Genomic DNA, 72,089 nt, shown 5'->3' on the forward strand with positions numbered 1-72,089 from the left:
CCCTGCTGCTCTTTAGAGAAGGAATGATACCAATGTTCCTCAAAATGAATCTATAAAGTAGGTAAAGAAGCATCACACCAAAGGTCATCCTATGAAGTCAATGTCTGTGTTACTAAAACTTGGAAAAAATACAACCCAAAAGTAACTTGTTCCAGTACCTCATAGAAACATAAATACATCATTTCTCAACAAAACACTTTTAAATAGAATTTCAAAGTACATTAAAAATATTATTCACCTCAATCAAATAGGTTTCAGTTCAAGAATGTGTGAATGGTTCAATATAAGTATAGCAGGAAATGTAATGCAGCTCACAAATAGAATCAAATGTAAAAAATACATGATCATATCAATAGGCATATAAAAATCCTTTTGTTTAATTAAATATCCCTTCACAATAAAATCCACAAATAAAGTATATATAGCAAAATTGTATTTCTACATAACAAGTCATTATAGAACAAATCCATATGCCAACATACATACTGAACGGGGTAAAACTGAGATGTTAAAATTCACACAGAAGCAAAAAGACTCCACAGAGACAAAGCAATGTAATGAAACTAAAGAGACGGCCCAGAAAAAAATACACTTTTGGCAAACTGATTCTCAGTAACTGTAGCAAAAACATGTCCTTGGAGAAGGGACATTCTTTAACACAGTGTGCTGGGAACACAAGTTATCTGCATGTACAGGAGAGAATCAAGGCTCCTGTGCCTCCTCTTGTACAAATTCCGTTCCAAATTAATGTGATTTTAAAATTAAGATCCAAAACCTTAAAGGTGCATAAAAACGTGAGGGAAATAATCCAAGAGAGATGCATATGTAATGATTTCCTGAACAGATTGTCAATAGCTCATAATACAAGCAAGAGTTGATAAATAGGATTATAACATAGTAAAAATCTCTGCATAGAAAGGGAATCAACAGAGTTAAGAGGTGATTAAAGCTAATTATCAACTTCACAGAATCCAGAATCAACTGCAAGATGCATCTCTCTGGGCATGCCTGTGAAGCTTCTATTTTCTTAAAATATAATCTTTTTAAAATGATTTATTCTTTGAGAATTTCATGCATGCATACAATGTATTTCAATCATATTTACTCCTCTCCTCACCTCAAACTCTTCCTAGATCTTCCTCTACATCACTCTCCCTATTTTATGTCCTCAACTTACAATCTCTTATAACTGAGGCTCCAGAGGACCCCACACCTCCTCTAGGCATGCATGCCCATGGCCTTCACACATTCACATACACACACACACACACACACACACATACACACAAATGCAATGTAAAAACAAATCTTTAAAACAAATCAGATTTTTCTCTTACAAGTAGCCAATTGGAAGTGATACTATTTTAAGCGTACACAAAGTTGGGTGAGTAGGGAAGAAAGGATGGACCTGAGAGGAGTTAGAGGAGGGGTGAATATGACCAAACTACACTGCATAAAATTCTTAAAAAACTAACAAAAATACTTTCATACTGATAGTAAGAAAATAAGGTTATTTCTGTTTAAATGGAGGCTAGATGAATAAAGAAGGAAGAATGGAAATAATAGAAGAAAGAAAGATGACATGAAAGACTGATAGAAAGAAAGAAAGATAGACAGACAGACAGACAGACAGACAGAAAATGCAGAGGGAAATCCATCATAATGCCACTTTTACTTCTAAAGTCCAGGACCTATACCACAAGTTTATGACATGGCCATTGTGTGTAGTGGAAAGGAGCAAGTGATTATATTCATTTCGTAAGACTTTTTGTTAAATTAACACCACAAAACTTTTTCTATGTTTATTACACATTTAGCTTTGATTCTAAGTAATATGAGAACTGATTTAGCATACAACTTGGGAGAAAGTTTGATAATCTCCACTGAATGGGTTAAAACAGAATGTAAAACTACAAAGTACTAGTTTAAGTGTGAGTTCTAAGTATGGTAAATACAATGATAAATAACTTGCTGTTTTTCTCTAATTTCCCAAGGTGAATTTCAGTACAAAAGCTTTTTTTTTCATAACAGTTTATTTCAAGAAAGGAAGGGCCACTTATAAAAACTATTTTAAGTATAGGGAACAAATAAGTCTTAATATAAAACTCCTAATTTCCACTGAAAGTTATGAGTTGAGATGGATTAACTTATGTCAATTGCATATCTAGTGTCTTAAATCTGTATCACATGAATTCTTAAAGAATCTCTTATCTATCATCTTTCTTTTTCTTTCTCTCTTTTATTATTTCCATTCTTCTTTCATCATCTAGTCTCCATTTAAACATTATAAATAGCCTTATCTTTCTTACTATCAGTACAAAAGTATTTTTGTATTCTTTCAGAATTTCATAGTGTCTTTGAGACATCGTGTCTTCTAGTGTCTTAAATCTTAAATCACATAAAATGTGTTCCATTTGTTTTTGTCAGAAAGAGTTAGGCCAATCTAAGGGTGACACACAGCACAACTCTACTTGACATTCATGATAACCGTTTGGTATTCAGGATGGGAATGGCCAAATACTGCTTAGTAGCAGAAATTCAAAATTAATCAGTTCTAAGGGGAACAGAGCTAATAGAATTGCTTATTCTACTTTTGGACCCATGTTGTGCAAAAAAAATGTAGACTTCTAGCATTCACTAAAAGTTTCAAGACAAAACCGGTATGCTGAATTTCTGGAATTCACAGAACATAAAAACACTGCATGTATTATAATAATGCTTAAACATGGGCAAAGTATAATGGTTATCAAAACGGTTTTGTGTAGCCTTGTAGTGTATTCTGTAAAGCCTTGTCTAGCCTTTTTGGAAGGATTTATATAGCTCAGGCTGGTTTTGAATTCACCACCCTCCTAGTCTACCTCTCAAGTACCGGGATTACAAGTGTGTACCACTGCACCCAGAGAGACCATATCTTTTTAGTACAACTAATCTTACACACCTTCTATCTCTTCTCGAGCCAGGGTGTCATGTATCTCAGGCTGGCCTGGAATTTGTTAGGTAGCTGAGGATTACACCGATTTCTGATTTTCTGTCTGCACTTCAAGTCTTAGGTTACTTTTTTAAAAGTCTGTTTAAGATAATTTTTTTGTCATGGACTATAGGATGAAGATTACTAAAAGTGAATGATGCTTACTATTCTTAAGTTTTAGAATCACCTGCAAAAAACCTTTTTTCTGCTTATGGTCATTTGTAAGATACTGAATAACTCACTCATTAGATTAGTCTAGTGGTCAAATGTGTCCTCATTTAACTGTTTTAGGTAATTTGTAGCCTTTACAATTTCACCTTTAATGGCAAGTTGTTAAAACTTGTCTAAATCAATTTTGTAGTATCAGACTCTTCAATAGGAAGGAACAAGAGATAAATTCTATAAAATTTAGCTTCCTCTCTTCCCAGAAAACCCAAAACCTCTCTTAAAATGCAAAGACACTCTCCTTTTCTTAGAACACAGGTTAGCCAGCTTTTTGTGTTTGTGTTTAGAATACGGAAGTGAACATTCCAGACTTTGTGGACTATTCAGTCTCTATTGTAAATACTCCCTTTTTGCCACTGCAGTGGGAAGCTGCCTTAAACAGTATGTAATTAAAAATGAAGGAGGAGCTCAAAGTTGCCCCATAGGGCAGCTGGCCGAGCCAGCCTTAGAACTAATGTAGTGTTATGAGTCATCTTAAAGAAACTGGTGTCTAGTTGGATATTATTCTTTCCATGGAATGTGTTCATTGAAATTTTGTACTTAAAATCAGGAAAGGAAGCGAAATAAAGGTGTCCCGAGTCCAGCATTCCCCTCACATCACTGAGCTATCCACCTTAGGCCCTATGGTAGGAAAATCTTCACTAACACACATGTATTTACACATACCCTACCGGTGCTATACTGTCCTAATTTCAGGTGAGAGCGGGCCATGATCTGCTGCTATACTGGGAAACAAACAAACAACAAAACCTGCATTCATCAGTTCAAATGTTGCATGCCTAGTGAGCAGAAACCTCAGGCATGGACCCTGAAGTCAATTTTCTTTATCATTATTTAGTTTGTTCTGGTGACATCCAATTTCCTTAGCAATTATAAAAATGTTCCCAAAGTCAGCAATTAAACAGGTACTCATTCATGTTAAATAAGTGCCAGTTTCATTTACAAGCCCCTTTGAAAGGGAATACCCACGGTGGTTGTAATAGTGAATAACACTATTAATATATTAATTATTGTTGTTATTATTGTGGTAAAAATAGCATGAAATCCATCTTTTAAGCAAATTCCAGAGTAAAATGTAGAATTGATAACTATTGGCACAAAATTGTACCAAAGACCTACAGAACTTACTCACCTGTATAACAGAAGCTCTACTGTCTTCAGAAACAATTTCCATTTATCCCTCCCCCCAGACAATAGGAATCGTTTTTCTGCTCTTGGCTCTTATAAGTCAGAATAGTTAAAACTATTTCTGTAAAGGAAATCATGCAGCAATTTTACCAGGGTGACCTGCTTATAGTGTTTAACAAAATGTCCTCAAAATTTAACTGTTTTCTCACATGAGAAAAAGACCAAGTATAAGAAAAGGAAAATATTTAGGAAGCTGTTTAGAGATCACCACGAGTGAGGACAAAATGAGCCCTCTAGGGCACATAATTGAGCCAAATTTATGAGCCCTCTAGGGCACATAATTGAGCCAAATTTGACCAACTGCTTAGAGTAGTTTCAAGGTATAAGTGAAAACTTACAGAAGAGACTTTTTCCCTTTTAAAACAGAAGAAGGCTGTCAAGACTGAGACATGGGGGGAGGTAAGATAGCTTAGTGGAGAGCGGCCTGACAACCCAGATTCCATCCCTAGACCCCACAAGTTAGCAGGAGAGTTCTATTCTGATTCTATGTGCACACACACATGCACATGCAGAAACATACACACATCAAATAAATGTATTTTATTTATAATAAATAAAATTTAATAAATAAAATAATTTAATTAAGAATTTAAAAGACATAGCAGTAGGCAACAGCTTCATGAATAGTATTCTAATGATTTAAGCAATAACAGCAGGAATTAACAAGTGATACTACATCCAGCAAAAAAAATTCTGTACAACAAATCTATAAAATTGAGGAAATTTTTTTTCAACTCTTCATGTACCAAAGAATATGCTTCTGCCATGATACTCTGTTCCACCACAGCCAACAAAATGACGGAGTTCAAAAAATATAAACTCAAACCTATGAAGGCTTTTCCTCCTTTGTAGTTGCTTTCTGAGGTATTAGTCCCAACAATAGTATCAGAAGCCATAGTACACAGCAAAATTGCACAAATTGTTACAGAAAAAAAATCATTTGACAAAATAAAATATCTATTCATCACAGGTAAGATATCTTATGAATATAGATGTAAGTAAAGTTAATATTATACTGGTACATAAAATATAACAATTTATTAAAAATAATAACATAACATTGTCATATACAGTTTATCCAGGTACAAAAGGCTGCTATCATAAGTTTTGTGGTTTTTTTGGGGGGGGGGGTTGTTTTGTTATTTTCAGACAGGGTTTCTCTGTGTAACTCTGGCTGTCCTGGAACTGGCTCTGTAGTCCAGGCTGGCCTCACACTCACAGAGATCTACCTGCCTCTGCCTGCCAAGTGCTGGGATTAAAGGCATGTGCTACCACAGCCCAGCAAAGGTTTTAATTAATGAAAGTCATTATATTCCATCATCAAGAAATCATATAATCGTGTCAGTAAAGAAAAAACATATTTGACAAAACCCAGCAGACTTTAGTGATAGAATCTCACATTAAGCTAGGGATAAAAGGCTTCCTCCCCAACCTGGCAAGCATACCTGAAAGTTCATGTATTTAACACCAAACGTAATGGTGAAAAGTTCACATGAAGATGGGGAGAAAAGCTAGGAGGATGTCTGCTCTTACAGTCTTCAATATTATGCTAGCTAATGGGAGAAGATAAGTAAATGAAAAGACTGGAAAGAATAAAACTGTCTTTGTAGATGACATAATTGTGTATATAGGGAATCTGAAACACTACCAAAATAATGAGTGATTACAACAAAGTTAAAAGAGAATACTATAATAAACAAATGTCAAACATATTCTTATATACAACAATGAAAGATATGATTTTATGTGCATTGGTGTTTTGCCATGGGTGTCGGGTACCCTGGGACTGCAGTTACAGACAGTTGTGAGCTGCCATGTGTGTGCTGGGAATTGAACCCAGGTCCTCTGGAAGAGCAGTCAGTTCTCTTAATCTCTCCAGCCCCGAAAGATATGATTTTTAAATAGGTTATCATTTCCAAAAATAATTAATGAAAGAAATTAATTTGTAAAATATGTAAAAGATCTGAAATGGGAAATTATATTTTGTTTAAAGTAACAAGAAGGACTAAATAAATGGAGATGTATTACGTGTTTATAGACATCATTCCTCCAGCTTGATCTACACTTTCATGCAATCCTCAATCAAAAGCACAATGAGTTCTTTCATAGATGTCAGCAAAGTGATTTTGAGAATTACATGAAATTTCTCTAAGACTAACTTTATCTCACCCAGGAAGCCTCCTCCCTGAGGACTAGATGGTGCTATGCAAGCTGCCAAAGGAGGAAAGCAATCAGTAGTGCTACCCAGCCTTCACGCCCACACACCACAACAAGGACCAGCATGGCAAGATAGCCCGAAAGGCGCAGCAGTGACACTGGCATCGTGGGGGGACCATGCCTGGTGCCGTCACCCTAGCCACCACCCTTGACTGATAGGACCATGGATCCTAGAGGAGAAGCTGCTACTGCCATTTTCCTAGGCCAGTGTAATTTGCAAGGGCACTTGAAATACTTATCACTATACACAAAGATAATGGGAGCTTTCACTCTTCATCAAAGAAGCTTCTTTTTTTCAGCAGATGGAGACCTTATAGAAAGCCAGAATGGACCAAAATGCGGAGAACAAGTGACTGTGGGGTGAGATGCCTGTCCTGGCTGGTTTTGTGTGTCAACGTGACACAAGCTAGAGTCATCAGAAGAAGGAGCCTCAGCTGAGGAAATGCCTCCTTGAGACCCAGCTGTAAGGCCTGCCTCTGCCTCCTGAGTGCTGGGATTAAAGGAGTGTGTCACCACACCTGGCACATTTCATTTTTTAACTTTTGGGGATTTTTTGTTATTTTTTAAGGCATAGTCTAACTCCATAGCACATACTGGCCTTGAGCACAGCATATCCAGCCAGCCTCTCAAGTACATGGCCACAATCCTGGCTCATTTCTGTCCTTTTCATCTTTTGTTGTGATTTTATAGGTTGTATATTTGTTCTCTTATGATACAGAGGAAGTTTTCAGTTTGATTTAGTTCCATTGTTTGTATTTCTTATTCTTCTGGATACTCTGTCTAAAAAGTATCTGCTTATTCAAATGTCCTAAAGCATCTCCATTTTATCCTAGGATTTTCGTTCTTTAGCTATATTAAGTCATTCCCTGTTTTGAATTGATTTTTGTAATTGGTGAGAGACAGTAATCTAGTTGCATTCTTCTGACTGTGAGTATCCAGTTTTCCAGCACCACTTATTAAAAATATCCTTTCTCAAGAAGCCAGAAGCCATGGAGTTGAGAGCAGGAGCAGGTGTGGGCTTATGGAAGGGGTTGGAGAGAGGAAAGGGAAAAGAGAAAATGATATAATTATATTTTATTTTCAAAAAATAAAAAGAAATATTCTCTGTTGTACATCAGTGGTGGGTTCACGTGGGTCCCTGGAAAGAAGTACAGGGAGACCTTATGGATGAAATCTTTCGCCTTTTCCAGGTTCAGAGGGTCCTGTCTCTCCAGACTGGCTCCTCCTAGCTTAGCAAAGGGCTTTTGTGTTCTCCAATTTATACCTTTAGCAAGTTAATTCCATATCCCAAAACCTCTTACCTCATCTCCCCCAAGGGACAATGCCAAATGCAAATACTCACTTCAGGAATATTAGCGTTTTCTGGATTGTTCCCCAACCAAGTTTTGCATAGGCTTTGCACCTTTAGAAAACTCTCGGACAAGATTCACATAGAAGGCTCCAGAGACAAAAGGCAGCAATCACAAAAGGCAGATTAAAGCTGGGTGCTAACAGTCTGGAATGAAACCAGCTGCAGCTCTGCGGGAATTCCCCCAACACTTCTCTCTCCCATGCATGTTCTTGGGTGCCATTATCAAAAGTCAGTTATTCAGACAAGTGAAGAGTCATCTGTGACATTCAATTCTGCTCCATTCGTCCGGAATTCTGCTTTTACTCTGACACCTTTTCAATTACTTCAGTTTCATGACGTATTTTAAGGACAAAAAGTATGAAAACTACAGCTTTATTTTCTTTCCTGATTTCTTTGGCAATTCCAGGACTTTTGCAACTCCTTGAGAAATATAACTTTGCTTTTTCTGGTTCTCTAGAAAAAAGTCTGTCTATGTAGCTAAAGGTGGACATGATCTCACAACCCTGCTGCTTCAGCTTCTTAAGGGCAAGGGCTGCCGATATATACTACCACAAATGAAAAATACTGTTGGTATTTTTGGAAAGATTGTATTTCATTTGTGAATTACTTTGGTAACATAGATCCTTTTATTTTATTTATTCATTTTAAATTTAATTTGGGAGAATTTCATACATGTACATAATGTCTTTTGATCATATTCACCTCCTATTCCTCTCCTCCAACTGCCCACAGACAGCCCTCACTTCAAACTTTATGCCTTTTCTTTTTTATTTTAATATCTAAGTCACTGAGACCAATTAGTACCATATATGGTTTGTATGGGACCATCCACTGTAGCAAGGACAAGTTACCGATGACTATCCTACCAAAGGAAAAATTGCTCTCCCTCCCTCAGCAGCTATCAACTATAAATGGTTCCTTGGCTAGAGGTTGGGGCTTCATGAGCCCCTCGCCATTGCTGCTAGAAATTTGACTTTCTTGATCTTGTGCAAATCTTGTTCAGCTAACTACAGCTGCTGTGAATTCATAAGTGGAGTGTTCATGCTGTGTCCCAAAGATAGCATTTTTACAGCATCTCTTACCATCCTCTGGCTTTTGCAGTCTTTGTGATCCCCTTTTCATGATATTCCCCATGTCTTGGTTGCAGGGGAGTTGATACACATGTTCCATATGGAGCTAAACACTCACATTCCCTTTTTCTCAACATTTTAACCAGTTGAGAGTCTCTGCATTAACCACTACCCATTGCAAAACAAAGTTTTTTGAATGTTGACAATACTTCAAGTCTATGGGTATAAACATAAATATTTCAAAAGCAGTTTGGAAACAGGACCACTTAGGAAAACAGTAACACTGGGTGTCCCCCTAGTGCCTATGGCCTCCCTGTGAGCTTTTGACCATGTTTATAATACTAGGCATGTCTTTCTTCCTGTGGAGCAAATCTCAAATCCAGCCAAAGTTGTTGGTTACCCCATGATATTCATACACTACTGCACCAGTGGAAACATCTTGCCTAACAGGTCAGTATTGTAGCATACAGGGATCAGTGCCTGGTGTGAACATTGATATTTCCTTTCCCCAGTGGGCTACACAGCACCTTCTGGCATTTTGAATGTTAGTCAGCAGGTAGGAAGTTTCCAACTCAGTTCAAGATTGATTTCTCTGTGTCCTACAGCCCTAAGTGTGCTGTGTCTTCAGCAATAAGGCCTCACCATCTAGTTGTGGTGGGCAACAAAGAGCACTAATAATAACCTGCATCGTTTTGTGGGGGTTGGGGCCCTCCCCTACCAATAACTCATAGGGAGGTATCTTATACTAAACACTGATACCTGGTTTTTAAAGAAAAGTTCCCATGAATCCCAGGCTGGTTTTGAACTCACTAAGTCATTAAGAATGACCTTGAACTTCTCATTCTCCTGCTTCTACCTCCCAAGAGGTGATTACAGTTGTACGCCACCACACCAAGTATGTGCAGCAAGGAAGGTTGAATTTAGGGCTTGGCAAGCACTCTCTACCAAGTGAGCTACATCCCTACTAGATCCATCTACATCTCTCAGTTATTGTTGGGGTGATTTTTGTCCACGATGTCTTCATCACCAATATCGTTTTCCTTTTGTACTTCAATAGCTATTTATCCACTGTATTATTTCTCATGTGCTAAGGAAACAAGATTAGAGAGTACTGTACCCAATTTTAGTATAACAAAAAGGAAAGAAGGTACAGAAGACAGCATGAAGGAAAGAGTTGCCCACATCACCCTTCTTTGAAGTCTAAGCACCATACGTTTTTGGAGATTCACTTCTCACTTGTGCAACAGGAAGAGAATTACATCATCTATTCCCTTGAATTCCAGCACTAGGTCCACCATGCTGAAGGTGGTTTGGGGTTGAGCTCCACTACTATAACCAAAGGCCAGTAGCCATGCATTGACACACTGGAAATGTATTATCCAGGTGACAAAGAAACTAGCCCTGTTACTCCTTAGCCAAACTTGGGAAGCAGGAAAAAAAAACTAGCACCAGACTTCACATTGGCGCTCAGTGTCAGAACCAATGTGATTACAACCACAATGAGGGAAAAACAGAGGACTCCTATTTGTTCCAGAACACTAAGATATAGCATCTAGATCTATGCTAACATCAGGCAGATTCCTGTACACTAATGGGGATGATTAGAATTTCTATATACTTCACTGTCAGCTTTGAAGTGAGCTTTGGGCAGTTTTCCTTCCTGATGCTGTAAGCTGCTTCCATTGTGAAACTTGAGTGTGACTCAGCTTGACATTAGCATTGCTCATGAGTTCCCACTGTGGTGAGTAGTATCACCAACTTGGCAGAATTTAGAATCACCTGCTAGATAAGCCTCTGGTCATACTTGTAAGGGATTATTTTGATTACAATAATGATGGGGGAAGACCCATCTTGCCTATGGCTTGGCTTTTTTCCAGCCAGAGGAGAATGGACTGTATAAAATAGAGAAAGCTAGTGAAGCACTTGCAAGCACTCATTGTTCTCCATTTCTTGATTATGGATGCAGTAGGATCCAAGCTTCAAGTTCTTCCTGCTTTGACTTCCCTGTCATGATGGACATGCTACCTTGAACTGTGAGCAAGAATAAACATTTTTCCTCGAAGTTGCTTTTGTCAGTGCATTTTATCATAAAAATAGGGGAAAAAACAAGACATAATTGGCAACAAGAGTGGGGTCATTGCTGTATTAAATTGTATCATTAAGAACAATTTTCGGGAGGAATGTGGAAGATTTGGGGTGTTTGGATTAGAAAAGCTTTTGAATTCTGTCGTTACAACTTAGTGGACTATTCTGATGAGAGACTGGAAGACAAGAACATCAAGAGAAATGTAGCTCTTGGAGGCCCAGTTTAGGTAGTTTCATGGGGAAATGAGGACTGTATCAAAACTTGTCTGGAGGCCATTCATGTGACATTCTAGCGTGTAATCCACCTGTGTTCTGACCGTGCCATGAGAATTTCAGCGACATCACATTTATAGATGATGGACTGATTTTTTTCCCCCCAGGGGAATTCTCAAGACAGGAGAGCATTCAAGCTGGTGCTGAGAAAGCAGCTCTAACTATTAAAGAAATCAGCATCACTGACAGACAAGAAACCTCTTGTGTTATGCTATAACTATAGGAAAGATGTCCTGCAGGCAAAACCCCACCCTTCAGAGGCTCCATTTGGTGAAGACAGAGATTAATTTAAAGGAAAAAGCCTAAGCTGGAGCGTTTCTCCTGCTCCTTAAAAGCAACTGCCCAGGAAAGTTTCTCCATGTCAGTACACAGCTGCTGATGTAGCTGTGGCCCAAGGGGGCAGGCTAGATTTCAAGCTGGCAGCAGAACTTGGCAGTATGACATGACAACCAGGTCCACATGACACTGGTTTTGGAGGCATGAAGGACACACAATTGAGGGGTGTCATAGAACGTTGTTCCACAGTTCGAAAGACTGACAAGCCAAGCCATGCGTGGCGTGGTTGAACTCTGTAGGAAGGTCTTGAGAAGACACTGTGTGAAACTGTGAGGGTGAAACCTGAGCTGCAGTGGAGACCCAGCATGTTGCAGATACCAGGATAGCCTCTCCTGAGCAGAGCAGCAGGAATGGAATGTAGAGAGCCTAGAAGAGTATGTATGTATGTATGTTGAAGACAGCCAAGGTGGAGGCATGCAGCCACTTAAGTCTTTTGGAGTCCCAGTTGATTTCATCATGAGTCCCAGCCTCAGGATATGTAGATACAGGATACATTGTTTTCCATGCTGGATTTTGGTCTGACTATTCTTTGATAACTATGATTCTTTTCTTTTGGAATTAGAATATTTACTGTGCATAATTTATGTTAGAAACATTTAACTTATTTTTCAGTTTGTAGTAGTTAGCAGATAAGAAGCTTTAGGCTTTTAAATTGTCTGATTGTTAAGCTACAGGGGTTTTTGTTGTTGGGTGGAATGCATTTTACATTATAACATGGTCATCAGGTTATGGAGACCAAAGATAGAAAGTTATGACTTAAAAGTGATGGATTTGGATACCAAGTTGTCAAGGGAAAATTCTGATGGTTCCTGTTAAGTATCTATTTAATGGAATGGTGGATCACCCGGGAGCCAAGGCCTCTGGTCAAGTCTTAGGGGATTATCTTGCTTCTATTACTTAGTGTGGAAAGACCCACTTGGATTATTTCCCAGATGGCATACAATAAAGAAGGCAAGCTGAGCATTATAAAATATTTATTACTCTTTGTTTAACTATGGAGACAAAGTCACTAGTAGCTTCAAGCTCTTGCTGTCTTTACTTTTCTGCCATGACGAATTCTCCCTTGAACTGTGAGACAGAATGAACCCTTCCTCTCTTATGTTGCATTTGTCAGAGTGTTTTATTATGGCAACAAAAAAGGAAAATAAGACATTTAGTCTCCAGAAACGTGGGAGGAACAGCTGTTTCTGCTCCTCTGAGCCAGATGGATCTGTACAATGGCTCAGGCCCCAGACAGAGACATGTGTACCGTCAGAACATACACAGTTTAAGCCTGAGACAGAATAAACTGCAACATGAGCCTTGATATGATCTTGAGACCATGTGCCTCCCAGTGGTTTTGAGATAAAGGTATGATGCAGTTCAGCACCAAATTGGGTAGACAAAAGTTAGCAATTGTAATAGTACTCCAGACTCAAGCGGAATAGCAAAAAGCAGTGCCACTTTAATGGGAAGGTAGGTTGAGGTAATGAGTTCTGACCAAAAAATTACAACAAACAGACCCAGTCTGTCACATTTTCATTCCACCCAGAACTACCTGTATTTGTTAGCAGAAGTCTGGGGTCACAGGTATATCTCAGCAGTAAGCATCCCAAGGCAGTGTGAGTGTTGACCTATATCACCAGTGATATGCTTGATATTAATGGGTTGTAGGCAAAGTCTGGTGGGATTGATGGTTATAGATGTGCCATGGGAATCTAGAGCTGAACTATGTATGCTCTGTGATACTGTGAAAGCTGCTCTGAATTCCACAGTTCCTGTCCAAAGGCTGGTGGATGTAGATGAGATATTTGGGACTAGCCAAACCCCAGGACAGGCTTGACTTGATCAAGCAATCTTTCTAGGTTACTCCTCTTCTCCATTTTAAAGGTAACTGTGGCTTTAGGACAAAAACAAGGATTAGAACACTCTATAGTGTTGGAAAAATGACAACATACCAATAACAGAATCACAGAAAATTTGGAGTTGAGAACTATCTGTTTGGTTGGAACCTCCAGCTCACTCCTGCTTGATCCAGAAAGCCCCATCCCCGCCCCCTTCCAAACCGGGCAGTCTCAAAGAATCTGCAACAAAGAAAAGGTGCCCAAAAGCCAAGTTCCAAATTCTTGACAACTAACTACTATAACTTACTCCCCTGTTGCAGCCAGCAGCCCATGTCCCTGCCTAAAGTGCTCAGCTTTTGACCATACTTGGGCACAAACCCAGCTTGTTGTGAACACATCATCACCCCTCATTTACAACCTGTAAAATCTCCCTGCTTTCATTAGTAGGCACGGCTTCTCTGCCCTCCATCTCTGGGACTGGAGAACCTATCAGGGAGTTGCTTTGCTCAAATAAACCTGTTGCTGTACTTTTTCAATTCTGCCTGATCTGGCTTACTGTGTCAGTGGAGAAACTTATTATTGGTGAGAGAAAATCTGTTACTGTCCAGCAGTGAAATTGACTTGGAAAGAAAACAACCTGCCCAGAATTTCCAGCAAGGCAAGCACATAACGGATGAGCTAGTGGAGAGTGGGATGAATACATAATCATTCAATGCTCAAATGGCATTAATGTCAACATGTATCAAGAGTTGAAATGACAGGTGTGGTCATTCCTTGGGAGGCTAAGGCATTAGAACAAGTTTGAGTTCAGCCATAGCTATACAGAAAGACCTATATCAAACTACAAACTAGCAAAGGCATTTCAAGAAATTTGAACACATCTTCAAAGCAAAATATTGTGCTAGACGAAGGAACAGAATAGACTCTTCAAAACAGAAGAAATTTAAATGCTTAGTAGTTAGGTGAAAAGTGTTCAATGTCCTTTGCCGGGGGTGGAGGGAGAAAATCAAAGCTGTAATGATATAGCATCTTGTTCTCATTAGAATACCTGTTATAAAAATATAACAATTTCTGGTGGCTCTGTGGAGAAAAGGTAACTCACATAAAATGTTTATCTGAGAGCCCGAAGCAGGCATTTAGGAGTTGATCTTGCTGAAAAGCAGCCTCTCATCCCTTAGACCCACAAGGTAACTGTTAGGTTTCAAACCTGGGACAAAGAGCTGAGGTGCCTATTTAACATATCAAAGTGGGCCTCTCTGTCAGGTTCTCCCAGCATCCCTCAGTCCCTACCTGTTGCAGGGGATGGCTGGCATGCCCCACCCTCTACCCTGAACTCTCCAGTCCAGGGACTGGGCTGCTCTTCCCCCAGAGGCTCTTCCCTATATAATGCAGACACATAGGTTGCTGCTGTCTTTGTGCCTTTGGGACTCGGGGCTGCTGCACCTGGTTCCCCTCTCTCCCCTCTCCTTCCCCTCCACTGCTCCTCACTTAGCCCTGCTCAGTCTGGTCATGGCCACTCTGGACTCTCCCAGATTTCCCTGCCTTTACCTATACTCTCCCTTTTATTTACGATAAACAATAAACATCTACAAAACCTTTCTCCTCCACCATACCTAGGAGCAATCTTGTTCTTTCCTTTCCATTTTATTTCTTTTTTTTTTCACTCAGTAACTAAATGTAAAATAAAGTCCAGTACCTCTAACTCTTTTTGTACCTGTCTCCTTTACTTTGGGTGACCTGTTTTCTTCTGCAGATTGCTATGTTAATGATTTAAAGGGTATTTGTATAACCTGTTTTCCTTCGAGGCTGAAGGCACAGAGGTAAATCATCCTAAACCAAGATGTAGTCATCTTGGATTCCAAAGAGAGAACTTCAGAGGACCCCCACCCCCATAAAGGCATTTATCCAGGAAGGCAAGGCCCTAACCCAGGAATAGAAACAATCACCCCTGAGAGTCACTTTGTCCTCTCAAGTGATTAGGACTCCTTTTGCAGCAGCAGGGCTGAAACAATGATCAAGAAGAGACCACACCCACACCCAGACTGCTTCATCATGCTGCCTTTAAATAAAGCCCATTTCCAGTTCTTCTCTATTGTGGCCACACATCTCTCTGCTTTTAAGCAGCTCTTAGCGCTTTAACTAGAACATTGGAAATAATGGCCAAGTCTAGCTTGTTGGAACTGCTTTTCTAAAATCTTAGGTTAGAAGGGCACTTCAAGCCGGGCGGTGGTGGCGCACGCCTTTAATCCCAGCACTCGGGAGGCAGAGGCAGGCGGATCTCTGTGAGTTCGAGGCCAGCCTGGACTACCAAGTGAGTTCCAGGAAAGGCGCAAAGCTACACAGAGAAACCCTGTCTCGAAAAACCAAAAAAAAAAAAGAAGGGCACTTCAAGTCTTGCTATGGTTAGATCAAGTACACAGGAGAAACTAAAAGCCCATATTCAGGTCAGAGCCTCTAAATCTTCTTTGATATTGGTAACAAATGGTTACTGGATGTTCCCTCTAGGATGACCTTGGCCACAGGGAGAAATTCATGGGGACAAACTTCTTTCTCAATGCTCAGTTTTCTTTTGGTTTTTAAATTGTTTTTGTTGTTTCCATCAACAGAATATTTGAGATAAACCTGGACTTGGAGTGCCCTCTACTATCTTAATTGGAAAAACACATCAGACTTTGGCGCTCTCTGGTGTTGAAATCATGGAAGAAATTACAGACAAGCAGTTTTCTTAGAATTTCTTCAAGGAGAGGAATAAAAAAAGCTGCAGTGGAAAGACAGGCAGGAGTAACTTGTCCTCCTATATCACGTGGCTGCTGACAGCAACAAGCAAGAAGAGCTGTCAGGAGAGGTGGAACATGCTTGTGTGTGTGTGTGTGTGTGTGTGTGTGTGTGTGTGTGTGTGTGTGTGTGTGTGTGCCAGAAACTGAGAAGGCAGTTTTCAGTGTGGAAAGCTCTAATAAGCAATGTTACAGTGAATGCTTTAAGGGAATTCAGTGAGCTTGAAGAACACATGGATGAATATTTCAGTACATAGAAACTTAAAGAAGGCATGAAAGCAAATAAAAATGGCAAGTCTAGAACTTAAAATACATGAAGCAAAACCTAAAATGTAATACGGGATACCAATAGTAGGAACAGTTAAACAGAAGAAAGAATTAGTAACCCTCTAATAGGTTTTATGATAATACATAGTCAAAAAACCAGGTAGGCTGCCTGGGAAACTTCTCTACTCTCTATTCCCCCAGACCCAGTCCTCAGGGACATCCCTAGCTGCAACAGAATACTAGCTTCAACCACCCCATCCCAATCCACACCTCCTGTGGATTCCAAAGCCCATCCCCCATGGCATCCTTCCCCCCATTTCTGTGTCCCATCCTCCAACTCAGATGGACATCACATGCTCAAATACATGCCTTAGTAGGAGAGCAGTAGGCTGCCTGAGAGCCTTAACATTCTCTCTGTTCCCCAGACATAATCCTGAGGATTGTCCCTAGCTCTGCATCACAATATCAGCTGCAGCCTCCCCTCCTTGTTGTCTTTGCCTCCTGTGGATCCTACAGATCACTCTACATTCCTGGCTTCCCTTGCCCCATCCTCCAATACCAGCAAGTATTCCCTGTGAACACACCAACCTAGAAGGTCAGTAAAACAGGCAACACAGAGCCAACACACCCTCTGAAAATCCAGACAGGAAACAGAAACCAAGCAACAAAGCATCCCTTCCCCACCCCCCCTCACCCCCGCAACAAAGACAAACACAGAAATCAGCACTTAGACCTATAATCAGTCCAATCCCAGTGCCTAGACATTAGCATAAGGATACAATCAATAATAGCCAGGGCAATTTGTCTCCTTCAGAGCTCATCTGTCCTACCACAGCAGGCTCTGAATATTCCAACATAGCTGAAACACAAGAAAAAGACCTTAAAACCAACTATATGAAGATAGAGATCCTTAAAGAATAAATGAATACATCCCTTAAAGAAATCCAAGAGAAGCATGCAAACAGGTGAAGGAAATGAATAAAAGCGTTCAACATCTGAAAATGGAAACAAGCAATTGTAGCTAGAGTTTTCCGCCTTGCCCACAGTCAGGACAAATCTTTGTCACCCGCCAGTCCCACAGCCGCTCAGACCCAACCAAGTAAACACAGAGACTTATATTGCTTACAAACTGTATGGCCGTGGCAGGCTTCTTGCTAACTGTGCTTATAGCTTAAATTAGTCCATTTCCATAAATCTATACCTTGCCACGTGGCTGGTGGCTTCCCGGTGACTTCACATGCTGCTGGTCATGGCGGCGGCTGCAGCGTCTCTTGCCTTCCTGTTCTTTTATATCTCCTCTCTGTTAGTCCCGCCTATCCTTCCTGCCTAGCCACAGCTGATCAGGTTTTATTTATTGATCAATCAGAACAACTTGACATACAGACCATCCCCCAGCACAGCCAAGTGCAGACCATCTCAGACACCTGCACTCAGGCCCATGGTCCTAATCATCCTCTATGCGGACCTGCTGGGTAACGCCACAAAGAACCCAAGAAGGGCTCCCACAGGACATACAGAACATCCCACAGCAAGCAATAAAGAAAACACAAACTGAAGGAACTCTGGAAATGAAAACTATAGAACCTCAAACAAGAAAACAGATGCAGGCATCACCAACAGAATAAAACAGATGGAAGAGGGAATCTCAGGCATTGAAGATACAATAGAAGAAATAGATACATCTGTCAAAGAATATGTTAAATCTAAAAAATTCCTGACACAAAACATCCTGAAAATCTGGGACATTATGATAAGACCAAACTTAAGGATAATAGGAATATAGGAAGGAGAAGAAACCCAGTTCAAAGCCCCAGGAATATTTTCAACAAAATCATAGAAGAAAATTTTCTTAACATAAAGAAGAGATGCCTATAAATGTATAAGGAGCTTGGTGTTGGCAATTTAGCTCAGTGGTAGAGCACTTGCCTAGCAAGTACAAGACTCTAGATTTGGTCCTCAGCTTGGGGGGTTGGGAGTGGGAGAGAAGCTAACAGAACAACAAATAGATTGGACCAGGAAAAAAGTCCCTTTGGTATACGATAATCAAACCACTAAACATGCAGAACAAAGACAGAATATTAAAAGCTGCAGAGGAAAGAGACCAAGTAACATATAAAGGCAGACCTACTAGAATTACACCTGACTTCTCATTGGAGACTCTAAAAGTCAAAAGGGCCTGGACAGATGTGCCTCAGGCTCTAAGAGACCACAGATACCAGCCCAGACTACTATATCATGCAAAAACTTTCAATCACCATAGATGGACAAAACAAGATATTCCATGACAAAGTTAAATTTAAACAATATCTACAGAAGGTATTAGAAGGAAAACTTCATCCCTAGGAAGTAAACTGAACCCATGAAAACACAGAAAATAAATAAGCTCACACCAGCAAAACCAAAAGAAGGGCCAAACACACCACCACCACCACCACCACCACCAACAGCCGCAAAATAAAAATAATTAACAATCATTGGTCATCGATATCTCTAAATATCAATGTTCACGGTTCCCCAATTAAAAAAATCCACAGACCAGCAAAATCAATGCAAAAAAGAAGGATTCATCCTTCTGCTGCATGCCAGAAACACACTTCAACATTAAAGATACACATTACCTCAGGGTAAAGGGCTGGAAAAAGATATTCCAAGCAAATGGACCTAAGAAGTAAGCTGCTGTAGCCATTTCATTATCCAACATAACAGACTTCAAAAGAAAAGTAATCAAAAGAGATGGAGAAGGATACTACATTCTCCTCAAAGAAAAAATCACCAAGATAGCACTTCAGTTCTTAACATCCATGCTCCAAACACAAGGGCACCCACTTTTGTAAAAGAAACATTAATACAGCTTAAATCACATACTGACCCTCACACACTGATAGTGGGAGACTTCAATACCCTACTATCACCAGTAGACATGTCATCCAGATAAAAACTAAACAGAGAAATACTGGAACTAACAGATGTTATAAATCAAAATGACCTAACATATATTTACAGATCAGTCCACTCAAACACAAAATAATATACCTTTTTCTCAGCACCTAATGGAGCTTTCTCTAAAAGTGACCACATACTCAGTCACAAAGGAAGTCTCAAAAAATATAAGAAAATTGAAATAACTCCCTGCATCCTATCAGACCAGAACAGATAAAAGCTGGATAGCAACAACAACAGATATAACAGAAAGCTTACAAATTCATGCAAACTGAAGAATAACACTAATGAATGAATAAGTGGTCAAGACAGAAATAAATAAATTAAAGTCTTCTGAGAATTAAATGAACATGAATGCACAACATGCCCAAACTTATGGGACACAATGAAAGTTGTGCTAAGAGGAAAGTTCATAACACTAAGTGCCTATATAAAAAATTGGTGGAGAGATCTCATGCTAGTAACTTAATAGCACATCTGAAAGCTCTAGAAGAAAAAGCAGCAAGGACACCCAGGAGGAATAGAAGGCAAGAAACTATCAAACTCAGTGCTGAAATCAATAAAATACAAGCAAAGAGAATGATACAAAGAATCAATGAAACAAACAGTTGATTCTTTGAGAAAATCAACAAGTAAACAAATCCTTAACAAAATTAACTAAAAAGCCAAGAGGGGGAAGATCCAAATTAACAATGTCAGAAGTGAAAAGGGGGGCATAACAACAGACACTGTGGAAATCCAGAGACTCATAAGGACATATTTTAAAAACCTGTGCTCCAGCAAATTGGAAAATCTATAAGAAATGGATAAAATTCTTGATAGGTATCCCATATCAAAGTTAAATCAAGATCAGATAAACAAGTTAAACTGATCTATAACCCCTATTGAAATAGAAGAAGTCATTAGATATCCAAACTACATAAAGACTCAGCAAAGAATGAGAATTATAGATCAGTTTCCCTCATGAACATAGACGCAAAAATACTCTAGAAAATACTTGCAAACTGAATCCAAGAATACATTGAAAAGATCATCCACCATGATAAAACATACTTCATCCCAGAGATGCAGGCATGGTCCAACATATGAAAATCAGTAAATGTAATCCACCTTATGAATAAACTAAGAGAAAAACAACAACAAAAACATGATCATCGAAATATATGCCAAAAAAGTCTTTAGCAAACATCCAACACCCCTTCATGATAAAAGCCTGGACAAGATTAAGGATACAAGGGACATACCTAAACATAATAAAGACAATTTACTGCAAGCTAATAGCCAAAATCAAATTAATTGGAGAGTATTTCAAAGAAATACCATAAAAATCAGGAGCAAGAAAAGGTAGTCCATTCTCTCCATATCTATTCAAGTTTTAGAGCAAAGAGACAACTAAAGGAGTCACGAGGGTACAAATTGGAAAGGAAGAAATCAAAGGATTTTTATTTGCAGATGATATGATACTATACATAAATGACCTTAAAAATTCCACTAGGGAACTCCTACAGCTGATAAACACTTTCAGAAAAGTGGCTGGATACAAGATTAACTAAAAAAAATCAATAGCCCTCCTATATACAAGTGAAAAACAGACTGAGAAAGAAATCAAGAAAAGAGCACCCTTCACAATATCCTCAAATTATATAAAATGTCTTGGAGTACCTCTACTCAAGCAAGTGAAAGAATTGCATGATAAAAACTTCAAGTCTTTGAAGAAAGAAATTAAAGAAGAGATCAGAAAATGGAAGACCTCCCATGCTCATGGATCAATAAGATTAATATAGTAAAAATGGCCATCCTTCCAAAAGCAATATGCAGATTCAATACAATCCCCATCAAAATTTCAACACAATTCTTTACAAAATATATTATGTCAATTCTCAACTTCATATGGAAAAAAAAGCCCAGGATAGCTAAAATAATCCTGTATAATAAAAGAACTGCTGGAAGTATCATCATTCCTAATTTCAAGTTGTACTACAGAGCTCTAGTAACAATGACAAAAAACCCACTTGGTATTGGCATAAAAACAGACATGTTGGTCAATGGAATTGAATCAAAGGCCCAGACATAAATCCACATACTTATGGACACCTGATTCTTTATAAAGAAGCCGGAAAAACACAACGGAAAAAAGAAAGAATCTTCAAAAATGGTGCTGGCCTAACTGGATGTCTGTATGTAGAAGAATACAAATAGTTCCATACTTATCACCTTGCACAGATCTCAAGTCCAAGTGGATCAAAGACCTCAACAAAAAACTAGATACACTGAGCCTGATAGAAGAGAAAGTGGAAAATATCTTTGAACTCACTGACACAGGAGACAGCTTCTGTAAGGCAAAGAACACTGTCAATAGGAGAAAACGGCAGCCTACAGAATGGGAAAAGATTTTACCAACTCCATACCTGATAGGGGAGAATTATCTGTAACATATCTTCACCAATCCCACATCTGACAGAGGGATGATTTCCAAAATATATAAAGGATTCAAGAATCTCAAAATCAAAAAAAATTAGTCCAATTAAAAGTGGGGTATGATCTAAACAGGAAATTCTCAACAGAGGAATCTCAAATGGCTGAGAAACACTTAAAGAAATGTACAATATCCTTAGCCATCAGCGAAATGCAAATCAAATGACTCTGAGATACCATCTTATACCTGTCAAAGTAGCTAAAACCAATAACACAAGTGATAAGTCATGCTGACAAAGATGTGGAGAAAGAGGAACAAGCCTCCATTGCTGGTGAGAGTGCAAAGTTACTTGTACAGCCACTATGGAAATATTTATTCAGAAAGTTAATAATCTACCTCAAGACCAAGCTGTACCACTCTTAGGCATTACCCAAAGGATGTTCTATCCTACCACATGGATACTTGCTCACCATGTTCATTGTAGCTTTATTCATAATAGCCAGAAAATGGAAACACACTAGATGTTCCTCAACTGATGAATGGATAAAGAAAATGTGATACATTTACACAATGGAGTATTACTGAGTCATTAAATAAAAAAACACAACATCATGAAATTTGTAGGCAAATGGATGGAACTGGAAAAAATCATCCTGAGTGAGGTAACCCAGACCCAGAAAACAAACATGGTATATACTCACTTGTAACTGAATATTAAATGTTAAGCACATGATAAACTACAATCCACAGACTCAGAGAGATTAGGTAAAGAGGAGGGCTCTAGAGGTGGCATGGACCTCCTGGGGAAGGGAAATAATAATGGGTTTTCAGGTGGCCTGGGGGCAAGTAGGGAAGGAAGTGGAAGGTATCAGGTGAGGATAGAAGAAGAGAGGAGAGAGAGAGAGAGAGAGGGACTGCTGGAATTGGGGGGCATTTGTGAAAACTAATGTAGTGGAAAATTTCTGGAATCACTGAGGGTAACTCTTGTGAGGACCCCTAGTAATGGAGGATATGGAGCCCGAATTGTCCATCATTTCTAGCCAGGCAAGGCTTCCAGTAGTGGCCATGGTTGCATTTGTTTGAGTTGTTGGCCAAGGGTGTCCAGTGAAGATCCCCAAACAACCTAGGCTGATGCTAGAAAAAGGGATCACTCTCAGAAAGCTGACAATGTGGCCCTATTGAGAAGGACAACATCCACAGGGCTTGGTGAACATGGTGAGGATGAGCTGGTGCTTGTAGGGAGCCTTAACACCTATGTTCCTTGTCTCTTGGCACAGGAAGGTACTCTGCAGGCTACAGAAAGAGAAAACCAGATATCAGCCCAGCCAATGATATTCTGCTGTACTCATAGATCAGTGCCTTGTCCAGTCATCATCTGAGAGGCTTCCTCAGGCAGCAGATAGGAGAGGGTGCAGAGACCCACAGCCAGAAATCATGAGTAGAAAGAGTCTAAATTGGACACCTCCATTGGGTCCCTCTCCTCAAAGCTCAAGGAACTCCATGGAAGAGGGGGAGGAAAGACTATAGGAGTCAGAGGATATGGAGAACACCAGGAGAACATGGCCCACTGAATCAACTAAGCAGGGCTCATAGGGTCTCAAAGAGACTGAAACAGCAGGCATGAGGCCTGCTCGACTCTGCACCAGGTCCTCTGTGTATTTGTTGTGGCTTTTAGCTTGATGTTTCAGTGGGACTCTTAACAGTGGGAGTGGGTGTGTCCTTGACTCTTTTGCCACTCTTGGGACTCTTTTCCTCCAATTGGGTTGCCTTGTCCAGCCTCGCTATGAGCACTTTCCCTTGTCATAATGTATCTTTTGTGTGTGTGTGTGTGTGTGTGGTTGTTATGTCTTTGAGGCCTGTTCCTTTCTGAAGGGAAATGAAAGAGGAGTGGATATGGAGAAGAGAGGAGGTTGGGGAGGGGCGGGAATTGAGAGGAGTGGAGGGAAGTGAAACTGTGGTTGGCATGCATTGTATGAGAGAAGAATCAATTTTCAATAAAAATAAACAAAAGAAAATGCATAGTCAAAAGGGGAAACTGGATAAATAGAAAGGAAGAAAGATTAAGAGAACTTTGCGGATAATGTGGAAAAAACAAATGGATGATCTCTTGATGTCCCAGAACCACTTGAAAAGAGCAATGGTTTAGAAACTAGTTACTGAGAGAAATAATTGCAGCAATCTTCCCAAAGCAAGAATCCCTTCGTCTGCACTGGAGGGCTCCTGCCAGCACCGGCCTGTCTGCTACTCCCCACAGGGCCCTTCTGCAGAGCACCTACCACCCCACTCCATATATACACTCCCCATGTCATCCTCTAGGGTCTAGACAGGTAAGTGTTTTCCAAAACCCTGCAGACAACTTGTTCCTTGGCCTGTGCTGGACAGCTCCAACTTGCAGCAGACATCTTCTAGGCTTCCTCCAGGTTCCCACAGCCAGTGCTCCTGCATGTTCTGACCCAAACCACTTGCAACAAAGGCAACCTCTAGGCTTTCACCAGGACTCACCTTACCTGCCACCAGCCACAGGCACATTCTGTACTACCTCTACCATATACCCAGACTTGGGACCCAGCCTCCTCCATCCTCCTCCAGTGTCTACACCAACCAACCTCTTCTGTGTGGCCCCATGAACCCACTCAGTACACAGACTCCTCATGATCTCCTCCAGGGCCTAGCAGGGAACCTTATGCTTTGCTCTAGCCAAGTCTGATGACCCATGCTTATGCTGCAAACAAATTCTAGGCTTCAAGTAGGACCTTCCTTCCTTCCTTCCTTCCTTCCTTCCTTCCTTCCTTCCTTCCTTCCTTTCTTCCTTCCTTCCTTCCTCCCTCCCTCCCTCCCTCCTCCCTCCTTCCTCCTTCCTTCCTTCCTTCCTTCCTTCTTTCCTTCTTTCTTTCTTTCTTTCTTTCTTTCTTTCTTTCTTTCTTTCTTTCTTTCTTTTTCTGAGCTTTGTAATTTATTTGTGCATGCTCGTCATAAATTAGGCTAATGTTGAAACAAGCAACTCTTTGACAAGGGTTTAGTAGGATTGTCTATGCCTGTGCAGATAAATGTAATTTACTGCACCCTCCCCAAAATGAAAACAAAATAAAACAAAACAAAAACAAAAACAAAAAACAAACAAAAAACCCAAAAAGCCAAAGAAACAAAACCAGTGGCTTAGGGAATGTCATAAAACCAGATCTTCATGTTTTTCTCCAAAGTGTGTGTATAAAGGCAATGTAGTAGTGGTCTCAAATCATCTGTTTCATACACAAAACCTGCCTGATGCTTCCTCCCCATCCTACCTTCTACCCCATGATCCAGTGACATCTCCTAGGAGAGCTTACCATCCTATCTTGGACCTGCCACACGCGTGGCTCTTGGCAGAAAGGCAACAGGCCAAGTTTTTCACTGACCAGGCACAAAAGGAACTCACCAATGTGTATGACTTAAGGTGTTTCCAAAAGTCTTATTTTTACTTCTCAAAACATCTATTCAACATTTTAAAAGTGACATTTTACAAGCACTGGGGCAAATATTTTTTACTAAATACATTTTTAGGGGGAGATACAGATTACTTTTTAATTTCCCAAAGAGAGTTTTATAATTATTTTATTGATGTTTTGCTTCTGACTGAAGTCTGGTCTGTAGTATATAAAAGTGAATAAATACAAAATCTCTTTTATTTTGCTTATTTAAAAATCACTCTAGGATTTTTCTGGTGCACTTAATTCATTCAAAGCTGACTATAATCTCTAAATTATTTTGGCACTATACAATTATTTGGTATAAAATGCAGACACAAAGCAGTATGTATGAATGAACTTAAAAAAAAAAACTCATGAAATAATGGCCACCATTCCATAGGCCACCAGTCATGTTTAAAAGGCCACTGTAGAAAAGGAGGTTGAGCGTCAGTCCTCTGCCTCAGCCCCAAGCCCAAGGAGCATGGTTTGTCAGACACAAAGCATCTCATACTTTAAGGTGAGATCAATGTGAAATGCTGGTGTTCAAATAAGCTTCACGAAAAGAGGAAATTCTCATCAAGGGGGATTTTTGCAGCTTGGCTGGATGCCACAGAAGTCACGAGGCCGGTAGGACCCTTCTTAACTAGATTACAGGAGGGTCCCACATCCTTTATCTTTTCCCTGCCTGACCAATCTTGCCTGCTTGCTGTAGGCTGCAAATAGGACATACGCACCACATCTGCAACCATCCCCAAGTCCCTTCTGTGCTACGTCCACAACCCCTCTGGTACATATTCTTCCTGTATCCTCCTTCAGCTTATAGCCTGATTCTTTTGTCATGGTTTCTACTACCCCACTTGGTACCCAGACACCCTAGATCCTCCACAAGCACGTTGCATAGTTCCCATCCATATTCCATGCCGCAGCCTAGTCTGAACACTCAGCCTGTACAGAAGAAAATGTCTAGGCTTACCCAAGGACACCCCTACCTTCAACCAACCACAAGTCCCTTCTGCATTGCCTCCACCACCCCACTATGTTCATAGACACCCCAGGATCAAGCAGGTGGCTTCCCTTGAACTGCCCATCAACCCCTTTTCTGCAATCTCCCAGATTCAGCTCAAGTCCCACAATCGGGACCCTGGCCTAGTCTGGAGCCCTGCACCTGTCCATCAGACATCATCAAGGCTCTTCAGGGTCCCACATCTTTGCCTAGTCTGCCCACCCCTGCTAGGGCCAGAGGAAAGTTCTAGACCTCAGCCAGGACCTGTCCTGCCTGCAACCACCCACAGGACCCTCCTGGACAACCTGCACCACCCCCACTGATTCCAAGACCCTGACATAATGCTCCAAGTGCTAGCAGGGGCCTCACATCACATGCATCTGCATTGTCTGACCACCAGTGATCATACCACAAGCAAACTCTAGGTTTCCATCAGGACCTGCCCTATCTGCAATCATCCACAAGTCCCTTGTGCATGGCTAATAACCTCAGGAGGTACTCAGACTTTCCATATCCTCCTATGGTCGAGTCCAGTGAGTCCCTAGATCTCCCCATCCATTCCTTTTCTTCAGCCCACCAGATCTAACGTGGGTCCCACAACCAGTGCCCTGGCCTAGTTTGGCCGCCCCAGCCTGCACAGCAGCCAATATCTAGGTTTTACAGGGTCACAAATCTTTTCATTTGCCTATTCTGAACAGCCTAGCCTGTGCTGCAGACAAACTCTAGGTTCCAGCCAGTACCCAGCCTACCTGAATCCACCACCCATACTAGGTAACCAGACTTCTTCACCTGCCATCCTCTAGGGAAGGTCAAGCCTACTGAGTTCCTTTGACCTCCCCATCCACTCCTTTTCTGCAACCTGCCAGGTCTAGCCCTTGTCCCATATCCTTTGCCTGGCCCAGGATGACCGGCCCAAAGCTCTAGGCTTTGACCAGGATACACCCTACCTGCCACCATACAGTGGCACCTTCTGTGTGTGCTGCCACCACCATGCCACTAAGTACCCAGACTCCCCATGTTCCTCCAGGGTTTAGTAAGGGACCCATATCCTGTGCCCTGGCCTGTCTGACCAGTCTTGCCATAGAGCAGCATATGAGCTCTATGCTTCAGGTAGGACCCATCCTAACCGCAGCCACCTGCAGATCCTTCCCTTGAAGCCCTCAGCTACTCGTCATATACACTTTACAAGTCTTCATCCAGGATCTTTCCTGGTGAGTACCCCCGACTTACCAATCCAAGTCTTTTCAGCAACCAGCCAGATCTAGCCTGGGTCTTACTGTCAGGGCCTCAGCCTAGGCTGGTCAGACTCACCTGCACAGAAGCCAGCACTCAAACTTCTGCAGGGTCCCACACCTTTTGCACTAGCCTAGGGGACTGCTAAGGCCGTGTTGCAGAAAACTCTGGGCCTTAGTCAGGGCTGCCCTACCTCCTGCCACCCATAGGTCCCTTCTTCCCATCCTCTCCCACTGCACTTGGTACCCAGACTTACCATGGCCTCCTGCAAGGTCTAGCCTTGTCAGTACCTCCCTCCTTCCTATCTAAGCCTTTTCCCCAACCCACGAGATCTAGCCTGAGCCCCAATTCCATTGTCATGGCCCCGTGATGCCAGCCATGCTTGCACAGCAGCCAACTTCAAGTCTCCCCAAGTACCCAAACTTTGCCTCTGCCTATTTTACCAACATCAAGTTTATCCCTGCAAAGCTGAAAGATTTTACCAGGATTCATTCTAACCTGCAGTGACCCCACAGAAACATCCTAGGTAGCCTTTACCATGCCACTAGATAAGGAGAACGGCCACATCATCTTCCAGGGTCTAACCTGATCCATTCTGTTTGGCACCAACCAGTCCACAAGAATCCAAACTCACCATATCCTCCTCAAAGTTCTAGGCTGGTGAGTTCCCTTGATCTCTCCACACACCTCTTTCCTGCAACCCTCCCGTCCTAGCCCAGATCCCAAAACCAGTGCACTGGCCTAGTCTAGGGACTCCTGGCTGGCCAGCAGCCGACATCAAGACTTCTGCAGGGTCCTACATCCTTTGCTCTAGCCTTATCTGACCATCAAGGCTTTGCTGCAGACAAACTCCTAGGCTTTCAAATCTTAAATAAATGGATGAATTTATTTAATAGGAACCAAACTAAGAAAAAAGTCAGTTGTAGTGATCTGAATAACAATGTCCTTCATAGGCTCCCAAATGTGAATATTTGGTTAACAGTTGGTGACCCATTTAGGGAGGTTTAGGAAGTGAGGCCTACTTGGAAGAAGTATGTTACTGCTTCCAGGAGTTTGGGCACTAAAATACTCCTGCTGCTTCTTTTTCCTGTCTGCTTCATTGTGCTTGTGGTTCAAGATATGAGCTCTCAGCTTCCTGCTGTTACTGTCTTGCCTACTGCCTGCTGACGTCTCCTAGCCATGATGGACTCTTAACATCTGAAACCATAAGACCAAATAAACCTTTTCTTCCATTAATTGTCTTGGTAATGGTGTTTTATCACAGCCATAGAAAAGGGACTAATATACCAGTATACAACATGCCTGTACCCAATTAAAGGTACCTCATACATTGCTGGTAGGAGTGCAAAGTTGTACAGCCACCATAGTAATCAGGGTGGTGGTTGCTCAGGAAAATGGGGATAGATCTACTTTAAGATCTAGCTATACCATTCTTGGGAATAAACCTGCACAATGTTTCTTTATTTCTAGCACAGAGACACTTGCTAAACCACATACACTGTGGCTCTCTTCATAACATCCAGACATTAGAAACAACCCAGACGTCCCTCAACAGAAGAATGGATGAAGAAATTGTGGTACATTTGCACAATGCTGTATATCACTCAACCACTGGGGAAAATGACATCATGAAATTTGCAGGCTAGAAATGGATAGAACTAGAAAAAATAATCCTGAGTGAGGTATCCCAGACCCAGAAAGGTAAATATGGTATGTATTTGCTTCTCTGTGGATATTAGCTGTGAAGACAATGATAACCAAGCTACAACTAATAGAACCACAGAGGGTGGGTATAGAGTAAGGGACTAGACGGAGCAGATAGATCTCAGTAGGGAAAGGAATTAGAAGAGAAATTTATGGATCGATGGAGGGTTCTGGAATGGCAGTACCAAGTTGTGAGCGAGACATATAAAGGGGCTATGGGAGTAAATATGGGAGAGACAGCTAAAATTAAGGGGCATTTGAGGAGTAGTATAGAAACCTAATACAGTAGAAATATATATACATATATAAATATAATGAAGGTGATCTAAATGAAATCCAAACAATGGGGGAGACAGGGTCCATACTGCCCATCTCTTGTCACCAAATGAAGCTTTCAGTCCCAGATTTGGTTTGCATCTGAGTTACATCTAATTGGCCAAAAGGGACAAACGGGAACCCCCAAACAACCCAGGCTGTTGCCAAGACTATAGGTTGCTCTCTACAAACTGACAGCAAGGTTCATTGCTGAAGACAACACCTACACAACTCATTGACACAGAGAAGTCAAGCTGGTCCGTACATGGAGCCTTCACCCCTATTTTCCAGCATCTGTGGTATAGAAATGTACTCTGCATGATATCAAAAGAGAAATATAAACTCCAATCCAGCCACAAACCCTCGATCTACAATGGTGTCCTGCCTGCAAGATACGCTAGTGTAACGGAGGCACAAAGCTTGTGGGAGTACCCAGCCAATGTCCCATTTGACCTAAGGTCCAATACATGAGATGGAACCCATACCCTACACTGCTTGGGTGACCAAGAACATGAGACTACATAGCCCAGGGACCTAGGGTCAAACTAAATACTGCTGTTCTGAAAGAAAAAGAGAAAGAAAAAAATAGTGATAAAGTGACTCTTAGTGATATTCTGCAATACTCATAGATCAGTGCCTTGTTCAACCATCATTAGGAAAGCTTCCTCCTGCAGAAGAGGGGAACACATACAGAGACCCACAGCCAGACATTACAAAGAGAATGACAGACTTGGAACACTCAGCCCTAAATGGAATGTCTCCATCAAATCCTTCCCCTCAGGGAACCCCACAGAAAAGGAGGCAGAAAGAGTGTAAAAGCCAGAGGGGCTCATAGGAACTCACAGAGACTGGAGCAGCATGCACAGGGCCTGCACTGGTCTGCACCAGGTCCTCTGCATTTAAATTATGGCTCCCGGTTTAGTATTTTTATGGAATTCCTGGGTGTGCAAATGAGTGGTTCTCTGGCTGTTGTGCCTGCCTTCTCTTGGGCTCTTTTCCTTCTATATGTCTTGTCTAACTTTGATGAGATAGTTTGTTTTGCCTTATTGTATTTTATTTTGTTAATTTTTAATGAGTTAATTAACTAAATCCTAGCACTGGGGTAAAAGTGAAAAACTGAAATCTCATTTATACCTGATGGGAGAGGGAATATCAGTTTTCTCCAATGGAACGAGACTGGGAAGAGCAACCACTCCAGGCCAGGTCTCATGTTCAGGAGTAGTTGACTAAGACACAATGGACTTCACAGTTTTGTGTGTGTGCTTTTATTTCATTACAGAGGTTGTTGTTGCTGCTGTTTTACTTTTGGGATGTTGTATTTTGTTCCCCAGATTTTGGTGCTTTTGTTGTGTTGGGTTTTGCTCATTTTTAAAGAAAGACCTTAAAGTTGGGTGGGAAGGGAGGAAGAGAGGATCGGGAAGGACTTGAGGGAGAGGAAGAATATGATCAAAATATATTTAATGTAAAATGTTTTAAATAATAAAAATAATAATAAAAAGAAACAATATGTCCACAACCAATGCCATGCTAAACAGAAAAATTTGAAGCATTTCCACTAAAATCAGGGACTGGGCAAAAATGTGCATTCTCTCCATTCCTGTTTAGTACAGGGCTTGAAGTCCCCTTCTGGGGTTCATCACCATTATGAGAGATTGCAGGTTTGGGTTTCAAGGAGAACACTGAGGCACATTGTCCGTTGGAGGTAAGAGATTAGAATTGTTAATGCCATAGACAGACAGACAGAATCATGGAGGAGGTTCTGAGGCAAGACATTTCCCATGGAGCAGAATGGGGTCCGGTCTTACAGACTTCAGAGGAAGGAGGTGGGTTCCAAGCTGTGTGGTTGATGGTTAGTCTATAATACACATGTGTAGCTAGGCTGTCTCTTTTTCCTGGGTGGCAGGCAAAGGGAAGTGGTTTTCCATTTTCAGTAATCAATGCGTGACCTTGAGGATAGAAGAAGGAAGGAAGGGGAGTGCATTTAGCTAATGTGTATCCCTCACACAGAATATGCTACTAAGTAGCCCCAGCTAGCTTGGAGTCTGTTAGTCTAGAGTCTCTCTATACAGCTGCAGGTGGGAGTGGCCTGAGTAGCAGCGGATCTGGGCTCTAAAATTACAATAACTTCTTTAGAATCCTTGACAATTTCAATGCGTCTATCTCCTCTCCTCTTATTTTTGTTGTTATTGTCTTAATGACCCAATGAGTCTAACTAGTGCTGTCCATATACACATTGTGGAGCCATGTGGTGTATGGCCAACCCACCAGGGGGCCAAACCCCGAAAGGAAATGGATTCTCCTTCACCTAACAGTCATCCTCTGTCAATAACTCCTCAGTTAGTGGTGTCCCTAGCTCATGTGCCCCTCCCCAGTCCTTCTGGCACTGTTCATCTTCTTGATCTTGTGCAGTCAACCCCAACTGCTATGAGTTCGTCAATGCAATAGTCCTGCCATGGTCACAAGACACGATTTCACCCTGATCCTCCCTAACCTCTGGCTCTGACAGTCTTTCTGGCTCTCTTCTATAACGTTCCCTGAGACTTAACGAGAGGGAATGTTATATAATTGTCCCCTTTATGGTTAAATGCACAGACACTGCATTTTGATCAGTTGTGAGTCTCCAGATTAACACAGTCCACTACACAAAGAAGGTTCTTTGATGCAGACTGAGAGCTACACTCATCTATGGATATCAAGATATGTATTTCAAAGGCCGTTTGACATTGTGTTCATTTCACAAAATAATAGCAGTGATTCTCCCTCTGGGTCTATGATTTCCTTGGCCATGGGCTCTTGGTTAGGTTTACTGTGCCAGGCATGGGTTCCTCCTGTGCAGCAGGCCTTAAACCTAAGAAGAAAGTGGTCGGCTACCCCCTAACATTCATGGCCCCAGTGCCCTGTGAGCACATCTTTGCAGGCCCATCATTGTTTTAACTTGAAGGGGTTGCAGCTGGGTAAGGCTGTTCCTGAGGTTTGTCCCCCTGCAGCTGCCATAGCACCTTCTGCCACTATCAAAGCCGGCCAGCCGGGAGAACTCTTACAGGTCAGTTACCAGACTGACTTTTCCACGAACTGTGATCCAAGGTGTGGTGTTCTCCTCAATAGGGTCTTACTATCAAGTTCTGATGTATGATATAAAGCAACAGCAAGAGCTTGGATGACTTGGTGAGGGAGGGGGATCCCTGGGAATTCCCTAACCTAAACCTCAAGGGGATATGTACTACATCTATGCACTAAGCTTTTTATTTGGCCCTCTGTGGCTTCTGGGAGGAATGTTATTCCCTTTGTAGGGTAATTCCATGAAAACTCATCTATCTATCTATCTATCTGTCTGTCTGTCTGTCTGTCTGTCTGTCTGTCTATCTATCTATCTATCTATCTATCTATCTATCTATCTATCTAATCTTTCTATCTAAACTATCTACCTATCTATCTAATCTCTCTCTATATCTGCCTATCTATCTATGAGTTACTATTTGTACATAAAGTGTATTGTTATATGTATATACTACAAATATACATAATTTTTTATTCATTTTATGAGTATCAGTGTTTTGTCTGCAAGTATACTATGGGAGTACAGTGCCCACAGAGGCAATGTGACAAATCTTCTGAAACTGGAGTTACAGACGGTCATTAACCACCATGTGGATTCTGAGAATAGTATCTGGTTCTGCTGTAAGCACAAGTGCTCTTAACCTCAGAGCCATGTCTCCAGCCCCTGTACACATAATTGTTTAAGAAGGCTTATAGGACGTTATGTTTCTGTACAGCTATTTCAAACATCCTTAGTGTCTCTTATCCCTCACCTCACCTACTCCTATGCTCTACCCTCCTTGTCAGAATCCCCAGTTTAATTCTCCTCTCTTTATGCCCTTTTCCTGCTTCATACAATCTGTGTTGTGTTATGCCCCTCTGCGGCGAGCTCCTCGGCCAGCGAGGAAGAACGACCACCATGCGAGGATCCTTCTCAGAACACACTTTATTGGAGCGCCTCTTGATTAAGGGAGAGCGGGAGGTGAGGGGCCCCGAGGACTAAACTGCAGCTGCTTATATAGGGAATCAGGCAAACGTGCCGTACTATGATTGGGTCCCGCCAGAATGCTAGCACGGGGAGCCACGGGATAGGCTGAGGACATAAGGTCAATTACCATACTCGTGCATCATAGCCAAATATGGAGTTGTTTACAGCTAGGCTCCCAGGAAGCCAGCGCCATCTTTGAATAGCGGCTCCCTACATCTCCCCCCTCTTTATTAATTAAGCCGCAGGAGAGAGTATAGGTCTGATTTCTGCAACACAAGTATTTCATCCAATCAGGTCCCCACCTCATGATGTGTTGACCGATCGAGGATGAGTTAACTGTGCATAATTGCCTGCATACCTTCCCGAGTGCAATGGACCAACCAGTCCCTGGGGTGCAAAGGCTATGCATGTAACAATGGTCCACATACCTTCCCAAGTGCAATGGACTAACCAGTCCTAAGGGTGCAAAGGCTATGTGACTTCATATGCAGTCAGACTTGCTCTCCTTGAAGGAAGGAAAATGTCCTACACTTCAAGTGCAGTGCACGAGCCTGGCATCCTGTGCTCAATACAAGTATGTGAAAGCTGTCCACATACCTTCCCGTGTGCAATGGACTAACCAGTCCCAGGGGTGCAAAGGCTGTGTGGATATTCGGTATCTGGGGGGAGGCGCCACACTCCAAAGCGGCCAATGCTTGAGTGATAATGTCCTTGTCCTTTTTGTACGTGCTCGCAAACGGCAGACCAACCACAGACAAAACACGCATCCTCCAAGGCAGCATGCCAAAATTAAATTCTATCTCCCTTAAACCATCCATACCCAGCCTTAGTCAGGGGGATACAATCCCCAGCCTGATCTAACTGGAAACATAAAGATCCTCTCTCGGGAAAGATATGGTTTTCTCCTAAGGTCGCTTGTACCATATCTAAATTCAACAAAAAGGAAGATTAATTGCACTATTGGGAGTAAAGTATCTGGGAAAGACTTTTGCATTATGTTGTATCGGCATCAGCTTCGGGAACACAGACAGTATCCCCCATCTCTGTTCCATCATCCCTGGCTGCAGGCTCAGCAGAAGCATCAGCAGGCCCAACCACGGAGGCAACCTTGATGATTCGCGTCAATCGACTCGGTACCCAAATTGGATCCTCCTTGTCCTGTGGAAGAACACAAACAGCTCCCCTGGATCTCGATATTACGGGATCCGGTCCATGCCATTTGTTATTTAATACATCTTTCCACATCACTTTTTCCTCCTGACAGGGAGGTGCCACAGTGTGTCTGTCAGCCGCTGAATCGCCAGCATCATTCAAGATTAAAAAATTAAGAGTAAATAGCGCGAGAGATATTTTCTCTCTGGGAGAAGCATGCTCTGCTATCCCCCGTTTTTGTTTTTGAATCAATTCTTTAATACTTCTGTTGGCTCTTTCAACAACGCCTTGGCCCTGAGGATTATAGGGCAGGCCTAACGTGTGCACTACTTGAAGTTGTGCACAGAAGGCACGGAATCCTCGAGATGTATACGCGGGGCCATTGTCTGTTTTCATACGCTGAGGCTTTCCCCAGGCTGCCCATGCCTCTAGGCAATGAGTCTTGACATGAGTTACCTTTTCTCCCGTTAAGGGTGTGGCATGAATGACTCCAGAATAAGTGTCAACGGATACATGAAGATATTTTAACCTTCCGAACTCAGGAATATGAGTAACATCCATTTGCCATAACGCATTCGGTTTGAGTCCTTTAGGATTCACACCCACATGAGGTGGATGGAGGAAAGTAACACAGGAAGAACAGGATTTTACAATATCTCTTGCCAGATGTCTGGGAATGGAAAATTTCTGTCTTAACGTGTTTGCTGGCACATGATAAAGTCTATGGAATTCTCTAGCAGACTCTACGGGATCCGTCACCACCAAGGCCAAGGATCGAGTAGCACGATCAACCAGATCATTAGCCTGGGACATAGGCCCTGTAGTTAAACATGCTCTAGCTATTTCAAACCAATCTGTCGGAGTCATAGTCTGAGTAGTGAGCCTAGTCAATAATGTTAAGGTATAACTGGCCGTTATTCCATAGGCTCGAGCAGCCTCTACCAGGTCTTTTAATTGTTTATAAGGCACAGGTTCATGATATCTGTTGTTTGTTTGCGGATCTTCAAAGACTGGAAACACGGACGCTAGCCGCGCCCAGGTGTCTCTCCTGATAAAACGACAACCTCCACCTGTTTGCAGACACGAAGGTGTTGCCGAGGGTGGATGTGGTCCCGAAGGCGCCGTTGGTTCCACATTCACCCCAGCAGAAACATTATAAGGAGGAGGTCGCTGCCGCCCATGTCTCTCTTCCTCATATTCAGCGGCAGCTTCCTCTAAATCCTCCTCATCATCAGGGTCTAACTCACTGTCTAATACTGGATATCCTTCTTTTTTAGGCCTACTTAAGTTCTCCCCTTTAACGTCTGATTCTGATAGACTATCCTGGTGCTTAATTAATGCCTTGCGTCCCTTTCTAATGATTTCCACATTGCGTTCTTCCTTGAGACATGCATATACAAAACAGCAAAGAAGAACAACAATTGTCATAGGAATGAACACAAAAGCAAGCACAAACGGATTTATCCCAACAATCAGCATACCTGGAGAACTTACCGACGTCATCGCCGTTCCTGGCGAACTTACCGACGTCACCGCCGTTCCTGGCGAACTTACCGACGTCACCGTTCCTGGAGAACTCACCGACGTCACCGCTCCGTGTGCTGAGTTCTGAATCCTCCTCGACCCCTCACCTGGTGTCCCGTCCCCGTCCCGGGTTTCGGCACCAGTTGGTGTCCGAAGTTTCCTTCCCGGGTTTCGGCACCAGTTGCGGCGAGCTCCTCGGCCAGCGAGGAAGAACGACCACCATGCGAGGATCCTTCTCAGAACACACTTTATTGGAGCGCCTCTTGATTAAGGGAGAGCGGGAGGTGAGGGGCCCCGAGGACTAAACTGCAGCTGCTTATATAGGGAATCAGGCAAACGTGCCGTACTATGATTGGGTCCCGCCAGAATGCTAGCACGGGGAGCCACGGGATAGGCTGAGGACATAAGGTCAATTACCATACTCGTGCATCATAGCCAAATATGGAGTTGTTTACAGCTAGGCTCCCAGGAAGCCAGCGCCATCTTTGAATAGCGGCTCCCTACACCCCTCCCTTAAAAGCCTTATTCTACATCCCCTTCCAAAGGCTCCTTTCTAGTTTCCTGGCTCCCACAGGTACTCTAAGTCAAACATACAACCTACAGATTTGACACTACGATCCATATGAGACACAATATGTGGTATTTGTTTTTCTGGTTCTGGACTTCCTCATTCAGTATATTTTTCCCTGCTACAACCATTTATCTTAAATTTTAATAATTTCATTTTCTTGATAGCTGAATAAAATTCCATTGAATATTTGAGCTTTTTTATCTTTTTATTCATGGGATTTGAATACTTACCTGGGATTTTTTAAATTTGGGGTATTATAATTCGTTTCCCACATTTCTCCCTTACCTTCCCTCCCTCCCAACCTTGTTATATACCACTCCCCATTCTCCTTGTAATTCATGGTCTCATTGTCACTAATTGTTATTGCATGCATATGTATCTGTATACACACACACACACACACACACACACACACACATACACACACACATTCCTAAATGTAGCCTGCTTAGTCATATAATGCTACCTCTATGTTTGTTTTCAGGGATGGCTGTTTGGCCCTAGACAACCGATTGGTGTGCTCTTCCCTGGGGTAGGCCAACTCTCCCAGTTTTCCTCGGTGGCCTGTAGTTCTTAGTGTAGAGTTGAGGCCTTAAGGGCATTTCCCCATCCAGTTTGGTGTGTTTGTTCGTATTCCTGTTCACCTCACATTTTGGCAGTCATATTGGGGAGACTTCATGGGTATAGCTTCTGTTGTTACTGGGAGAAACACTCTCATAGCAAAGTCCCTGATCCTCTGTTTCTTGTACTCTTTCTGTTCCCTCTTCTACCACGTTCCCTGAGCCTTAGGTGCAGGAGTGTTTTGTAGATGTATTCGGTGGAACTGGACTCCATGGCTCTGCATTTTGATTGGTTCGAGTTTTCTGTCTATTGCAAAGAAAAGGTTCCTTGATGAATGGTGAAGACCACATTTATCTGTGGGTTTAAGAACAAATGTTTATAATTGTTCTTGGAGATGATACTTATTTCATAAATTAGTGGTTGTATATTCACCTCCAGTAACCATAACTTCACTGGCATTGTGGAGTTAGCTAGGCTTCTAGTACCAGGTACGTTATCTCCTCTTTTTCAGTGGGTCTTAAATCCAATCAGAAGGCTGTTGAATACTGCCAAGGTATGTGTGCCACTACTGCCCTCTTAGGGTTACAGCGCCATGCTGATTGTAGAGGTGGTTCATAGGCATCACAGCTGAGTATGTCTGTTGTGTGCCTACATCTTTTGGGAGGATACAGGCAATCTGATAGAGAAAATGGGAAAGAAAGACCCATTTATGGAGGGTGAGGGCAGTAAATACAGATGAAAGAGGGAGGTGGATAAAATAACAATAAGAATGTATGAAAATGTCACAAAGAATCATACTGTTAAGTGTTTATCCAAAACAATAAAACCTATAATGCATGTAATTCAGTGTATAAATTTTATAAGTTTTAATGAACTTTTCTCATGTGGGATGATAGTGCTTCCTCCAAGAGTCAATGATCAACTAACAAAAACTTCAATGCCAGGCTTCATAAGCCCTCTTTTGTTCAGTTTTTGGCCAGGGTTACCCCAAAACTTATAGACTCTTGGTGTTGCCCTTGGTTACCCCCATAGGTGGAAAGTAAGTCCATATTGCTAGAGACACCATGCACTTTAGAAACAGGGCTCATGGACTTCTGAACAGGAACTAGTCTGAATGCCCCTCCCTGAGGATTACCTTTCATGGTACCATATTTTCATTATTCATTCAGGTTGATGGGCATCTAGGCTGCTGTTATGAATAGAACAGCAATTAATAAGGGTGAGGATGTATCTCTGTATCCTTATATACTTTTTTCCTTTCCTTTTATTTGTTCTTTAAAACTTTTGTATTTATTATGTACACAGTGTCCTGTCTACACAACAGAAGAGGGCACCGATCTCATTACAGATGGTTGTGAGCCACAATGTGGTTGCTGGGAATTGAACTCAGGACCTCTGGAAGAGCAGCCAGTGCTCTTAACCGCTGAGCCATCTCTCCAGCTCTCAAATTTTTGTATGATGTTTTTTTGATTATATTTGCCTGCCTCTTGTATCTGCTCCCAATTCGACTTCACTTTCCTACCCACCCAACTTTAAATCTTCTTTGTATTGTAACCATTTAGTCCAATTTGTGGTGCCCATATATTCATGGACATGTGGCCTTCCACTGGAGCATGTTCAACATGCAAGGAGCCACATTCTAAAAAGACTGACTCTCCTCTCCCAGCAGCTCTCAGGTGCCAATTGATTCCAAGCTGAGGGTGGGACTTCATATCCACTTAACTTGCTGGAATTTTTCTGAGTTGATCATGCTCAGGTCTTGTGCATGCTGTCACGATTGTTAGGAGTTCCTATGTGCAGCTTCACTGTTTTATTGTTTGTTTGTTTTTTGTTTTTGTCTGTTTATTGTTGAGGCTAGGTCCCACGATGTAGTTTTGGCTGGCTTCTGATTTCAGACTCATAGAGAACAAACTGGATCTGCTTCCGGTGAGCTAGGATTAATGCTGTGAGCCACCATGCCAGTTCCTATGTAGATTTTTAAAGGTAACTCATTAGCTCTGTTGGTAGAGCAAGAGCTTTGAAAAATACTCCTTGTTCTTTATATGCAGTATGGTATGTGTATATTTCTAATTTTGTTTCTATTATTCTTGATACTGGTAATTTTTTTTGTGTGGGAATCTGGCTTCCATTAATATCCTGGACATAACACTGTCCGAGTTGCTGCTCTGTTTCTTCTCTGGCTTATCTCTATCAAACTGCTTAGGTTTGAAATCAAATGTCAAACTTCTGTTTCATCTTCTTGACTGGTTTGCAAACAACAACAACAACAACAACAACAACAACAAAATCTGTGCTACCTGGACTGTGATATGTTTTGCTTTCAAGATTCACTCTGGGAATTATGTGGCGGCTTATGATGTCACTGTTCAGGTCAAACAAAATATTTTACTTTACTTCATGGGTCAGTCTTGTGCTTAGGTAACTGATAGGGCTAACTGTAGGAACTGGTCAGGTTGGGCAGGGACCCCAGAGCAGGGGTTCTAAAAATACCCTTGCTGGAAGCTAGAAAAGGCAGAAGAGATCTTTAGTCAGTCCCTGTGCTTTGTTATCTCCTACAGGAGCACTCTGCCTAAAGACTGTATGTGCCTCTGTGACAGAAGCTGGAGAAGGCATCTGGACACATGGAGGTTGGGGCCAAGTGGATGGATCAGCTCCTGCCCCTGCTAGAATCTCACCCCTGCTTCTGCCATTGGTTAAAAACACAAATGAAGGCAAGCAAACAAACAGCCCAAGCAGACCAGCAGCCTGATGGTGTCCCAGTTCAGGGACCCCTCCTGCTCTACAGCTGTTCCTCCTCCTTTCCTTCTTGTAAGCTCCCTAGAATAAAATATTTCTTTCTAAATCTTATCCTCTGCAGTTTGTGAATTTTATTCTTCAAGAGACAAAACCAGAAAGCCAGTATCCTGGGAGCACTTTTGGTGGATTTTGAGTTTCAGGCAGCCCATCTCCCTGAGCTAAGCCCACCCAAGAGCTGAGGATGGCTCTAACCACTCTCCAAGTTACCTTAATATTTCTGTCCGTAAGTTAACATTAAACCTAAAATTCATACAGATTTCTTTTTCACAATGGGAAGGAAGACTCAATGATCAAGTTCTTCCAAAGTCTCTCCTTTGTTTTTTCTGAGGCCCCTTATACCACTCTTGCTCTCCTCTGTGAAGTGTAGGGTTCCTTTGGTATGTTTAATTCCTCCTAAGTCAGTGCGTGACACTTCTCTAGCCATAAGTGCCACTGGACTTTCAGGAAAGAATAACCCCTCTCAACAAATGTACCCCATTTGACCATAGGTAGGCATGACAAAGGAGCACCTCGATCTTCTGAGTCCTTTACACTCTGTAAGGTTGGCACTTGCCTTTATTCCATTGGTGGCTGTTGGGATTCGGGGAGCACCTCTGGAGGAGTTCCATGTTCTAGTGTCCTTGTTGCACTGACATTGGTGGCTATTGGGATTTGGGGAGCACCTCTGGGGGAGTTCCATGTCCTAGTGTCCTTGTTGCACTGGCATTGGTGGCTATTGGGATTTGGGGAGCACCTCTGGAGGAGTTCCATGTCCTAGTGTCCTTGTTGCACTGACATTGGTGGCTATTGGGATTTGGGGAGCACCTCTGGGGGAGTTCCATGTCCTAGTGTCCTTGTTGCACTGGCATTGGTGGCTATTGGGATTCCGGGAGCACCTCTGGAGGAATTCCATGTTCTAGTGTCCCTTAGCAAAGCACTGGACAGAGACATGGAGAGCAACAGAAGTAGGGACTCTATTAGAAAGAAAGGTTCATTTCCAAAGCAGGAAGCAGGCAGAGCAAGGCTAACACTTGCCAGCTCAAACAGCCCCAGCTCTACAAGAGTTGACTATTTTTATGTCCTATGTGCAGGATTTTTGACTCATTTGCATAGTGTGGCCTTTCTACCACTTGCTCTGGTTACATTAGTGGGGTGAGGGAACATGAGGGGGTCCCAGCCTTCTTCTCTACCCATTGATTTCTTTCGTTTGCTAGTTTGTGGAAACCTTTGTGTAAGGCTTTCCAAGACCTCCTTCTCAGCCCTCTTCTCCCTCCTCAGTGTCCTGTTGTTGTGTAGGAGGCTCCATTCTCAACTGGCATTTGAAAAGTTAGCAATCCTTTGTTGATTCAGGGAGATCCTCTTAGCTCTGATGAAGTATCATTTTCAAGAGGGTTATGCTCTGTGAAGTGCCTGCACTTTTTTCAGTAACCCCTGGCACTAGTTTTAGATTGGCTCTGAATTGTGATACAGAGAACTATTGATGGACTGAGGTTGTGACTCAATTGTGGAGTGCTTGCCTAGCATGTTCGTGACCCTGGGTTCCATCCCAAGTGCTGTAACAGAACAAGAAAGCACAAAGTCATAGCAATCAACAGAGTAATTGCATATTTTAATTCACATAACTTTTAGTAATTATTAGAGCTTATACAAGGAATATATGAAAGCCATCTAAATACACTTTGCCACGAACATGGCAAGGAAGAAAAATGACTTATTGCCTTAATACAATGTAAACAGTGAATTTTAAAGAGGCTTGCTACCCAGTCCTTTGCTTCCCCTAAGCTTGTAACATCCCCATAGTTCTTCACCTGATACTCGGTCAGGCCTCTGGTGTTTTAAAAGGCAGTTTCAGAGGCTTGATTGAATGTGACCTTCATGGAAAATGATATGAGAAGGCTCATCTCTGGAAACTTTCAAGTATAGGTCATATATTGGGCCTGAACACTAGAATTCTACTCTGCACATATACAAACAGGCATTTTCTACCCACTCGCTCACCAGAAGCCCTGAGAATTTAGCCTCACTGCAAAATGGTGTCTTTGAGGCAGAGTGTCTACTTATATTTTTCTCTCCAGAACCAAAGAAATTTGTCTCCTCTACTGATTTTGTCTTCAAATTTCTGATTCCAAATATGCTGTAATGAAATTGTACGTACATAAATCTGCCGTGGGATATCTTTCTGTATGCTGTGACTATATGTTGCTCTCACTGGCTAATAAATAAGCTACTTTGGCCTGTGGCAAGGCAGCTTAGAGGCAGGTGGGAAATGCAAGCAGAGACACAGAGAGGAAGATGAGCAGAGTTGGGGGAGCTGCCCAGGGAAGCAAGATGTAATGTAGCACAGGTAAAGCCTCAGAACGAGTGATGATACATAGATGAATAGAAATGGGATAATTTAAGATGAAAGAGATAGCAATAATCCTGAGCAATAGGCCATACAGTTCATAATTAATATAAGCCTCTGTGTGTCTATAGTACCTAGTGCCATGAGGGAGGGGCTTCTGTGAGGGAGGGAGGGGCTGCCTGAGGGAGGGGCTGCTGTGAGGGAGGGGCTGCTGTGAGGGAGGAAGGGGCTGCCTGAGGGAGGGGCTGCTGTGAGGGAGGGGCTGCCTGAGGGAGGGGCTGCTGTGAGGGAGGGGCTTCTGTGAGGGAGGGAGGGGCTGCCTGAGGGAGGGGCTGCTGTGAGGGAGGGGCTGCTGTGAGGGAGGGGCTTCTGTGAGGGAGGGAGGGGCTGCCTGAGGGAGGGGCTGCCGTGAGGGAGGGGCTGCTGTGAGGGAGGGGCTGCCTGAGGGAGGGGCTGCTGTGAGGGAGGGGCTGCCTGAGGGAGGGGCTGCTGTGAGGGAGGGGCTGCTGTGAGGGAGGGGCTGCTGTGAGGGAGGGAGGGGCTGCTGTGAGGGAGGGGCTGCTGTGAGGGAGGGGCTGCCTGAGGGAGGGGCTGCCTGAGGGAGGGAGGGGCTGTCTGAAGGAGGGGCTGCCTGAGGGAGAGAGGGGCTGCCTGAGGGAGGGGCTGCTGTGAGGGAGGGGCTGCCTGAGGGAGGGAGGGGCTGCCTGAGGGAGGGGCTGCCTGAGGGAGGGGCTGCTGTGAGGGAGGGGCTGCCTGAGGGAGGGAGGGGCTGCCTGAGGGAGGGGCTGCCTGAGGGAGGGGCTGCTGTGAGGGAGGGGCTGCCTGAGGGAGGGGCTGCTGTGGGGGAGGGGCTGCCTGAGGGAGGGGCTGCCTGAGGGAGGGAGGGGCTGCTGTGAGGGAGGGGCTGCCGTGAGGGAGGGGCTGCCGTGAGGGAGGGAGGGGCTGCTGTGAGGGAGGGGCTGCCGTGAGGGAGGGGCTGCTGTGAGGGAGGGGCTGCCTGAGGGAGGGACTGCCTGAGGGAGGGAGGGGCTGCCTGAGGGAGGGAGGGGCTGCATGAGGGAGGGACTGCTGTGAGGGAGGGGCAGCTGTGAGGGAGGGGCTGCTGTGAGGGAGGGGCTGCCTGAGGGAGGGGCTGCCTGAGGGAGGGAGGGGCTGCCGTGAGGGAGGGGCTGCCTGAGGGAGGGAGGGGCTGCTGTGAGGGAGGGAGGGGCTGCCTGAGGGAGGGGCTGCTGTGAGGGAGGGGGGGGCTGCCTGAGGGAGGGGCTGCCGTGAGGGAGGGAGGGGCTGCTGTGAGGGAGGGGCTGCCTGAGGGAGGGGCTGCTGTGAGGGAGGGAGGGGCTGCTGTGAGGGAGGGGCTGCTGTGAAGGAGGGGCTGCTGTGAGGGAGGGAGGGGCTTCTGTGAGGGAGGGCCTGCCTGAGTGAGGGGCTGCTGTGAGGGAGGGGCTGCCGTGAGGGAGGGGCTGCTGTGAGGGAGGGAGGGGCTGCCTGAGGGAGGGGCTTCTGTGAGGGAGGGAGGGGCTGCCTGAGGGAGGGGCTGCCGTGAGGGAGGGAGGGGCTGCTGTGAGGGAGGGGCTGCCTGAGGGAGGGGCTGCTGTGAGGGAGGGCCTGCCTGAGTGAGGGGCTGCTGTGAGGGAGGGGCTGCCTGAGGGAGGGGCTGCTGTGAGGGAGGGGCTGCTGTGAAGGAGGGAGGGGCTGCCTGAGGGAGGGGCTGCCGTGAGGGAGGGGCTGCCTGAGGGAGGGAGGGGCTGCCTGAGGGAGGGGCTGCCGTGAGGGAGGGGCTGTCTGAAGGAGGGGCTGCCTGACGGAGGGGCTGCTGTGAGGGAGGGAGGGGCTGCTGTGAGGGAGGGGCTGCTGTGAGGGAGGGGCTGCCTGAGGGAGGGGCTGCTGTGAGGGAGGGGCTGCATGAGGGAGGGGCTGCTGTGAGGGAGGGAGGGGCTGCTGTGAGGGAGGGGCTGCCTGAGGGAGGGAGGGGCTGCCTGAGGGAGGGGCTGCCTGAGGGAGGGGCTGCTGTGAGGGAGGGGCTGCTGTGAGGGAGGGGCTGCCTGAGGGAGGGGCTGCTGTGAAGGAGGGGCTGCTGTGAGGGAGGGACTGCTGTGAAGGAGGGGCTGCATGAGGGAGGGGCTGCTGTGAGGGAGGGGCTGCCTGAGGGAGGGGCTGCCGTGAGGGAGGGGCTGCCTGAGGGAGGGAGGGGCTGCCTGAGGGAGGGGCTGCCGTGAGGGAGGGGCTGTCTGAAGGAGGGGCTGCCTGACGGAGGGGCTGCTGTGAGGGAGGGAGGGGCTGCTGTGAGGGAGGGGCTGCTGTGAGGGAGGGGCTGCCTGAGGGAGGGGCTGCTGTGAGGGAGGGGCTGCATGAGGGAGGGGCTGCTGTGAGGGAGGGAGGGGCTGCTGTGAGGGAGGGGCTGCCTGAGGGAGGGAGGGGCTGCCTGAGGGAGGGGCTGCCTGAGGGAGGGGCTGCTGTGAGGGAGGGGCTGCTGTGAGGGAGGGGCTGCCTGAGGGAGGGGCTGCTGTGAAGGAGGGGCTGCTGTGAGGGAGGGACTGCTGTGAAGGAGGGGCTGCATGAGGGAGGGGCTGCTGTGAGGGAGGGGCTACTGTGAGGGAGGGGCTGCTGTGAAGGAGGGGCTGCCTGAGGGAGGGGCTGCCTGAGGGAGGGGCTGCTGTGAGGGAGGGGCTGCCTGAGGGAGGGAGGGGCTGCCTGAGGGAGGGAGGGGCTGCTGTGAGGGAGGGGCTGCTGTGAGGGAGGGGCTGCCTGAGGGAGGGGCTACTGTGAGGGAGGGCCTGCCTGAGGAAGGGGCTGCCGTGAGGGAGGGGCTGCTGTGAGGGAGGGAGGGGCTGCCTGAGGGAGGGGCTGCTGTGAGGGAGGGGCTGCCTGAGGGAGGGGCTGCCTGAGGGAGGGGCTGCCTGAGGGAGGGGCTGCCTGAGGGAGGGGCTGCTGTGAGGGAGGGAGGGGCTGCTGTGAGGGAGGGAGGGGCTGCCTGAGGGAGGGGCTGCTGTGAGGGAGGGGCTGCCTGAGGGAGGGGCTGCCTGAGGGAGGGGCTACTGTGAGGGAGGGAGGGGCTGCCTGAGGGAGGGGCTGCCTGAGGGAGGGAGGGGCTGCTGTGAGGGAGGGGCTGCTGTGAGGGAGGGGCTGCCTGAGGGAGGGGCTGCCTGAGGGAGGGAGGGGCTGCCTGAGGGAGGGGCTGCTGTGGGGAAGGGGCTGCCTGAGGGAGGGAGGGGCTGCCTGAGGGAGGGGCTGCTGTGAGGGAGGGGCTGCCTGAGGGAGGGGCTGCCTGAGGGAGGGGCTGCCTAGGTAGGGCTGCTGTGAGGGAGGGGCTGCCTGAGGGAGGGACTGCTGTGAGGGAGGGGCTGCTGTGAGGGAGGGAGGGGCTGCCGTGAGGGAGGGGCTGCCGTTAGGGAGGGAGGGGCTGCCTGAGGGAGGGAGGGGCTGCCTGAGGGAGGGGCTGCTGTGAGGGAGGGGCTGCCTGAGGGAGGGGCTGCTGTGGGGAAGGGGCTGCCTGAGGGAGGGAGGGGCTGCCTGAGGGAGGGGCTGCTGTGAGGGAGGGGCTGCCTGAGGGAGGGGCTGCCTGAGGGAGGGGCTGCCTAGGTAGGGCTGCTGTGAGGGAGGGGCTGCCTGAGGGAGGGACTGCTGTGAGGGAGGGGCTGCTGTGAGGGAGGGAGGGGCTGCCTGAGGGAGGGGCTGCCTGAGGGAGGGGCTGCTGTGAGGGAGGGGCTGCCTGAGGGAGAGAGGGGCTGCTGTGAGGGAGGGGCTGCTGTGAGGGAGGGGCTGCTGTGAGGGAGGGAGGGGCTGCCTGAGGGAGGGGCTGCTGTGAGGGAGGGGCTGCCTGAGGGAGGGGCTGCCTGAGGGAGAGAGGGGCTGCCTGAGGGAGGGAGGGGCTGCCTGAGGGAGGGGCTGCCTGAGGGAGGGGCTGCCTGAGGGAGGGGCTGCCTGAGGGAGGGGCTGCTGTGAGGGAGGGGCTGCATGAGGGAGGGGCTGCCTGAGGGAGAGAGGGGCTGCCTGAGGGAGAGAGGGGCTGCCTGAGGGAGGGAGGGGCTGCTGTGAGGGAGGGGCTGCCTGAGGGAGGGAGGGGCTGCTGTGAGGGAGGGAGGGGCTGCCTGAGGGAGGGGCTGCCTGAGGGAGGGAGGGGCTGCCTGAGGGAGGGGCTGCCTGAGGGAGGGAGGGGCTGCCTGAGGGAGGGAGGGGCTGCTGTGAGGGAGGGGCTGCCTGAGGGAGGGGCTGCCTGAGGGAGGGAGGGGCTGCCTGAGGGAGGGGCTACTGTGGGGGAGGGAGGGGCTGCCTGAGGGAGGGAGGGGCTGCCTGAGGGAGGGAGGGGCTGCTGTGAGGGAGGGGCTGCCTGAGGGAGGGGCTGCCTGAGGGAGGGAGGGGCTGCCTGAGGGAGGGGCTGCTGTGGGGGAGGGAGGGGCTGCCTGAGGGAGGGAGGGGCTGCCTGAGGGAGGGGCTACCGTGAGGGAGGGGCTGCTGTGAGGGAGGGGCTGCCTGAGGGAGGGGCTGCTGTGAGGGAGGGGCTGCTGTGAGGGAGGGGCTGCTGTGAGGGAGGGGCTGCCTGAGGGAGGGGCTGCCTGAGAGAGGGGCTGCCTGAGGGAGGGGCTGCCTGAGGGAGGGAGGGGCTGCCTGAGGGAGGGGCTGCTGTGAGGGAGGGGCTGCCTGAGGGAGGGAGGGGCTGCCTGAGGGAGGGGCTGCCTGAGGGAGGGGCTGCTGTGAGGGAGGGAGGGGCTGCTGTGAGGGAGGGGCAGCTGTGAGGGAGGGGCTGCTGTGAGGGAGGGGCTGCCTGAGGGAGGGGCTGCCTGAGGGAGGGGCTGCTGTGAGGGAGGGAGGGGCTGCCTGAGGGAGGGGCTGCCTAGGTAGGGCTGCTGTGAGGGACTCAGATAGTAGTTCCAGAAGCTCGTACTGATTGCATGTTGCCTCAGTATGTCTTCAGGTGAATCAGATTTCCTGGGGTGGGGAGGTAGGGAGGTGGACTCTTGGCAAGGTGAACCACAGACCCAATCCGGGAGACAAGAGTATGAAGTGTTCTGGGTGGCCTAGAATCGCAGTTCTCCACCCAGGGTCAGAGGTAGACTTCGTAGTCTATTCTTTTAACCAGAGAGAAGTACAATTTCTTCTTACTAGCCTTCAACAAAATCCAAATACCTCCCTCTTTTCATTTGGGAATTTGAAAAATAAGAGGTGGTAAAGCCGATGGGTTTACCTTCCTAGTGTTACCAGGCAAGTGGTAGATTGGCTCCAATTTCAAGGGAGTGCGATCTTCAATGCTCCAAGGGGCTTAATCCCTATCCCTCCGTAATCTTATTTATTGGAAAGGAGGGTATAAAGGAAAATAAAATTAACAACCTGTTGAGATGTAACTTGAGAGCAACCAATTGGATTATATGTCTAATGCTAAGACATATAAATTCAAATACTTGAAATGACTACATCCAGGCTCTTGGGTGTGCCTTATTTTTCTCTAAGAGCCTGCCTGCCTGCCTTCTTTCCTTTTAAAGTGGTTTATTTAATTATTTCTGTGTCTGGGTGTGCACATATGTGAACCTGCATGTGGGTTCCTGTGGAGGATAGAATATGGACTCTGATCCTTTGGAGCTGGAGTTACAGGTGGTTGTTAGCTAATGTGAATATTGAGAACCAACTGTGGTCCTCATAATTGGTGAGCCATCGCTTTACCCACTCCCTTTCATTTTTATAAAATCCAATTCTGTTTCATGCTGGCTCATCCTGAAATTCTCCTGTGTGGGTTTATTTCCAGGAAAACTGGGGCTGCCTCTTTGGGGATCTTAGTCTGATTAGTAAGAGAATTCAGAAACAAACAAGAAGGCGGTTCGAGGACAGTTTTACTCGAGTTTGAGGGGAAAGAAAAATAGGAAAGCTTCACAGCTCCCGGGGCGGTGGTGGTGGTGGTGGTGGTGGTGGTGGTGGTGGTGGTGGTGGTGGTGGTAAGGGGATGTAGAAGAGGAAGGGAGAAAGTCACGCCTTTTGTGTTATGGGCCAAGAATGCAGGCGAGTCCAGCGATGGAGGTTAGCAAGCAGCCTCCAGAAACACAACCACCAGCAGGGAAGCCCGGGCTTCAGACAGAGTCCAAGCATTCCCAGACCATCGGGGAAAGCATGCCCAAGCTTTGGTCAGTGTTTGAGGGAAAAAGAGACAGAAAGAAGGGAAAGGAAATGTTCTGCATTTCCAACTAACCAAGAAAAGTGGGCCGGTGTACACTGCAGATGTTCTGTAAGTATCCACATTATTTCTGGAGAGTGTGGGTACATTTTCTCATTAAGGAGACAATTATGCCTCCCCTCTCCTTAGGATATCTTCAGGTGAATCAGCTTTCCTGGGGGAAGGGGTACTTCCTGGCCAGGTGACTGATAGGCAAAGTTGGCTTAACTCTGAAGAGAGGAGACAATAATGTGTAATGTTCTCATCTTTGGTGCGTATTAGAATGCCATGTTTCCACCTTGGTCCAGAGGTGTTCTATTCTTTTGACCAGAAGTGACAAAGCTTGTTTGCCTTTCTAATGTTACTAAGGAATATGTAACAGAAAAGGAAGGTGGCATCCAAAGCTGATCGTGAGGCACGGGTCCATTCTCATGGCTCCCAATGCTACCAATATATTTGGTTAAGGATCCAATTTTGCCTGAGTAGATATCTCTGAAAACGAATTCCTCAAAAGCTGCAGGAAATGATAAGGCACTGACTTAACCACTTTCATTTATTCTCTCCATGTTGGCACACCATCAAATCCCATCCCTTTAACCACTGAGACAAGGTGCAGCTACAACCATGAAAAGTTGAGCATCACCCACAGCAGAAACAAGAGACACAGCTCTGCTGCCACCTGTGCGTCCAGAGGACGTCATTTCAGAGACTTCTGCTCTGGTGAAGTTGGGATTCTTGACTATCTGTGGGAAAGAATTTTAGGATGAGTCAGATAAGCAGAGTTGGAATTTATTAAGACAAAATCTTGTTAGAGTTGTGGCAGAGGGAGACAGGGAGACTGGATCTTGAGAAAAGGAGAACATATGAGCAAGACATGGGTGTGTGCTCAAGAGAGAGCGAGACTTCTACTTAAGTGTCTTGACAGTTTAGGTGGCTTCAACTTGCCTTTCTTGGAAGGGTTTCTTGGGAACCTAAAATAAGCTCATAGGATTCTTTGTTAAGAGCTTTGGACAATACAGTTAGATAAGGTAAAATCATCGGTCACCCATATCAAGGAAATTCTCCTTTTGATAGTTTACAAAAACTAAGGCATAAGGAATATGTTTTCACTAAACAGGTTCATAACCTTGTTTGTGAGAGTCTCAGAAAGTTCCAGGTGAAAAGCAGGGACATGTAGGTCACCTATACTTCCATCTTAAGCGTGGATCATTTGTCATTTTAACGTTCTTAAAGTAAACTATTTATATAAACTGAGTATTGTTTCTACGTAGACAATCTATACAGGAAAAATTTTACTTATGCTGAAATTCTTCACTCTCAGTTAACGAGACATTTGCCAGATTCTAGGATCAGGGACTCTTTTCCTCCTCGGCTTCCCTAAGTCTTCTGAGTCTTTCTACACTGCTTTCCACAGGCCTGATAAACAACTGGCTGAGTGAAAAGTCCATACAATGTATTGCTGGTGACTCACGTTATTTTTCCCTCCATGAATAAAGATGCGGATCCCTAACTGCAGGGTGAAGTTTTGCAGGAGTTATAAGGGTTAGAGGATGTATTCTGGCAGCCCTCGCCAGACTATCTTCCATGTTTACCAGGCCACCGATCCTTACTAGGATCTCATGTTTGCAGGCCTCCCGTGCTCACTAGGCCTCCAATGATGCTTACTAGGTCACCCATGCTTACTGGCCCTCCCATGCTTTCTAGGCCACCCATGTTAGCAGGTTTTCCATGCTTACTAGGACTCTCAAGTTTATTAGGCCTGTCATACTTATCAAGTCTCCCATGCTTCCTAGGTCTCTTATGCTTACTAGATCTCTCATGCTCACTAGGCCTCCCATGCTTACCAGGCCTGTCATATTTATCAAGCCTGCCATGTTTACTAGGTCTCCCATGCTTTCTAGGCCAATTAAAGAGCTGAAGTAGTAGTGAAAAGCAGAAAACAGAAATTTACTTAATGTGACTGCACCGAAACTGAGAAGCTTTTGCAGGGCAAAAGACACAGTCAATAAGACAAAAAGACAGCCAACAGATTGGGAAAAGATCTTCACCAACCCCACATCTGACAGTGGATTGATCTCCACAGTATATAAAGAACTCAAGAAACTGGACATGAAAATATTGAACAGTCCAATTAAAAAATGGGCTAAAGAGCTAAACAGAGAATGCACAAAACAAGAACTACAAATGGCTGAAAGACATTTAAAGAAATGCTCAACATCCTTAATCATTAGAGAAATGCAAATCAAAACGACTCTGAGATACCACCTTACACCTGTTAGAATGGCTAGGATCAAAAACATCAATGACAACCAATGTTGGAGAGGATGTGGAGCAAAGGGAACACTCCTCCACTGTTGGTGGGAATGTAAACTTGTACAACCACTGTGGAAATCAGTATGGCGGTTTCTCAGAAAATTAGGAATCGAACAACCTCAAGACCCAGCCAACTCACTCTTGGGCATATACCCAAGGAATGCTGATTCATACCATAAAGATACATGCTCAGCTATGTTCATAGCAGCACTATTTGTAATAGCCAGAACCTGGAAACAACCTAGATGCCCATCAACGGAAGAATGGATGGAAAAAATGTGGTACTACTCAGCAGAGAAAAACAATGAAAGCATGAAATTTGCAGGCAAATGGATGGAACTAGAAAAAATCATCCTGAGTGAGGTAACCCAAACCCAGAAAGACAGTCATGGTATGTACTCACTCATAAGTGGATTCTAGATGTAAAATAAAGAACAATCAGACCACAACCCATAAAACCATGGAGGCTATATATATAGCATGGAGGTCCCTAGGACGACTGTGACTTATAATAAATTTCGGTTTTACTCAATTATTGAAAAAAATAGCCAAATAAATGGAAACACATGAATTATGAGCCAAAGGCTGAGGAGCCCCCAGCTGGTTCAGGTCCTCTGAATAGGTGAGACAGTTGATTGGCTTGATCAGTTTGGGAGGCAACTAGGCAGTGGGACCAAGTCCTGTGCTCATTGCATGAGTTGGCTGTTTGAAACCTGGAGCTTATGCAGGGACACTTGGCTCAGTCTGGGAGGAAGGGACTGGACCTGCCTGGACGGAGTCTACCAGGTTGATCGCAGTCCTTGGGGGAGGATTTGCCCTGGAGGAGGTGGGAATGGGGGGTGGGCTGGGAATAAGGGGAGGGACTGGGAGGGGGAAGAATAGGGGAACCCGTGGCTGATATGTAGAACTGAATGGTATTGTAAAATAAAATAAAATAAAAATTAAAAAAAAAAGAAAACACAGAGAGTCAATGACTCCTAACCCGGAGTCCACGTTCAAGATTCTGGCATGAGGTTTAAATCAAGGGCCAGTTATGCATAGCTAAGTATTCCCTTCTAGGTACAGTCAGGTCCATTATTGACCCATCATTTTCTTGGCTCTTCTCTTTCCTGCAAGGTGCTCTGACAAGGTGCAAATCTCTTTCTGGGAGACAAGTTTCCCTCTGGCTTTTCCCAGACAGCAGCCCGTTTCTTCACCGTTCTCTTTATAATATTCTCATTCCTGCCAGGCAGGCCAGTTACAAAAGGTTGTGCTGCCAGAGGAAGTCATTGCTGACCCCTTTTCATAGGTAGCCTGGACCTGCACACGAGTGATCTTAAACATCTGTAGAGAATAGAGATAGCAGAGATAACTAAGGATGAGAACATAAACTCTTGTTCTTATCTTTATTTTTAGCCCTTTCAATGGTACCTTTATTTTTCCCAGTGACACATGTAAGGCTTCACAAACTCAAGTCCCCAGGAAAATCTATACATGTTAAAGATTCTACAAGAGTGACTGACAGAATAGATCAATGTGATTATGTTTGAATGTTGCACACCCAGAGCCAAATTATCTTGAGTTCCCTTTATCTTAATAACCATTGATTTCCCACCTGCATCTGCCCTAACATTCTTAATAGACCCCTACCTTCTAGCCACATGAAAACTAACAATGTTGGCAGGTGGTAATTATTAACTAGACACAGATTTTCCCACACTGCTGTAACTCACCTGTATGTGATGTTTCCACCAATGTATTTGACAATACCCTTGATTTATTACTATCTTTTGTTCTATAAATATAAAAACACCATTATATTGCCATGTTGAAAGACGGTGTTTGGGGTGGCCAGTGTGTGTGCTCCTGAGTCACAGGCACTTGTATTTGGCTCCAGAATGAACTATTTTGTACTCCTTTGGAAATCAGAGCTGTGGTTTTGCACCAACACCCAACACCCGTGTGTGGTGCTGAATAATGTAGCTCAAATCTCTTTACCTGTAACTTACCATTCCAAGTGGGTTGTGCTGAATAATGTAGCTCAAATCTCTTTACCTGTAACTTACCATTCCAAGTGGGTTGTGCTGAATAATTTAGCTCAAATCTCTTTACCTGTAACTTACCATTCCAAGTGGGTTGTGCTGAATAATGTAGCTCAAATCTCTTTACCTATAACTTACCATTCCAAGTGGGTTGTGCTGAATAATGTAGCTCAAATCTCTTTATTGTCAGTGGCCTGCCAGGGACGAGAACATTCTAAGGAGGCGAAGAGACTGGGAGGCAGCCCTTGGCTGGGCAGTTTAGGGAAAAAAGTGGTCAGCAGTTAAGAGCAAACTCTGTAAGAGCACCCTGTTTGCTGTTACAGATGGTCCAGATTCAGTCCCCAGCACCCACATGGTGGGTCACCATCACCTATAAATCCAGTCCCAGAGGATCCCCCACCCTCTTCTGGCCTCCACAGGCACCAGGCATGCATGTGGTGCACATACATACATGCAAACAAAACACCCATGCACGTAAATAAATGCATAAACCTTTTTTTGAAGACCCCAAAGGAAATTGAGAACTTTCTTTCTTGGCTAGAACCCAGAAACAGCCTTGGGGAGACCCATAGCCTCTTCCTTGCCAGAGGCTGAAGGTGCCAAGAAGTGGACCTATTTTCCCTTTTCTCTCTTCCCCGAGGGAGTACCCCTTTCCTGGAACCCACACTGAGAACTAACTGACACCAGAAGGACCTCAACACCTGGAAAGAAAGCTGGACTGACTGGCTCATCCCAGCCTCCCCTCCTCCATCCACTAAAGCCTAATTAACCCCAAGGCAGTGAGACTGTGTAACCCTCTCTCGGTGACCCCTCCTGCTATATAGGGGCTCTGCCTTCTTTCTCCCTTAAGCTCTCTCCAATAATTTTTTTTCTGAAATTACCCTTGCGTGGTCTGTGATTTTATTCTTTGAATTTGGGAGACGAGAATCTGAAAGCCTCTGCTTGGGCTGGCTTTGGTGGCCATGAATCTCTAGGATCCTAGCCTCTCACACTAAGCACAGCAGTGCAGAGAAAGGCTCTGTCACAGCCAGAGAAGGCAGACACTCCTGTATTAGATACACTCCAGACCCCTCTTTGGGTTATTTTGACTACGGAACAATAGAGGCCAAGGATCCATAACTTCCCCGGGAATCTTATGCCGTGAGGCAAGAAAGCCTAAGGCCTGGGCCAACCAGAAGGAAGTTTTTCTCCTGGAAAAAGATTTGCAATTTGTCAGGTCTCTTGCAGGAGAGTAGACATTCCAATGATGGGTCAATAATAGTCAGGACCACACTTTGACTCCTAAGCTGTTTATAACCATGGCCCTGTATTTAAACTGCAACCTCACATCAAGAAGACCCTGAAGGTAGACCAGGGCAGGGACAGGTCACTGGATCTCTTTGCCAATCTTTCCAGTGTGGCCACATTGAAGAAATCTCATCTATCTGCTTTTTGCCATTAGTTTGCGTTGTTAAATTGGTTAGTTGAAGATGGAGGACCAAATATGGATTGTTGGGGTACTGGATGTGATCCCAAGTCTGGTAACTGTATTTCTATGACACCAGAGCTTGTGTACCCTTATTTGATCTCCCTTCATCCTCATGCTGTTGGAGACTAAGGATTGAAGACTGATTCTTTCAACTCTCTGACCCTCACCGGGCTCTATGCACCCCCTTAGATTCCATGTGGCATTAGATCCATCCATAACAAAGATTCACAATTAGGAGTAATAACCACGGTGGTGGTAATAAGAACCTATGCAGAATTTAAACGTGTTGTACTATGTGCATAGACAGTACATAGCAGGCCTTGAAATAAAAAAAAAAAATCCATGTTTCTCTAGGTGCCCCTCCTTCCCCAGGGGAAATAAGCACTTACATTTCTTACTATCTCAAAACTTTTAATTCTATAAACAATAAACAAACAAGCACCATGCTGCATCGTCCCAGACTCAATGGGAAGCAATGAGAAGAAAACAGCTGGAACATGGAATGAAAAAATGGATAGTACGGTGTTATGAATTTGCATGAGTGGAGAAAGCCCAGGTGGCCAGGCCAGGGTATCCCACTCAAGCAGGGAAACATGTTGGGCAGATGCAGCAGGACTGGAGGGGTGGAAAGTCATTCACACCCAAGCACTGCATCCACGTGGAGAGTTTACTATAATAGAGAGATGAAGAGAGGGAGACAAGGAAGAAAAGGAAGGGAGAGAAAGCAGAGGTGTGCACATCTGTGGGAATGGAGAGGGATAGGGAGGGGAGAAGTTTTTCCTTAAAGTTAGACTTTTTATGTAAGGATGCAGGGCAGCCCCAAGGGGCAGGATTTCTACGTGTGTGTGTGTCAGAATATTAACATAGGGTACATACCAAAGTGTGTAAGTATGAGCCAATGATATTACCTGATATTAAGGAGCTATATGAGAAATAAGAATGCCATCTTAATAGTGCTTTTCCAGGAGGAAAAAATGGCTTGGCTATGTTTCCTATACAGTGAAAACTGAGGAAAGAAATACAAAAGGCTTGTGACCTCTGCCTTTTTCCTTCCCCTAATCCTTTAACAACCATCCTTTTTGAGGTATTCTAACTTCTAAAAGGAGACATCTGTGCTACAATCCCCATATCCACCCATTTAGCTAACAGCATTTGAGTTGCTCTGTTGCACATCAGTGTTTTAGCAGGCCACATGGGGCTGGCTTCAACTTGAGTGGCAAAGAACAAGACAGAAGATTCTTGCAAACATTCTAAGAAAAGGCCACCAATTGGGCCAGTGTCTTTGTTAGGGTTTCTATTGTTGTGAAGAGACACCATGACCATGGCAACTCTTATGAAGGAAAACATTTAATTGAGTACTTATGGTTTCAGAGTTTTAGTGCATCATCATCATGGAGGGAAACGTGGTGGCACACAGACAGGCATGGTGGTAGAGATGAAGCTGAGAGTCATACATCTTGACTTGCAGGCAACAGGAAGTGCTCTGAGATACTGGCTGTGGCTTGTGCATATATGAGATCTCAGAGCCTGCCTCCACAGTGACACACTTCCTCTGACAGAGCCACGTCTACTCCAACAAAGCCACACCACCTAATGATACCACTCCCTATGACCTCATGGGGGACAATTACATTAAAAGCACCACCGTTTACTCCTGGCCCCCATAAGGTTGTAACCATATCATAATGCAAAATGCATTTAGTCCAGCCTCGAAAGTCCCCACAGTCTACCATACTATCAACAGTGCTTCAAAGTCCAAAGTCTCTTCTGAGATTCATGCAATCTCTTAACTGTAATTACCTATAAAGTAAAAATCAAAAAGCAGATCACATACTTCTAACATGTAATGGTACAGGATCTATATTACCAACATAAAACACAGGCAAGGAAGCATAGTGAGGACATACTGGACCAAAGCAAGACCAAAACCCAGCTGGGCAAACACCAACCTCTGCATCTTCATATCTGATGTCTGTCGTGGCTACCTGGACCAGAAAGGAAAGCACAACACCGAGCTCTTCTTCAAGCTGTTTATTCAGGCCGTTAACAAGTGTCTTCTCTCTCCAGAGGAGCTCCGTCCCAGCCTTATCTAGGTCCTGCTTCGCCAACCTCCTTACGCCATGTGGGGCTATTGAATTGGTACACGTCTGCCTGAGCAAACCATGTCATGATCCCAAGCCAAATATGGAGTTGTATTTCACAGAGAGCACTCACCGTCGGGAGGGTGGAAGGCAGAAGCCAGCGCCATTTTGGGGTGCAGTTGCATGCAGCTCTCTACAGATGTCAAAGAGCTCTGTAGATCTCCAACTCCTTTCAGCTTTGTTGAGTGCAACAACAAAAAAAGTGCGCTTCTTTCTCTTGGTCTTGTTCCATTCCCTTTTAGCAGCTTTCCTTAGTAGGAATCCCATGGCTCTGGCATCTCAAATAACTGTGGGATCACCAATGCAATCCAGGCTTCATATTCATAGCTTTACACAATGACCTCTTTAGGCCTCCATTCAGGGACCCATGACACATGCCTGCCCTCATTGGCTTTCTTTAGGCACAGAGGCAAATTCCATGTCCCGTTTCTTCTATCATATTTCTAAAGCCAGAACCACCTGGCCAACGCTGCCAAGTAGTGCTACTTGCTGAGGGTGGAACATAGTTCACTTGTTTAATTATATCTTCACCAGCTTTCTGTTTTTGATGGTTTCCATCACTGCCTAAATTTGGCTGTTGTGAAGGGAAACATGGTGGCATGCACACAGGCATGGTGCTGGGGATGGAACTAAGAGTCCTACATCTTGACTTGCAGGCAGCAGGAAGTAGTCTGAGATACTGGATGTGATTTAAGCATCTATGACACTTCTGAGCCTGCCTCCACAGTGACACACTTCCATCACTAAGGCCATACCTGCTCCAACAAAGCTACACCTGCTAATAGTGCCACTCCCTATGAGCTTATAGGGGCCAATTACATTCAAACTATCACAGCCAGAGAACTCCAACTCCAACTTAGCAGAGGTATTTTTAGCATGTAAGTCCTGCCTGTTGTCCCACCAAGAGCACTGACCCCTCTGAGTACATAGTGGTTTGGCTCTGTTAGGAGTTAGGCAGGAAAGGAGCTTCCTGTGTCACTTTGATTAGGACCCAGAATGGGCAGATAAAAGATGGGTGGACTACAAGGTTTCAAGCTTTGGTAGTAAGGAACAAGTCAGGCTGAGGGGGAAGTCATGAGATTGTACAGCACTGTGCAGTCATGCTTTGAAAAGCTGATACACAGACCAGTGATGCCATTGCAAATCCCTGGTATGTGCCCTCAGTCATTCAGACAGTGATCTGAAGATAAACTTGCCACCCTGAACAATTTAGTCTTGTATGGACAAACTATTACAAAAATTAATACCAGAAGACCATCTGTTTCATTTTTAACACCAAAACTTCAGCTTTTCTGGTAGTGTGTATGGGTTGTGCATTGAATCTGAATGGTCCCCATAAGTTTGTATGTCTGAACATGTGGTCCCTAGTTGGTGGCACTGTTCTAGAAGGTTGAGGAACCTTTAAGAGATGGAGCTGGAAGAAGTCATGCATGCCACACAGGCCTTCTGGTTTTGTTTATTTTTTCCTGCTTTTATTGTATTTACTAATTTGCTTGTGGGTAGGACGCTTGCAGGACCATAGGACTGAACTCAGGTTGACAGGCTTATGGCAAACACCTTTACCTGCTGTGCCATTTGGTCAGCCCGGCCTTCACTTTTATAGCCTTGGCTCCACTTCCTTTCTCCTCTCTGAGTCCTGGCTGCTGAACATAATGTCACCAACTACCTTACCCTTGTGCCACCATGCTCACCCTTTGACCTATAAGCCAAAGTCCACGCTTCCTCCCACTAGATGCTTCTGGTCAGTTATCTGGTCAGAAGATAGAAAAATAATGAATGCAGTACACCAGGGAAAATCACCACCAAATCCCCTGAGATATTTGGGATTTCTGGGCAGGTGGAAGTGATCTCACTTGCAATCTAAGGAAGCCCTCCAACTCCTTTCTGAATTCCTGCCCTTCCTTCCTAGTATCTGCTTCTCCAAATTCTCTCCCACCTCTTTTCTCAGACATGGATATTTCACTTTCTGAACCCTTTCTCTGCCCCTTAATAACAAAAGCCAGCACTAACTGGAGAGTCTGCCTTACAATCAGCAGGAAAGGGAAATAACTCCATCTTCATCTCTCAAAAGAAAAAAAGAAACAGGTAATGGTTTTATAACAGAGAGGTAATGGGGAGAGTAATAGAAAGAACACAGTGCCATAGGACCGTGGAAGGGAGTGTACTGGGCGTGGAATGGTACTGTGGGGTGGAAGGTAGGATGATGAGGATGAGGCTTGGGGCATGAGGAGATTCAAACAAAATCAAGTATTATGAAATATCATAAGGAAACTTGTTACTTTGTAAAGTGATTTTTTAAAAGAATGCTAATGAGTCTTCTTGTCTTCTTTTCCAGGTTTGTAACATTTTTAATGTCCTAGTTTCTAAAGATACATTTCCTCCTTCCAGCCTCTCTCACGTCCCTCAACTATTAAGTTGACAGTCTCTTTCTCTTCCTATATACAAATGCATGCATACAACCTGTTGGGCCAATGTTCTTTGTTTGTGTGTGTATGTTTCAGGGCTGGCCACTTTGTCTAGGATAAGAAATCAAGGGACTCATCTCTGGGAGAGACCATCTCTCTCAACAGTCCTTAGCTGCCTGTGGTTCTTTAGCTAGCTCTGGGACCTCATGACTTTTCCACCATCCTGTGTTAGCATGTCTACTGATATTGCCACTGTTCAGGTCCTGTTTATGCAGCCTTTTCTAAGAGAGAAAGTCTCACAGCAGACTTCCCGGTATTCTGGCCTGAATCTTTCCCTACCCTATCTTCTGAGATGTTCCCTGAGACTTAGATGGAAGACCTGTGCTGTAGATATAGCCATTGGTTCTGGGCTCCCCACAATCTATTGATGTCTGTGTCCGTTTGTGGTTTTCTGTGATGGTCTCCATTTGCTGTAGAGAGACTTACACTAATAAAAACCCTAGTGGTGGGTACAAGAACCTCGTTTTGAGTGGCTGGCCAGGTTAGTCCAAGCGACTCCCAAAACAATATAGGTATTACTTTTGCCCTTCAATCTCTCTCTCTCTCTCTCTCTCTCTCTCTCTCTCTCTCTCTCTCTCTCTCTCTCTCTCTCTCTCTCTCACTGAGGTTGAAGGTAAGTCACTATTCCTGAAGAAAATGCACAATTAGAACACAGGACTATTATTAGAACTGGTCATAATCGAAAGTCTCCTTTCTGAGATCAAGCTTCCATAGTAGCAGAAATTACTCTGTAACATGCCAAAGGACAGAAGCTATTAATATTCCCACCTACCTGTGACACTTATGAACCACATCAATGACCAGCATAGGAAGATAGTCTTAAGGGTACAGTAGAGACACTGACATGTTTTGGTAACCAAGAGCTTTGTAATGAGACCTAAGGCCTACTCAGCAGAAGGGAAATGATGCTTGGTACTAGAAATCTACCCAACTCCCTGGGCATAGTGAGGTCATGGATCTTAGAAGAGAATCTACTATCACCACATTGCTAGATCAACATGATTCCTTAACTACATTTTAAATCTCATGCTTATACCCACAGAGAAGTATAGCTATTATGTCTGGTATTTTGACACTCCTTAGGACATATTTTGATAACAACACATTGCTTTAAATCACCTTCCCTGTTTGAAATGGTCTGAATTTCCTTGTCTTTCACAGACAGTAAAGCTATCTTTTAGGAAGAAAGGACTTGTGTTAACACTGGATCCCATTTTGGCACAGGATGCAAACAAAGCCCCAAGGATGATGCTTAGCAGGGATATGGATGGGGCTGAAAGAGGAGAAACTCCGTAAATGTGTTCCAGAGAGCACACTGGTGGGTTACTCACCTGAGCACTACCCGCTCAGCTAGTTTTGGTGGCACTGGCATCATATCACTGCCGTTTTCAATCCTGAATTTGTGGCACAGCAGCTGTTACCCGCTGCATCTTTCCTAATGAGCTGGCTATCCATCATTTCACCTTGACTCATGGAAACTGAATCCTGTGATCCAAAGTTTTGAGCACTGGATATGAGAATGCATATTAAATAGTTAGTAGCATGGAAAGGTATTTATTTTGTTCTTCATAGTCATACCAATTAGGAAAATTAAGTGAATAAATTAATATATTCAGTTTAAATAATTTTTACGGAAGAACAAAATATTTTAAATATTGTCCTATTTACTTTGTAATTATCTTCATTGCCATAACTTTCCATTTCATAGTGGCATGTTACTTTACATGTTAAAAAACATTCATATCACCATGGTATAAGGTGTTGAAAAACAGGGTTTTTTTTTGTTTATTTTTGAGACAAGAGTCTCACACTGTAGCCTGGGCTGGCTGAATCTCTCTATGTGGCATGGTAGGAACTCAAACTTCCAGTAATCCCCCTGTGTCAGTGCTATGATTGCAGGTCCGAGCAAACACTGACTGAATCCTGAGGAATCTGAACGTGTACCTCATTTGTTGTGTACTGGGCTTCCTGTAGTGAGAGTTGGTACTTAAGAGGAGTTCAAATCCCCAGTACTTTATTGTCCCATAAGCAACATGTCATATAATACACAGAAGGCTAGTTATGATGCCTACTATACTATTCCATAATGGACAATAGTTTTCTTTTGTTCTAAGTGGCACAGGAAAAGATCAATTATTTGGACACATAAACACAAACATTCGACTTTAATCAATGAGACAGGATTCTGAGTATCATAACAGGAAGATGACCGCTAAGACAAATAGGATTGATTTAGATGATAGATTGAAAAGGAGTGGGAAATGAGGGAGGGAAAACTCAGGACAGTCGTCTTGTCGGGGCAGGAGCACTGCTCCAGTATGCCCAGGGCCTGACAGTCCAAGAGAAATCATGAGGTTCCTTGTAGGCATGAAGACATTCCCCGTTGTCCACAGCCTCATCGTTGACATTTCGAAATCTGTCAAAAAACTATCTGTGAATTTAAACTTTAACATAAAAAATGTATTGGCAGGCTTATGCTGATTCAATTGTTTCTTCCTAAAAAAGTATTTGTTATTATAGGGTCATTGTGCACCATGCCCTTGGAAATTAAGGAACTTTAAGCACATGGCCCAATAGGTGCCTCTCTGGGGCTAGAACACTGGGTAAGAGAGTAACAAGTTGACCTAGATTCATCACGAGGCAAATCAACTCAAGGATGGAACTTCTGGAGCACTCCAAGCTCAGGCTATAAGCTAAAGGCCCAATCCATCCTGTATGTGAACAAAGTTGACTGCATGGTGGAGTAAGCATTATTCTTCACTGAAAGATCCACCATGAGATAAACATTTTCCAAGTTCAACTGTGCTACCTGGACATGGAGCAGAGCCAAGCCAGGCTCCAAAGGACTTCTTGTCTACCTGGCAGACACCAGCTGCACCTCAGTCAGGGATATAAATGCAGGTATTGGAAATAGAGGGAACGAGAATCACAGTCCCGTGTCAGCTTAGAGAAGCAATTTTGAGATTTTACATAGCACTTTATAGGAACAACACCCTGCTGAGAACTGGGAATTTTAGATGTACACTGAATGGAAGGCACATCTTAACAAGTAGAGTATAAGTATATTGTTGTCCTGTAGCACGAATCTTAAAGGGGCTTATTAATGAAATCAAACCCAGGGCTAGGTATTGGGGGAATGCTGGAAGATCAGAGAAGCAGAACAAGCCACAGCCAACCTCACCTTGCCAATTCCTCAGCTGGTCTTGTTTCCTCAGACTGGAAGCCTCTGTGTCCTTATCCAAATGGATTTCAGCTGAACTGCTTCTCGAAAGCCTGAAATCTTAACCAGCTCTAGTTCCTTATCCTCACACATTAAATACCTTTCTGCCTCCTGCCATTACTTCCTGGGATTAAAAGTGTGAGTCACCATGCCTGGCTGTTTCCTGTGTGGCCTTGAACTCACAGACATCCAGGCAGATCTCTATGGCTGGAATGTTAGGATTAAAGGCATGTGTGCCACCATTTTCTGGCCTCTGTATCTAGTGGCTGTTCTGTTCTCTGACCCCAGATAAGTTTATTATGGTGCACAATATTTTGGGGAACACAATACCACCACGTTGTCCTGGCAAGTGGATAAATGTCTGGCCTTAATGACAGACACATCTGCATGTGAGTACTAGTTTTATTAATTCACACTCAAAGGACCAAATACCATTCAGCCAAATTCCTCTTCTCTACAGTCGATTTGCTTGATCTGTTTGGGAGGCATCTAGGCAGTGGTACTAGGTCCTGGGCTTGTTGCATGAGTTATCTGTTTGAAACCTGGGACTTATGCAGGGATGCTTGGCTCAATCTGGAAGGAGGAGACTGGACCTGCCTGGACTGAGTCTATCTGGTGGATCCCAGTCCTCGGGGGAGATCTTGATCTGGAGGAGGAGGGAATGGGGGGTGAGCTGGGGGGAAGGGGAGGGGGTAGGAAGGGAGAGAACAAGGGAATCTGTGGCTATTATGTAGAACTGAATAGTATTGTAAAATAAAAAAATTCCTTTTGTCTAGAATGTAGAGGGGGCAGAACTTGGTAGATTAGCTCTTAGAGTAGGTTGAGAGAATATATACTCATATTCAGTGTGATTACCAGAGTAAGGTAGGTCTTTCTCCTTTGTGACTTTTGTCAAAACAATTTTCTCTTTGCCTTTGTGTTGCACGTAGATATATTGTGCCAGAAATAATAAGTTCCTACTCTTTATAACTGTCAAATTATACACTATCAGTTGAAGACACAGTATGCATACCATGTAGAGATAGATGCCTCTCTTGGTGGAAAAACCACAGAAGGTAAGCAGCCACATATGACATGGCAGCCTGATCCCATAGTGCTTTAGACACAAGTATCTTGCCTGTCGTACCCACAAGAGTGAGAGGTCCATAGGCAAGGCAGTGCATGTATTATGATTGATTCCTCTTTGTAGTTCCAGCATTCATGAGAAAGCCCAGGACTAGAGAGCATGTGACAAATGAATAAGTGATTGAGAGCACCTGTGAGGTTTATACAACTAGCTAGAAAGAGGTACAGGCCAAATGTTATATAACTAAAAGTGAGGAGGGCTGGATGGATTCCGTCTTAGGTAAGAGTGAATCGAGGACAGAGGAAAGCAGTAGATGGCACCCAGAAACAGTGTACTTGAACCTCAGGGAGTAGTGGATGAAGGAAGGCTGCATAGTAGTTATGCAGATGTATTGATGAGTCCCCAATATCTCAGCTTTAATGGCCAAGTAAAATAGGGATCTTCTTAAAGCAGAAGCAATGTCCACAGTCTGTCCTGAAGAACCTGCCCCTGTCTAGACTCTAGAGAGCTCCCAGCTCCTAGCTGAGAAACAGCGACAACAACACAAGGTGGGAGCCACAGCTTAAGGCAGAGAGCCTCAGCAAATCTCACTGTACTTTCTGTAATGGATATATTGAAGAGCATGAAAACAGGGGTGATCCAAAGTGTGTGCATTGGCACTAGCAGAGAGAGGAGAGGTGCCAGGAAAACTCTCCATTCTTGGTACTCGACATTCTACTGGAGCATCCATTTAAAATGCTGCTTCAAAAGGTTCCTGCTATGGATAGTGAAATAGTTCATTGCGTTAAAGACTCGAAGACTAGAGGAGACATTCGATTTCTCCACTTCTGCCAACCACATATCCTAAGTGTAGTGAATGTCCTCGAAGCAGTTCAGTCGAGGGATGCTACTTCCTCTGTGGCCACTCGCTGCTTCACATACCCAGAGGACTTTGACTGACGGGTCCAATTAATCTCTGACCACTCTTTAGGCTTCTATTGGAACCATGTGGATTCTGTAGAGACTCCCGGTCTAGGGACCTAGAGTAGATGACAAAGATCTTATCCCCACCACAGTCCTCATGAGACATCACATAGCTGCAGCTACATCCTGTGTGGATAGAGCTGAACCTGGTCCCTGTGTTTTCATCAGAGACTTAGGAAAGAGGCAAAGGGCTGCAGTCTCCAGGATACACAATGCCTAAAGTTGTGCTGCCCCCTGGTGGCCACGCTGCTGAGATGCCAAATAGCATGGAAGTGACACATTTTCAAGCATTGTCTTTCTTTTCCTTCTTTTGGTAGTGGTGGAGACCAGACCTGGGGACTTGTGCATGGTTGGCAAGCTATGCAATTTTCTGTACAGAAACAGTCATCTTTAATATGGAATCCTCCTTTCCCCTTGGAAATAAGGAAAACATTTTCACATTTTAAAGTTTGGTTTAGGATATCTTAAACCCTGTGTCCATACCTGTGCTTAGTCTTTGGACCACAAGTCAGATGTCGTCTCTTGAAGAAGTGTTTCCAACAGCAGTCAACTCTTCTTTCCCCTGGGCAGTCTTGGAATAGTGTGTATGCCTGCAGCATAGCCTGAACTTTCATTAAGGTGTGTGCGGAGTGGAGGAAGCCCTGAGTGAATGTATGTTTTTGACATGAGCATGGCCATATCAAGTACTCCAATTCTTTAGACCAATAGAGATGACAAAACCTTCTTCAAAGATCTGACTTCTCAGTTGACAGTCACAGCAGAGGTTATCGATCTGTTTGCTCCTCCAGGATCACTGCAGCCTGAGATCCATACAGAGACCTACAGACATTGGCTAAACCTGCCTCCTTGTTCAACTGTATAATATACACCCACCTCCTGATTCAGATGTTTAAAATAAATGTGTTGGCTATTCATGTTGCTGTTGCAGTTAGTACTCTCCATCAGAGCTAGCACAGGCAACTGATCTCGGTATGTGTCCATGTGTCTGACACTCTCCATTAAGTCATTGCCCCAGGTGAGTCGGGCTCGGGACATGCCAGGATGTGGTAAATGAGAATTTCTTAGGAGTGTGATGACTGCTTCAAAGTGCATGGCACATGTAAGGATTGAGAGAATGAAACTAAGAAGGCCAGGTAGCTCACCTTTACTCAGAGAAGTCATGTCTTTGCTTTGGCTACTACAAATAATTCATTGGAAAGGTGACTTATGTACAAAAAGGTTACTTTACATTGATCTGGAAAGTCTAACTCTAGGATCAGGGTAAAGCATGGCTGTGTTCCTTTGAAAGTTCTCTTCGACTTCTCTTCGGGTAACTTACTGTATCATCCCATGGCAGAATGCAGAGAGGGCAGAGTGAGCTCTCTTCCTTGTGACCCTTGTAATGACACCAATACTATTTATGAACCCCTCTTATGATTCCATAGAATTACATTACTTCTGAAGGGTCTTCTATCTATCTATCTATCTATCTATCTATCTATCTATCTATCTATCTATCATCTATCTATCTATCTATCTATCTATCTATCTATCTATCTATCTATCTATCTATCTATCTATCTACTGTGCAGAAAGGATTTTACTCTGAAACCTCCCTGGCGAGGAACTCACTATGTAGACCAGCCTGGCTGCTTTGAATTAAGGAAATCCACTTATCTTTCACTCTGGAGTGCTGGGGGATTACAGGTGAGCTACACCACACAACTTGCAGTTACTTTGAATGCCATCTCATCAGTGAGTTGGGCATCAACTCTGGATTTTGAGAAAAACACAAATGCTCTATAATACTCCATTACATGAAACAAAAACTGTCTCAGCTGCCGGCATTCTGGATTCTGGAGAAAGCATTGCTTTTGTATCCTCTGGCATTCCCATGGTTGAAGGTGTTTGCTGCTGTCAGGAGCCTGGTATTGATTTTCAGTTCACACTCCATGCCTCTCCTCTGAGGCTGGGCATGAGTGGAGCGTGGGATGGTGACTAATGAGAGACAGACACCTGAGGAAGACCCACAATACCAAGGAGCAGTGGAAGCAGAGAAGCTACCTGTGGCAGACAGCTAGAGGGAGCAGCATGTGACAAGCCTCCTCTGTGACTGAAAAGCAAGAGCTGGGGGAAGGATGTCTCTTCAGATACTGTGGTCAAGATCACACACACCCCGAGCTCATTCTGGTTCTGGTGGCTCCCCCATTCTTACTGGGGTAGGCTTCTTGATGATACCTGACATAGTATTAAGTAGAAGGTATTAAGGAAATCATATATCCTATTGTTCTGAGCAGCAGCCAGAATGCTGGCCACTGCAGAGCTGTCACCATGGATACCGTGTGATTATTTTCTATCAGGAGAACAGTGACTCATGTATAATAGTGAACTCTGTAGATGTCAGTGAGGATATCTTGCTTCATATAGGAATTCTGGCAGATTTGCCTTTAGGATCTGGATATATTGCTATCTAACAAGTGAGATGTCAGTGACAGATGTGCACAGACCAGTCAAATATACAGTAGACTGCAAGCAGTGCTCTATACACATGAGTGAAGAACCCCAGGAGGATCTCAGGTTCTGGGGAATTGGAAATGCCTTTGGCACATTAGGATTCCAGAGCTGGAATTGTATCACAGGCCCTCCTATAGTAAAATGCTTTCTGTTCATCCTTTGCACAGGAGTTGAGCAATCAGGGATAATTTTGCAGCAGAGGCAAAACATACTCCACTTTCTGGATAAGCTTTTCTAGTGAGACTTGCAGGAAGAAGTGGAGGTTTCTGGAAATGAGGACACCAGTTAAGGCCACAGCAAAAATGCAGACCACAGCCCATAAAGAGCAAAACTCCAAGAGATAAAGGAAGGTGTGTTGATATGGCCCCAAATTCAAACTGTCTGTGATTGGACATGTGAAGGGAGAGGTAGTGTGTGCCAAGACATTTCCTGGGAGACATAACACAAATCCCTACTCACCCCATATAGAAAGCCCACAACAGTCCAAAGTACAGATAGCACCCAAGTTTAACTAAGTGAACCAATGATTTATTTTGGGATTACTTATAGGCTGAGGGGTGACTTACACGAACAAAATGACTAAAATACACAGGTGCATCCACAAAGTCCACTCCAGCATGGGCGACTGACTGCTCAAAGAAGGAGGGGAACCTAGAGCACACTGCTCAGTGTGCAAGCAACTCAATTGCTTGGAAAGCATCCTTTCCAAAGGACTCAGTTGGTCTAAACTACTTCTGAATACCTTGGGCGATCTATGCTTCTTCCAGGCAGATGGTCTAGTGTCAAGAGTCTTTTTTTTGAGTTGGGCCGTCTAAGAACGACTCACAGCATTCTTTACTGTTTACTCTTTGGAGGGAGAGGTCTCATAAATCTGGTCAGTTTCAGGGACTTCCTGAAGCTATTTTGGGTTGTTTGCTTTTAGCTTAAGGAGATTCCCTGCAAAATGGAATGTTTCAATCTCTGAGGAAATTACAACACAAGAGCTGAGTTGTGTTTGTATTGAGGCATGAATCAAAGATAAGGACCCTACAGAAGAAAGATGGGCAGGCATGTAGTGATCCCAGGGTTTGAGACTTGGCAGACTGGCTGGAAGATTGTCTGTGGAAGTGTCTTAGATCTTAGGTAAAACAAGGAAAGGGAAATTGGGAGCAGGATGTGGACCCAGAGTAAGGATGAGAAAGATCTCAGAAGTCTTTGGTAGGTTTTATTAGAGTTCTGAGAGGAGATTCCAGGGAGAGTGAAACACATAGATCTCATGAATAAGAGAAGGCAAGGGATACTTGGCAAGCAGCTGGTGATTTTTCCAGTGTGTGTCTCTAAAGGGGCACTTTTTCTACAGAGGAATTTGGGGACGGGTGGGAGAACTGTTCTTCCTTGATTGTGGGGGTTGTGCTGTTACACGCACTCACAGGAACTGTTTGCACAAAAATAAACTATATGGATGTAAAGCTATATTTTAATGAAAATATATTGCTGCCTGGGGAACCAGCCTCCAGACAGCTCAGGGCTTAAAGGGAAATCCCTAGCATTGGCATGTACTAGACTTTTCTATCTGAGACGTTAGGGAAAATGACGTTCACACACTCTCTTGATGTTTTCCTTCAGACCTTTTCTTTATTCTTCTTTTACAGTCTCTATTCTTTTTTTTTCCTGTTGATTTCCTATTCTCATTCTTGATGTTTTCCTTTTAGTCCATTCTAACTCTATATAACTCTATCTCTAGTCTTTCCCTTACATCTTATATACTCCAGCAAAATCTTTCAGGCAATATAAAAATTACTATGCAGTTACATTCTGTTTATCAAGTAAATGATTACCATGAATACATAGCAAACAGTAGAAATATCATGTTTTCCTTATTCCTTACATTATTAAACATTTTATGTATTACAGGTGAAAAACAAATTATGCCAAGAACCCACATACATTCATATCCAAGCAGCTTGTTACAGATAAGCCATGTGGGCAATGTATTCTTCTCAGTTCAGATCTTTTACTGGTAGGTTGCATTTTGCAGTTACACGAAAGGGCCAATTACTTTATTACTTATCTTGAAAGACAATCTTATAAGGACTCTTAAAGGAATCACAAGCCTAAACTTTTATATTTGAAAAAGAATCAATTATCTCTGCTTTAAATCTTTAGAGTACATACATACTCATCAATAGATTTTTATGTCAGGAGATTGAGGGCAGAAATGGGTATAAGGAATTAATCATCACCTTTGGTCATCAACCAATCCTAGCAAGAGAAGTGCCTCATCTAGTAATAATTGGGCTGCCATGTTCTTGTTCCCTGACCTAAAGAGTTCTAAAACTTTAGATTATCTTTTTAGGTTTTTCACCTCAAAGATATTTGATGAAAACCTCTTAGTCTGACATTAAGTTATTTTCAAAGTTTTGTTTCAGTCATTATGCACTCCAAAACCTGTGAACTCATCCTCCAAAATTAAGGTTAAAAGAATTTAAGATATATTTAAGTCCCTGAGCTATAGGGACTCAATTGTTTTTCTTAATCATTAACCTGAGTACAGTCTATATGCCTCCTCAATAGAAACTCATGAGTTCTACCTGTGTGACACCTACTTGTATTTATCTTTATTCATCAAAACTCTGTACAAGCTATCATTATTATTATTAATTAGGCAGTACAGCTTAGGGAAGAATCATCTTCATGACAATCCACAGATAAAAATGTCCATTGAATGGAATGATTCCAAGAGATAAACACGCTACATTCCAGGCAGTGGGGATCTCCCCGTACCCATTCACACTATGCCAGATACTAGAGAAAGATAACAGTAGCAAACATGTAAAGGCACAGCAGAAGCACAAGACATTCTGGGATCTGCAGTGTCGGAGCATTGCTTAACTGAGATTCATGTGTCCGAGAGTTTCCTCCTAGAGGGCTGACAACTTGAACTTCAGTTGCCACCTCTGACATGACCACTGGCAAAGATAACCAATAAAGTCTATGTAGTCTTAAAATACACATTTATTTCCAAAATCAATAAAATATATAAGTTGTCTTTGAGTAGAAAGTAATAAAATTGAAAAAGAGGGAACAATGGGGATTGCAAATGGAGAGATATTCCATATCAGCAGAGTAGAAGGCTGCAGGAATAAACTCTATTCCTCTTGAGTTTGTCTCTATTTTCAAGACAATCCAATAAAAAGTCTCTTTTGTGTGAATTCCTGATCCTTATTTTTTAAGTAAAATTCAACTGTTCAACAAAGGTATATTCATTGAAAAAAAAGAGCAAGGTGTAAAGTTGACATGCTCTGTGGATGCAGCCCCTTTGCTTGTGAAAAACTCAATTTGTGATGAAATGCACCTGCAGGCCAGGGGAAACTATCTGTCCACAGTCACAGGAAATAGGGCTCCTCCTTTGTGTCACCACACTAAATGAGCCTGGATTTAAAAAAAAAAAAAAAAAAAAAAAAAAAGGTTACATCTTTTGAAAGATGACTGAGGACTCTTTGTGTCTATTTTTATGTACATGTTTATATTTAATTTATATGGTATATGTGCAGTCTATCACTGTGATAAAAATGAGAACATGTGCAATATCTATCCAATTATTTGGAATTTAAATGAAATGGACAGTATTTTAGAAATATAGCTTAGATGACTCAGGAAATTACAGAACTATGAACTGACCAACAGCAATCAGAATAAATGAACAATAAGAACAATTTTCTCAAAGGATTCAATAGTACAATGAACACTGTCTTACGCTCATCAAACCTCAAAAAAAATCAAAGAAACACAGGATAGGACAGTCATGTAGCATATCATAAAATGACAATGGGCATTATTCTAGACAAATAAAGAACAGTAAGAAAGGAGGCCTAACATATTGAGAGAAATAAATGATAACTGATGAAGAGAAATTTTTCTTAGGAAAATTCAGTAATGCATAAGTAAAGGGATATGTCTGACCAACAGCTGTCATTAGCAAAAATGTAACTGAACCCATTGTGTTAAGAAAATATAATGTGAATATTATCTGTATCAATAATAAATAATAGAAGTCATAAATTTCACGCTACCTTCATAATAATGCTTTTTCATATTTCTAAGAAGGGAAAGGAACTTTCTTTTTTCTATAAATAGTTAAATACCATAACAGGGCTGAGATGCAGCTCATTGGAAGAGCTTTGTCTGCATTCTCTAGACACTAGGTTCCAACACCAACATCACAATAAACCAACAAACAGAAAACTGCAATATCATACACAATATGAAATAGTAGGAGCTTTCCACGTGAAACTGAGCCATAGTTCCTTCTAGAGGGGCTACATAAGGTAGGGTGGGACCTGGCAGAAGCCTAGTGTTTCCATGCAGATGAGGGTAGTCAGACTAGTTTAGGGCATGGGATGTGGAACCCAGACTAGAAATTGAAGGAGGAGGTGAGGAGTCTGGGTAATGAGTAGGGTAGTGGAAGCCATGCAGAAGGGATCAAGGTAGACTCTGGAATACCAAGTGACAAGTCTGGGTACTGAGTGTGATGATAGTTGGGAGGAACAAAAGGGATCTGTGAGTGCTTGTGGGTAGGGTGGGTCCTGGCAGAAGCCTAAAGCATGGCTGTTTCACAAGCAGGGTGGTCAGACAAGGCCAGGGCAAAAGATATGGGACATAGACTAGATCTGGCAGGTTGCAGATGGGGAGATCTGGGGTCTTCACCTAGATGAACCCTGGAGGTGGACATGAGAACTCTGAGAACCAAGTGTGGTGATGGAGTCAGCACAGAAGGGGCCTGTGGGTGGTTGTAGGTAAGGGGGTCCAAGCAGAAGACTAGAGCTTGGCAGCCTCAGAGAAGGGGGTGCTCAGACTAGACTGGATCATGGGATGGATAAAGCAGGCTAGACCCTGGAGGAAGAGGTTGGATGACTAGATACTGAGTGAGGAGCTGAGGGCCCCATAGAAAGGATCAAGGAAGAAGCTGGAGGAGGATGTGGGAAGTCTGGGTAGAGAGTAGCATGGTGGAAGGCACACAGAAGATACCTGTGAGTGCTTTCAGGCAGGGTAGGTCCTGGCAGAAGTCTAGAGTTGGCTGTTTCACAGGTGAGGTGGACAGATTAGGCCAGAGAACATGATTTGAGACCTGGGCTAGATCTGACAGGCTGTGGAAAAGGTCTGAATGGAGAGCTAAGGAGGACTCACCAGGCTGGTCTCTGAAGGAGGTCCAGGGAAGTCTAGGTACTGAGTTGGG

This window comes from Peromyscus maniculatus, chromosome X, assembly GCF_049852395.1.
Source record: "Peromyscus maniculatus bairdii isolate BWxNUB_F1_BW_parent chromosome X, HU_Pman_BW_mat_3.1, whole genome shotgun sequence".
In the NCBI taxonomy this organism is placed as follows: Eukaryota; Metazoa; Chordata; class Mammalia; order Rodentia; family Cricetidae; genus Peromyscus; species Peromyscus maniculatus.